The 72,089-nt window shown below is 37.9% G+C and overlaps 2 protein-coding genes across 2 annotated transcripts in view; both read right to left on the bottom strand.

The window, feature by feature from the left end:
• LOC139718793 (nitric oxide synthase 1-like) overlaps positions 1-14,152 on the bottom strand; it is a 25,492-nt gene extending 11,340 nt beyond the window's left edge. Inside the window, exons 1-10 of the mRNA XM_071630258.1 lie at positions 13,990-14,152; positions 13,784-13,911; positions 9,841-9,971; positions 8,757-8,919; positions 8,051-8,142; positions 7,040-7,181; positions 6,434-6,573; positions 2,699-2,873; positions 1,148-1,249; positions 244-438 (exon numbers count right to left, since the gene is read on the bottom strand). Coding sequence (XP_071486359.1) covers positions 244-438; positions 1,148-1,249; positions 2,699-2,873; positions 6,434-6,573; positions 7,040-7,181; positions 8,051-8,142; positions 8,757-8,919; positions 9,841-9,971; positions 13,784-13,911; positions 13,990-14,152 — 1,431 coding nt within the window. The remainder of the gene's footprint in view (positions 1-243; positions 439-1,147; positions 1,250-2,698; positions 2,874-6,433; positions 6,574-7,039; positions 7,182-8,050; positions 8,143-8,756; positions 8,920-9,840; positions 9,972-13,783; positions 13,912-13,989) is intronic.
• A 17,179-nt stretch (positions 14,153-31,331) lies between these two features.
• Positions 31,332-65,370, bottom strand: LOC139718792 (nitric oxide synthase 1-like). Its single transcript, XM_071630257.1, is given in 25 exon segments — positions 31,332-31,469; positions 32,847-33,035; positions 35,249-35,540; positions 36,097-36,184; positions 36,873-37,083; positions 38,008-38,171; positions 38,801-39,000; positions 39,478-39,707; positions 41,222-41,396; positions 44,593-44,691; positions 48,979-49,037; positions 55,650-55,754; positions 57,583-57,786; positions 59,014-59,036; positions 59,139-59,172; positions 59,842-60,036; positions 60,230-60,331; positions 60,439-60,613; positions 61,004-61,143; positions 61,648-61,789; positions 62,544-62,635; positions 63,769-63,798; positions 63,801-63,933; positions 64,482-64,612; positions 65,356-65,370. Coding segments are annotated over 25 exon segments (3,366 nt in total).
• Between the last annotated feature and the right edge of the window lie 6,719 nt (positions 65,371-72,089).

Raw genomic sequence — 72,089 nt, 5'->3', positions numbered from 1 at the left:
CTGTCACATTATTCTAGCAACTGACTGCGGCCAATGCCTACAGTTACAAGAACAGTAACTTCTCCTATCTGTCTCACGCGAAGACATTTTTCTCAATGTATTATAATACCGAAGAATGTAGTGCACACATACATCATGTTTGTTTGTTTTACTTTTTTTTTTTTTTTTTTGTGTCGTCAGCCTATATTCATGAGAGTGAGCTGTTCATATAAGAGTGAATGAAGCACAGTGTTATAAACTCACCTGGTACTCGAATGAAGGTTTCATGCAATAGTTGAGCATCTCACGATGGAAGACCGGGGTAATGCTGCCGGACATCGGGGGGACGATCCACACCCAGTCCGCTGGACAGCCGCCACGAAGCCTCTGCTCGTTCTTCATGTGCTTCATGAATGACTCAGACGCAGAGTGATGGTCAGTTATAGTCACGTTCATTTTCTACGGCGGGAAGGGGAGGCGGAAGTGCGTTATGCCTACCTAATGTATGTATGGTTTGCTATAGATCTAGGAAAATACATGTCATCGAAGACAGTTATTAACTCTACTCAAATGACTGGCGAGGGGTGTGATAAAAACTAATTTGATAAATAGTTTGCGAAGAGACAAAAAGGACTAAACCTGGAATATTGTCAACATAATTGCAATTGTTCGGTCTTTGTCAAATGTCTCTTCAGTTGTATTACTTGATTTTGTCAATTTACAGATCAGCAGTTGCGATCTTAACAAATTTTAATTTGTAGAGGGAGACAAACTGAAGAAACTCAAACCAAAAACTAATTTGTTTCAATAATGTGTCGGGGCAATTGCAACCTGTCACTGCGTCCAAATAGGAATGCCTCGGCCCCTGCATTATTGCCATTATTTGTTGATAAACTTGCTGGATTATATGCGGAACTATAAACAACAAGGACGTTGACAACTGGGAATATCGTTTATTAACAGTTTATTGTTTAATTTATTTTGTTTTCGTTAAGCTCATTTGTCTTTTCATAACGAAAGGAGCACATCTCTGTCATTTGTTATCTAACATACTGATGAGATTTGATAGCAAGTTCTTTCAAATCAAATTGTAAAGGGATGTCTACCAGATAGGATATTCTATACCAGTAATCATCATACATAATACTATCTACACAGATATACCAACCTGGAAGCTATGGAGCACGGCCACATTGGTCTCAACGAGAGCCTGGTCCCTCCAGAGAGTCGAGTTTGTACTGGTATCCAAACCCATGCTTCTCCCCACTCTCTGTTATATAAGACATACACACATTGCAGTAATCATACAATGTCTGAAATCCTGAAGGATCACTATAAGTCTATAGTTTGCGAAGAGACAAAAAGGACTAGACCTGGTATATTGTCAACATAATTGCAATTGTTCGGTCTTTGTCAAAATGTCTCTTCAGTTGTATTCTTTGATTTTTTTTTTCTTCTAATCTCAAAAGGTTATGGCAATGTCTTTATCGGCAGCTGGTGCAGAGTATACCAGATGACTTTTGAATAAAATTGTTTAATGCAGTAACCTTCTTGCTGCAAGGGTCATTCTACGTATTAGAATCTGTAGACGATTACTAAAATGTTGCAAGTTGATTCACTACAATTCGCGTATCGTTCATTGTCGTTAATTGTCGATTCACTCGCCATCTGTCCTGTTTATTACCACGTATACAGTGAGCCGCCATGGATGGAGTAAGCCATAAAAGATAGGGATTCAACGACATCTCCACTAAAAATGGCGTCATTTTTAACGATAAAGTTTTGAGCTAAACAACTTGGCAGAGGTATTTCTACACTTATTTATTAACTTCTGAGTGACAATGAAAAAGATCCATCGGTCAGAACATTCTGTGAGAACACATGAAAGAAATGACTAAACAAGCAACTCTCATATTAACCCAGAAATCAGTCAATAAGTGTAGAAGTATTCCTGCCAGATTATTTTGCTCAAAACATATTTGTTCAAAAGTTACGCAATTTTGATTGAGGGCGGATTTACTCTTTTATTGTGTGCAGATCCGGGTATGTTGTGAAACTTTGCCGGGGGGGGGGGGGGGGTTCGCATGCTGTAGTAGGTAATACATGTATTGATTTTGATCTGTCTGTCATACACATAGGAATGCGTTTCATAGAAACAGCTTTCGTTTTCAACACATTACAGCAGAAGCTTAATGATCGGTATCTTGTCCGAACGTATAATTATCTGGAAATTAATTGTCATCACTCGTGGGTATTGTCCATAGTCCATTATGGAATTCCGAGAATCCACATTCCTGTGGTTTGGCTCTACATCTTCTTTTGCATGTTTTGTAATTGCCACTGTTAGCCTTTTATTAGTTAGGGGAAAGAGTCATTGATATAAGCAAGCATTTCTAAGCTATACACAGTTCTTTGTTTCGGGTGCGGAATTTCAGAGGCCTTAAATTTGACAAATTTATAGTCCTTAGATTTTATAACATACTCGAGGTGATTGACGTGTCCTTTACTCTCTCATATTGGGACGTAACATGATACTGAAGTTTCTCCTTGATTTGCGAAGATTAAGAAATTGAGTCTGTTTCATTCCATCTTTCTACAAATTAAGATATGCGCTGAAATGCAGAGATACAAATTTGATAAAGACAAGAAGATAATTTCTGCTGAATGAAATTGATGGGTTTAGCGAAGTCACAATGCAAGAGCTTAAAAACTGTTGTACCTTGAGCATATTCAGTCTGTTCTTGTCGCACAGGTTCCTGGCCCCGATCTCTGTACCCATGTACCAGCCGTTGAAGGGGCAGGCGGTGAACTCCAGACCACCGAGGTCGAGCATCATGTTGGAGACGGCTGGCACGGCGTACCACTTTAGCCCCAGCTCCTTGAACCATGGGTACCTTTATGTTCAAGACGTAGGATGACTAACAAAATGCTGTGCACTGCCCAAGAAAACGTGCCTATACCAATATCGTGCGTCTAAGGCTGCGTTCACATAGAAGTATACTACTAAGCATTCGGGTATTCGGTGCTCGTTTTCGAGGGCACGCGAATAGCTTGAATCGAACGATAGGATTTCCTAACACCTGTTCACATAGGAGGGCAGTATTCGAAAGTACCGAATAGCTGCGAATAGCAAAGTGGGAATCGAGCTTGTTCGATTTTCTTGCAGCGTATACCGTCTCTCGTTTATGAAATAATGACAATTTTGGTCTGGATTTGCCTTTTAGCACAAATAAGCATGTAGACTGACATTCTGATGCAATTTAGAAATTGTTAGTAAGATTTGCTGGGATGTAGGAGGAAATCCTCACTGCATGGGATGGTGAGTTGACGGTGCGGGTGATGGTGTACTGGGTGCCCGAATAGCGAATAGCGAATAGCGAATAGCGAATAGCGAATAGCGAATACCGTATACTTCTATGTGAACGCAGCCTTACAGTGCAGGCACTAAGGGGATTTCCTATGTTCCACACCTTTACTGACAATGACTGAGACGCCAATAGCTGTAATGGTAACAGTACAGCAGGCAGTTAATGGAAGGAGGTGATCACCAAGACAGATCTCAAATATGATGATAACGAAAGCACAACCTCTTCTTGCAAAGGTCGTCTCTTATACAGTCCTTCAAAATTATATCAAATCAAGTCAATTAAACAAAGTCAAAATCGGATCAATATAAGGTAGATCAAATCGAATCAAATCGAATCAAATAAAAAATCTTATTACAGGAGAAATTGACCAAGTGCTTTTAACGTCGAGAGACAATGAGAAATATTCTCCAGAATCTCCCAATTCACTTAAACCTACGATAACAGCTTCGTATTTCATCATTAGGGTGTGTGACCCTTGATACACCCCTCAGACCCTTAGCTACCCCCATATACACACACGTCATGTACACACACACACGCATACACACTAACAAACATTCCACTGTCGCTGGAATGTACTGCACTGGTTGTATGGATTTTTCAATTTTGTTTAATTCTTTCACTCGAAGGTTGTGGCTTGTCGATCATTTCTAATGATTTAAGTAGGTGTGGCATTACTCGTTTTATGCACCGTTCTTTTATGTTCTTTAAAAGTACTTAAACTGACAAATCGCGTTCCACTTGGCTCCCCATTACTGCCGACGCTCCCCCGAGAGGCAGGGCACAATGCGGCCGTCCCCTGGGACACGCTCACAAAGATCGCTGTTATCCAGAGCGGATCGATATTGAGGATGCCGCTGTCGGCACTGTCCGAACTATTTTCCGGGCCTCCTTTTCGCTGTTACATGTGTCACATGCACTTCTGTTCTATCGGTGTCATCATCATTATCATCATCATCATCATCATCTCCCTTTTATCGATATTATACACTTTTACCTCTCAGATGTTCTTCTATCTCTTCTTGTCGTTGGTGTGTAATTATTGATTTTTTAACTATTATGATAGCTGATGATGTTTTATCACCTAATATACGTTAGCCATTTGGTAACGCACTTTAGGACAGTTCCACAGAGGATTGAGAACAGTGTAATGTATCTTAAAATGAACATGACAGCCACATGTTACGACACGTGTAAATTCCTTTTGTTTTTATTTGTCGATGCGTTTCGATACTCGTAGACAATGATTGGTCACAAACCATGTCCGTCACGCATCGCTCCGAGAAGAAACATCTGGATTAAAGCATGGGAGAGGAGACATTCACTCCTCATTTGCTTGTTTTGTTTACGTGGATTTGTTCAATGGTCCCTTTGTAGATGTGGTAGACGAAAATTAATGTCTTTCGGAAAATGGTTAAGGTTCGATAGGGAATGAAAATCGACCAATAGTGACATGACGATGACAATTTTATCACATCACGATTTTGTTTATCACAGATGTCAAATGAGAGTTTTACTTAGATTCTTTTAAAGGGATGGTATAGTATCGATGGAGATGAGAATTGAGCTTTTAACTTTTTTGCAAGGATACCAAGAAACTATGTATGAAATAGTACAGAGCATACGATTTTAAGAGAAATTCCAAGTTTATCCGATGAAAATCGGTTTTGCAATAGCAAAGGCATCCACAAACAAAGCAAAACGAAGTAATCATAATAAAAGGTGGGTCCCACCTTTTATTAGCATTGCTTCGTTTTGGAAATCTCATCCATTTCAGAACTATTATTATTTCCATGAAATGATTCCTTGTGGAAATTCATGCTCTTTCATTTTTCATATGAGTTTTCTCGTTATCTCACCAAAAAGTGTTAGAAACATGAAGTTAGGACACAACCACCACTATAAACGATCCCTTTAAGCTACAAAATATTTCAAAATGAGAAAGTAAAGTTTTACCTAATAACTTTTTAAGATTAGTGCTGATTACCGATGCATAAGTGAGAGAGTCCGAAATGATACATTGAAAACCAATACATGAGTTCATACTGAGCTCTGGGAAAAGTGTTGTTTGGACTTTATATTTACGGACGCCGAGCGCCGAGTGGATCTGCACACCTCAAAACGGAAAGTGAATAACTTTCCTTTGCTTTAGCATGTCTGCATATATCTAATTTTTTAATGGGTGACACGACATTTGCTCCTGCGACAATTGGTTCTTATTTTCTCCAAGGAATTAGGATAAGGGTTCGGCTTGTGATAAGGTTTTAGGTTTAATATGATGGGATGGTTTAATAGGATAAGGATTAGAGTTATGTTTGTGGGTAGAGTTAATGTTTGTTTAGCTTGCAGATACTGTACTTCATGGGAGCAATTGTCGCAGGAGCAAATGTCATGGAACTGTTTTACAGATATTGCTGAAATTATTTGCATATCAACGAAACCTAACTTGCCGTCAATCTCTGCGAGGGATGAGGGAAATGTAATGAAACTTTCTGATGGGCACACATTGTATTTTGTAGATCCGACACGCAACACAGAATATGCAAACAGACAGACACACACACGGTGAGACATAGAGATACAAGAGCCGTTGCTGCTATTTTAAAGGTCCCTGGTTCGATTCTGCTGCCAGCATTAGAATTATGCCCCCGAGCTGGGTCCTTTAATCTCTATGCCTTGTCTTTCCGTCCTCTGGTAGGTCGCCCATTGAGCAGTAAAATGGATTTTTTTCGTGGATTTATTTATCCAATACTGTACTTCATAAAAGCCATACAAACAAACAGAAAAAATACACAATATATAAGAACAAATACATTACTTTCAAATTCATGTCGTCAAGTGTGTATAAAGTAACTGACATGTCTGCAAAGGATACAAAATATCAACATCAACATAAAAATCATGAAGCATTAGGAATTTGACAGGAAGGCGGAGCCTTATATGAAGCCAAGTCCTGTAAAGTGCTTCCGTAATTGCCACTTAAAATATATCAAAACACACATACAAACAGAGTGAAAGAGAAAGAGATTTAGGTATAATATTAATGTGAGAGAAACTTCATAAACTTCCAATCACGTGCGACTTACTTGGGGTGCTCGAGTGGCACTTCAAGTACGAGGTCGAGTGGAATCTCGAATACTTCCGGGTCACCGCCGTCTACTTGGAGGACCAATGGGAGGAGGTCAAAAGGACCCCCTTTCCCTTTCCATCCGAGCCTCTGGCACACCTGCAATAAAAATCGTTCAACATTCTTGACCTTGATTTTAAAAGGCTGACATATCTATCTTTCTGTCTCTGTCTCTGTCTCTCTATCTATCTAACTTTCAATTTATTTATTTATATATTTATTCATCTATCTATCTATCTATCTATCTATCTATCTTTGTGACTGCATATCCATCTATCTATATAAATATATCCGTCTCTTGCAGGTTTTTTTTTGTAATCCAACGCAATATTCTCGCAGAATGAAATTACACATTGTGTACCTGTCTTTAAATGTGAGTGCTGAGTGATGCTCTGAAGGTCATTAACCTCTTGAGTGCCATGTTTATTTCCTGTGCATGATCGTGTGTGAAATTTGTGCACATTTGACTCATTGGCAGAGAAATTGTTAAATACAACTACAGTGATTATGAACACAGTCAGGTGGAAATAGCAAGAGAACCAGTAAAAACATTAGTTGTACATACCTCGGTAAACTCTACCCCGATGGGGTCTCCGATAATAGATCCATCTTTCTGTTTGTACCCTGCGTAGCTAATCAGCTGCCTGTTCCACACCCGGAAGTCACCCCTGTGACCTTTGCGATGGGGGAAGATCGTGATGGCTGACCTGTCCGACGGCACGGTAAAAAAAGAACAGATCGTTTGACTACCTACATACCTCAAAGTTTCTCATGCGACACTCGGTATTCAGAGTCAACACCAGAAAAAAAAAATGGCGCCGATGCATCATGTGGTAAATCCGATAAATGCACGTAAAGACCATTTTGATATATGAGATACAGGAGTCAACAATGCTTCATATTTTTCTTTAATAAGTTTGCAGTCACAACAAGGAGATACCTTTCATAATTAACATTCATGCATTCCCTTTCAGTTTGATCATAATTGTCTAGGGTATCTCAATATTGGGATATGGACCCTACACTTACTGCTTACCTGGCAGCGACACTAAAACTGAGCTAAAGCCAGTTCATGGCAGTGAAATGTCGCACATTGAAATACTACCTAACTCTTTCTGTGCCAGGGACGTTGGTCAGTGTGTAGCCTACAATGCTACAATGGGGTTTTCTGTGCCATGCGGCTCTCAAAGCACGTAAAAGTCAAATGCTCATCTGTGTCTAGTTATCTCTTGTTTAGTAAATGACTGATGAATCCAAGGGAAGTCAAGTAATCTAGTAAAGAGAAATAGTATTTATTGATTATGATGTAATCTTGATTCAAATTCGTGTCAGTTGTGTCCGTCGCCTTGACAAATAACATAAAAAACGCTAATACTCCTCAACGTTTTACAACAGAAATATAGCTGAATGAAAATAATGGGAATGTCTCTGACAATAAATATAAGTCGAGCCATTAGGCCTAAGTCCAGGGATAACTGATGACAGCTTTCGGCAAGTGATAATGTAAACAAAAAGAGAACGCTCGACATCGTCACAGAGGTCGAAAGGTCATAGAATCTATGCATGTGGTCTATACCTGATGTTGCCTTTGTTCGTAGCATAACTCAGATGTCTGCACACAGCACAAAACATCTCTTGAGGAGTCTGAACACTGCGGGCATCAAATACCTGTTAAAAACAACAATCAATACACTAGTTGTCGGGTGATTGTCGCAGCATATCTCACGAGCCTGTCAATTCCCGACAGACGAAAACTTTTCAAACTCAATCCTCACATAGAATAACATTAGTATATTGTGGTGTGTGTGTTTTTTCTTTTCGTCTTGAATGGAAAATAGCTCACATTCAGAGAGAAATTACAGATGCTGCATCAACATTGTTTTATCTGTCACTCTTGCGAGATAACGTGCTATTGATTATACATTTCTAAAATTAACCCAACTGTGAAGAAATCACTAGTATCCTCAATAAACTTCCTACCGGAAATTATTGGTTCAATTCAAACCTTTGCTTTTATTGACGACACTGGCATCCTAAATTGCTGAACGTTATACACCAAAGAAAGGAGAGAGAGAGAGAGAGAGAGAGAGAGAGAGAGAGAGAGAGTAGCAGCACTTCAAAATACGCCACCGTGACAATATTTTGATTTCCCGTGACAAGCATAAAATAAGAATTAACGAGTCTCTGAATTTTACGTTGACAACGATACTATTTTACTATTTTAAATCCATTCGTTTTTTCTATGTTTTATCAAGCACTTCGATCATTCAATATCCATTCACCTGTAGATTATTCCATTGAATGCGGCCAATACAGCGAGGTGCGTTTCTCCATGCTGTCTTTGCTCCAAAAATCAGCTCGGCCTCAGTCAGTTCGTAGGATCCAGTCTTTTCAATCGAGTCCAGGACTGCTGCAAGTCTCTCTGTGTGATCTGCACTGTGTGCCCTGGTAGGTGGCAATCCAGATATTTATAGTGATAAACAGCACACTCTTGAACTTTCTAGAATCTTCAAGATATGTACTTTAAATGATCAGAGCACATCAAAAGTTAAGCCTGTTCAAAACATTTGAAATGATTAGTCTAGATGCTGACAACGTACTTCAAAGGTGGGAAGTTGGAGGGACTTCAGAATTGATTAATAAACAACCAGCCAGAGAATTGTTAACGTCAAATGATTAGACACAGAGAAAATAGCATGAGGAGAGACAAAATGCATTAAAGGGACGAATAAGAAGACGAGTGTTAAGAGTAGGAGAGAGAAAAACAGGAGAAAGAAAAAAAATAGCATGTGACCACAAGAGGAATGCTGTAGCGAAAATATCTATCTTAAAAGTTTGGTGTGTAAGTGGTTGTATTTCATTTCAAGACAAGTGATAAGGAAAGCTTTCATACATTTGTTTCCTCTTTTCCTCTTCATGTCTGTAACTGTAGTTGGGTCAAGATTTCGTATTTCATTCGTCATTTTTTTTTTCAAATAAAACTAAAAATCCCATTGACGTTTCGGTCATCTGTGTGCAACATCTTTTAAAAACTCAGAAAAACGGTGCGGGGTCATCCCACGAGACCGAACACCCACGTCGAGTCATGCAGCTCACGACTTCGACATTGAAAAAAGGTCCGTTAGTCACACAGCCCAAGAGTCATACACCGAGTTCTACATGAGGTAAATACGGCCCATGAGTTCGACACTACTGACAAAAACAGCCCACGAGTTCGACATTACAACTCGGGGCTTAATGTGTCGGCCTCCTAATGGGCCTTGTTTGCTTATAGTGCCAAACTCATGGGCTGTATAACTCGAGGGCTGTATGATTCGTGGGTGGGTGTCGGTCTCGTAACGTGTACGCAGCGGTGCTTTGGCTTACCCCTTGACGTGTGTGTAGTACTGGTTGATGAAGTCCTCCGCTTGGAACAACACCTCCTCATTGGACCGAGAAGTTTCTCTTGGCGGGAACATAACGGACCCCATGCATCTTTTCTCCGTACATTGCGTGTCCTGGGACAAATGATTCATTATTAAGAAAATGAGACAAATGTTACTAATAGTAACGATTCACACTTGGTGAGACTCAAATAAAGCAATTTAGGTCAGTAAAAGAGCGACATATTACTTTAAAGGACAAGTTCACCTTCATTAACATAAGGATTGAGAGAATGTAGCAATATTAGTACAACACATCATTGAAAGTTTGAGGAGAATCGGACAATCCGTTCAAAAGTTATGAATTTTTGAAGTTTCTGCGCAGTCACCGCTGGATGAGAAGACAACTGCCGTGTATGATGTAACATGCGTACAACAACATAAGAAAAATATAAGGAGAATTTCACAAAATTTCATCTTTTGAAAAAAGTACACATTCCCTTGACTCGTTACTATGGGTAATATTATTCCCATTGACTTTAGAAAGAGGCAAATCAAGTGTTCTTTTATTACGCGAAAAAAAAGTGAAAATATGTTGAATTTTCTTTACATTTTCTTTATACTGTTGTACTCATATGACATCACGAGCCTTAGTAGTCTCCTCATCCAGCGGTTCCAACACAAAAATTTAAAAAATTCATAACTTTTGCATCGATTGTCCAATTTTCCTCAAACTTTCACTGATGTGTTCTACTAATATTGCTGCATTCTCTCAATCCTTATGGTTCTGAAGGTGAACTTGTCCTTTAAGATTAAAATATGTATAGAAAAAGAACTTTAATGTAGTGTAAGGTGCACTTTGTAGCTGACAAAAAAAATCTCGAATCAAAAATGATATCAACCATCACTATTTTGATCAAATCATTATTTAGTGTAATAATTCTTAGAAAAGCAACATTATCTTACACTGCAATTTTCTAGAGAAGTTTTTTTTTAAAGTTATCTACTCTATTTTCTGTCATTTGTAATAGAGTTATGATTCTATATCTTGATGGACAATGCTAAGTTATATCAACGATTAACACTTAAGATTGTAGTCGCATTTGAGAATCACACTTTGGTGACGATCATACTGTCTTTAACCTACTAAAATTTCATGGTCAGGGTAGATATCATTTTACACTTGGGACATCTTGATATCGTACATACAACCATCATAATCATATTCATACAAAAACTGCGATGAGGGAAAGATAAAAAAAAAGAAATCCATGAATGTGTGTAATGAGTTCAAACAATGCCTTAAGTTATTCCATCCAAAGTTCTAGTGTTAGCTTGCGCCACGTACCGTGTTCATCTTGTATGAGTTGTATACTGTTTTTAATGTATCTTTATGATATTATATTAGATGATTTTAATGTTTGAAGATGCTGCGTTCTGAGAAGACAGAAACTTCAAAACTGTGGGTGAATGCATGTATTAAATGCTCTGAAATAACAACTTAAAAAGTTTCCGCAAACTATTGACGTGATCCATGTTCTCAGGGCCGAATCTTTCCGCTCCGCTCCCATTCTCGCGGCGGAGGTCTGTGGGAGCTTACAGCACAATTGACGCAATCCTCTAGGGACAAGTAGGAATCTTCCTAAGCAGATTAACTCTCGATTGTTCGCAATTACCCAAACAATTTCTCCTCTTCTGCACAAATGCGGATATCTCTGTTGTCCATTCATCGGCTCTTTGAGAGTCATTAGAAATCAAGCAAATCTTTAGTAATCATTCGGGACTCGCTATTGATTCTTTCGGCTGACAGTTCAGCTCCTCAGGCGATGTTCACCAAGTGACTACCAAGGAGACCAAGATGTATCTGTATGATATGAACGAAGGATACCCCTTCTGCGCCGCATAATCTGCGCTTTTCTCATAAAACTGCGAATGCAAAAATTGTGACAATGAAGAAACCTGACTCAAAGTCAAGAAGTCTGAATACGGTCATTTTTTTTTCGAGAATGATATAATTGTACCGATTAGAATCGAGACACTTCCCATCTATCTCTCATTTTTCTTTGATTATATCTAATTCCTTATGTTTTTCCCTTTCCTCGACTCTTCTTTCATTATTTTGAAAATCAACAAGTTTACCCAAGCCCTCTCTTACATGAAAACTTTACAACTGAAGACTGAACGATTTGTTAACAGCGATGTTTGAAGGACACCGCCAGATTTCTACAATCAAATATATCGTGTGAATACAAAAGATGACATTCAGATATTGTTGAATAAAGGCCTATATAAATGACGGAATTTTGGAAGTTTTATAATCTGGGGATAGCAACACAGGGCTCAAAAGGGCTAGGTATTGAATTAACAAGAGATTTAAAAAGTTTGGAATAAGACCGTAAATTTTGCTCTACAGCATCATTCTAAATAATGATTTAGACCAGAGTCTTTTAGTATGAAAATGAAGTCAAGAGTAGAAAAATCTGGCACATTGATACAAGACAATGCTTTCGGTTTGACCGAGACGGGATATAAATCCATATCATGTTGCTGGTAAAATGTACTGTGGTGCGAAAAAATGCAATAATATAACAGAAATCACATCTAATACTATCAGGTGCAACTTGCAATTCTTTCTCCCATTAAAGTTTTCCCTTTATAATGAAGAAATACTTTATTTCTCACTTGTGGATGGCCCTCACTTATTCAGGTTACTTTGCTGTTACTTTGAAATTAAATCTATTACATCGCAAACAGTACAACACTGTAAATGATCAAAGTAAAAAGTTTTTTTTATTGAAGTTTGATTTTGCATTTATAAGACATTATTGCAGTCGGTGTTTTGAGCCTTAGGCATTTGCATAACCATTGTATTTTATATTTTGTTTTTATAATGAGCACTATAGGTCTATTCTAGGAATTAAAAACAAAATATGCATTACACGTATGATGCAGATATTGCGTTAAGACCTCGGAAAAGTTAACGGCTCTGCCAAATTGTAGGTCACTATGGGCTAAAAGCATTTCCTTCGAAACTTTTCTGCACAATGTGCAAGGGAGGAGTAGTGTCTCGAAAGCACATGCGCATGTCGTGCGCGCAATCCACCGGTTCATCAATTCCCCCTTTCCTTACGATATTGCGCAACGATGAATATTCATGCTCAGATGGTTTTGTAACGATTATGAAAGTGATTCGCAGCTGATACTACACTGCGTAACACCAAACAATGTAACTTCCCTTAAATTTCTTACCAATCGGTTGCCAGAATGAAAGTTATGTAAAGCGATATTGGAGACACCTTTAAGCTTTCTCAATGCAGGCTGGTATTTTTCTTCCCAAGTACAACGCGAGATAACATCCGTGTCACTGGCTTTGTAAATTCGTTGCCATCTTTTCATTTCCGCATTGTGTCGTTGAGAATTATGCTTAAAACAAAGAGTGGAGACAGTTGTAGAAATATGATATCTAAATCTGAAAATCACGGCGACAATAAAAAGAAACCTTTACCTGGCATCATCAGAAAGATATTAGATGAATATCGCTGAACCGTTTTTTTTTTTATCAGAACACTTCTACGAATGGAAGAAAGACAAATCAATCACATCTATATGGAAAACTAAATATACTATTGGACACAGCTCATGCATATTGGTGCCTTCAACGCTGAATCTGTTAAGACTGTGTGCTCTTGATGTGGTATGAGTACAGGTATTAGCTTAAAGTTTATAGAGGATGGACAGCAAAAAGAACTTTCTTACACAGACTTTCTGTGGTATTTTGAAATGCTACGATATATGAGGGTTTGCAAGCTTTTTAGCATGCATTTACAGTGGATTAAAATTGCGCATGAAATAAAAAAACTTGGAAATAACGTGTAGTCTACGAAAAATTAAAGAAATGAACTAATACTTCCACACAAAAGAAAATTGGGTGATTTTGATCTACTTACCGTCAAAACTTTTCGATGCAAACTGTCTGCGTATTGCTTTCCACTGGATAAGTCATGCAACTTTACGTATTTTGCTCGCTCCCTGCTAAACGGGCACATGAAACCAGTACCACTTTGACCGCTAGATGACAGTGATAAGGGGGACAGTGGTGATGGTGGTGATGGTGGTATTGGTGGTAGGGGCAGTGCTGGTGGGAGTGGCAGCGGTGGTGGCGATTCCACATTTCGCTTGACCACCGTTTCGGCCGAACTCTCTCCGGCTTGTAAGGAAGTAATGGGGTCGGTCTGGACGGACATCTCGGTAGTGGGCACAACGGTGGCCACTCCTCCCGTCTGGACGCCGCTTATTTCTCCGTTGACCAGTTGCATTTCGGACTGGTCTCGTGCTACCCCTTGAAGAATAAACTTTCCTCTTCCACAAACGAACGCCTCTGTTAACATGACGAACCCTATTGATGGTACAACGCTTGTCCAGTTTCCAGCGAAGGGATTAGTTCTTCCCTAGTAGAGGTGAATGGCTCAGGTGGTTTAAACTTATCTTTGACAACCTGTCCTCTGTTATTTAGCTAAGTTTGATAAAGTTTGGGTGAAAAATTCCTCTTTCCCCCCTTGATATTACTAATGTGGCCGCTGGCTAAAAGAGAATGACAACTCTCCTGAACGGTTACTGACGCGAAAGGATGATGTGAGGTGGTAGCTGGAGGAGTCGTAACCTAGGGCTTTGTTCGAAGACGATCGACACAGTGAGTCGGAACTCCCTTGACTCTCCAAGGACCTGATGGCCAATGCAAGGCTGTTGCGATAACGCCACTGCGCAGAATTGTCTGACCGTTGTGTCGCAGAGACGGCTCTTAACTTTGGTTTTAGACAGACGACTTCTTTGCCTCGTTTCCAATCCTACCTGTCTCAATCAATTTCGTAGGACGTAAATCTTCACGCTAGCACGGTTGTTGATATGAAGTCGAACTATATACAATATAGCGAGTGTTATATAATTTTCTGCTCGAAAGTTGAAGCAGATTGTTCCACTTCGGAGCTCACTCTCGTCAGAGTCGCCTTGTACTGGAGAGATTTGGTAGAGTACTCAATAAAATGAAACAATGGAACTAAGCACTGTCGATCGAAAAAACGAAAGTGTCGTGAGCATCAGTTTACATGACATGCGCAACTAGATCAACGATGTGCAGTTCTTGAAATATGTTTCCGCATCGTCTTTGCAGCTACGATCGACACCAATGGGAGAAGAAAAAACAAATAAACAAACCCAAACCTAACGACACATATTTTCAATTCAATGGATTCTGAGCCTTTTGGGATGTTCGTTAAGTAACGTATGAAACATTCTCTTTCTGTATGGATATCTTATTTTTCAGACTGACTGAGTTCAGAAAAGCAAGACATTCAGGCTTTAGCTTACATGATTCATCGTTCCTTTGACTGCATTGTTAGCTTTTGTTGCTTGTAATAGAACTTACTGACAGGAATTAAAAAAGGGGGGTTGGATCTAATTCAAGGTCTACGCAGATTTCCAGTGCATAATTTAGGACACCTCGCCTGCGCCATCATTACAGCCAATGTTGACACGCTCAAACTTGTATGAAGATTATGCAAGAAATTTATTTCAAATTTGACTAAACTACCCCTTTGAATTCGTATTTTGATCATTATATCCCTTTATAATTAGGTTCACAAACATTTTGGATATTGATAAAAAGAACAATTTTATTCCGCAATGTTTTTTTTTTAATCACAATTCATGACAAAAATGTCTTCAAATATAACAATTTAAAAAGTAGCCTAATTTCTATGAATTCGCCGTGATGTACAATAGGACAGTTGAAAAATAACTGGATTTTTTCCTCTCTTTTTTTTTTTACACCAACATTCGTATACTTACAGTGCATTATATTTGGGACTCTCCTACTGTGAATGCATATTAAGCTCACCGAATATAGGTTTCCTCATTGCCATGATGTGTCCCTGTTTCTTTCCGAAAACCTAAGATAGAAGCGGTAGGGTAGACGGTCACCAGATGTACCCAGTCGAGAAATTAGCCTTTGAATTGTGTAAGGCTCTATGTCTTTTCATCATCATAGTCAATCAGAAGGAACATAGCGATATGTGTCTTCAAAACAACAAAAGTTGCGGGATTTTTATGAGAACATTCTTTCACTGCGTGACAGGCTATAATTACACACATACTCACAAATCCAGTCATGCATTTTTTAATCATCTTTATTCGCAATCAACTAAATGGTCAACCAAACCAACAACCTATAAATGAAGCAACAATGAAGTGCACTGAAAAACGACAACACAGTCAGCTGAAAGTGAAAAGTGACATTCTACAGTAATTAACAAAATCTTATAAAATCAAACAAGGAAAATCAACACAAACTTTAAAACATTTCCCTAATGTTTAATCTAGTCATTAGATGCATGCTATAGTGATAGATAGCCCTAAAAACCAGTACTAGCTGTCGGGCGAGTGCCCGGTTGTCTAGTGCATACGACGCCTGTCTGTAGTCTGGCTGGAGAGCCTGTTGGTTAGAGTCCATTTACCCGAGTATAATTATTATATATGCCTATTATCATTTCTTTTTTCTATCATGGCTACTACTAAGACACTGAGGCATCGTCGACGTTTACGTCGATGAAAGGCAATTTGTCCATCAGTTGGAACGAAACTCAATTGATTATCATCACTATAGTCAACTTGTAACAGGGTGTTATTTTTTTGTGTGTTTTATTTTACACTCGACGGTATTTATGACTATACTGTTCCTTCTTCCTCGAATTTCCTGTGTATAACACTATTAATCTTTGGAAGAGAGTATAAACTCTAACAGAATTTACCAAATGTTGTATTTTGTATAGAGATTATATGTCTCTCTTAGTCTGTGTACATGAAATAGAAAGAGAGAGAGAGAGAGAGAAAGAGACAGACAGATATATATATACAGAGAGAGAGAGAGATAGATAGCTTGATAGAGAAATAGAGAAAGAGAGAGAGAGAGAGGGAGAGAGGAGAAGAAACACTTGCACAGAGTTGTACAGTTTTTGCACAAGGGAAAACCTAAAAACGAAAAGTGCTCATGAATGACAGGTTATACAAGACGCAATTTAAAATCAGGTGACAGTCATTTGTGAAATACTACAATAAGGCTATAATGCTTAGCATATTCAACTTAAGTCCCTATTTTAAAGATATAGACTAAAAAGCAGTTCTAATACTCATCTATACCTCAATTTTTTATGTTGGTGACGATTCAAATACCACGATCTTGTAGGTAGCACCACTCTAATAGGCTACAAAAACAGACATCAAAAGTGATGTAGAATCAAAATAATAATTAATGTACTGACTACTACAATATACAAACATAATTATCTTCCAATGAGATTCGTATCATTGAGTCATATCTTCGATGAAAATTGCTAAGAGCTTATAGGCATTATTTAGCATTTGCAGGTAAAACAAAAACCCAGTTTTAGTGCTTCAAAATAGTTCTAAATTCAATTCAATTCAATCCACTTCAATTCAATTCATTTTCATATTTCTCAATGAGGGAATGTACATCAAGTACACTGTAAAAAATGCGACATGCGACATGTTTATGAACTAAACACAGTGTTAAAAATCTAAACACTTTGTTTAACATCTAAACGCCCGGTGTGTATAGCACGTGTAAAGTATTGAGAGTTAAAGTGTTTAGCTTGGAGTGTTTAGTTGGAGTGTTTATTCTGGCTATGTCCAAATATATGAAGGAGTGTTGGAAATGGTGTGTAAATTGCAATTTCTAGTTTCCTTTTATCACGAGAAAGTGGAAACTGTGACGGCATCAAGATACACTATGAAACAATTCATGTTTTAGGCCTTTCATGGAAATGCCTAATCAATAAGGAAATAGGATAACCTAAAAATATGTAATACAACTGTAATAAATTTATATTTTGGTTTCGCATGTACAGTTCTATATTTTAACTGCTAGAAAAAAAATGGGAGTTGCCTTTGTTAATAATTTCGTTCATGGTTTAGGGCATTACCCAAATGTTTGTTGATAGGCCTAAACACTTCTACTGTCAGGGTAAACAGACGCGTTTACATTTAGAACGCCTCGTAAACACGTTCTAAACACCGCACATGTTTAACATAAACACTGTGCTTACTCGTACTCTACAAGTCAGCAGCGCATGTGACATGACGGCCGCGGCCACAACGCACGCAGTGGTGCCCTGTGCGTGCACTTCTAGCGCACACTCGTGCTATGCATAATTATGACCATAATCAATGCACCATTGGCGGGAAGCGTTTTTTTTAAAGACGGCACAGATTGGGGCATGGCGCGTGTTAAACCTATGGGAAAAACGTTGGGTTAGGGTTTTTGGTTATGGTTAGGGTTAGGGTTAGGGTTGGAGTTAGGGTTAGGGTTAGGGTTAGGGTTAGGGTTAGGGTTTGATGGTTAGGGTTAGGATTAGGATTAGGGTTAGGTTTAGGGATAGGGTCCCCGATAAATTTTTAGTTTCCCCAATCTGTGCCGTCTAAAAAAAACACGCTGGCGGGAAAGGAGATGTGCGCGTACGTCCTGTGCGGATGGATCTGTCTGATTGGCTGGCTGGCTGCCCTAGCAGCGTGATGTGCGTAGGCCTACAGTACGTGCGCATTCATTCGAGGCTTGTTATCGTCCACTACACTGTCCTTACGACTCGATCGACTGCACTGACTGTATTGCCGTACTACTGTATAATACTGCATAAAGCTAAAGGAGCGGATCTAGCTAAGATGGCGTCGAAGCGATAAAGTTCTAGCCTGGCCGGCCTGCATGAAAGCGGTAAGTCTGCTAAGTCTGCTAAGTCGGTGAATAACAAGATTTATTGCAAAATTGCCCTCGTTTAATGTAAAACTGTAGTATGCGTAGAAATAGGCTACGCCCTGAAAGATTTTGCTCGTTTGTTTTAGTTTTCTATTTCTAAATCTAACGTTAGAACGGGGAACGCTCTCCTAAACTGTAACGTGTTAGTGTTGTTAACGTTACAATATTCCTACACTCTACAGATTACCGGTACCGTAGTTATGGGTAAACTCGGCCTAGCGGGTAAACTCACTGTATCTTTAATTTTTACGAAGTTATGAAATATCTTTCATGTGAATGACGATGGGTTAGTGACTATATTTTGAGTGAAATTCAGTTTTATTCCCTGTAAATTCTTCATAACTCAACAGGTGGTGAAAATTGAATGTAAAGCCCATTAGGATGTCTTGGAAAGGGATGCCGATGGCACCAAAGTGGGTGAAGATGATGTCCTGACGACTGTTTAAATTCTGCAAGACATTACCTCTGCTGGCAGAGAACGAGGAATGGTGCAGTCAGCAGAGTAAATAAACAGGGGATAGTTCATCACTGTATACTACCCATGTGGAAAGTGGAAATCAAGTAAGTACATGTACTCAAAATTGCAGAGCCAAATCAATGAATATTATGTAAAAGGGCATGTAAATTATTTTCTATAAAATGCAGATTTTAGATGCTTTAAGTTCTTCTGTTTATTTGTTTGTTTGTTTGTTTGTTTGTTTGTTGTTTTTTTTTGGGGGGGGGGGGGGTTAGCTACTCCCGACTCCCGAATTCAATCCATTAGCTAAAATGAATATGAAAAATTGATTTATTGCAAATATTGTTGAAAGTGTAAATTACAGATGTGAAAATCTTCACCCAAGAGACAAAGGATACAGTAATGGTCGTAACTCTGCTTGATAATGATGATGAACAAGTAAGAAGCAACAACAACAACAAAAAAGACTTGAATTATTTCCAGAAAATTCATCAAAGTAAGTAAAAACTGACGCAAGACACTAAGTGCTAACGTGATGAAGGGATTCTGTCATTCCTTTTAATTTGAACTTGCTTATGGATTCAGTCAACTTCTTTGCTATCCATTCATTTTCAGAATCTATGGGAGCAGTTAAGTCCATTGTATTGGAAAGCCAACTGATTTGTTTTCCTTGTGTAATCATTTCTTTTTACCAGCACCAGTACGTCATGGAAGAAATGACCAGGGATCACACCAAACCTGTCTGGATTAGAATGACAGATGCATGCGCTTACTTCTGTACAACCCGTCTAAACGTGCAAACATCTGAGGATTACAAGGACATCACAAGATATACTGATATACAGTATATCTATAGGCCTACATGCCATATGAAGGAAATGAACCATGGATAATAATTTTGAATGTTACTAAACTAATCTTTTTCCCGCTAGCCATGTGATGTCCCACATCGTCATGATGCACTACAGACCTATTAGGAGGCATCCCATCTGTTAGAGCAACCTTTCTATTGTTTTTTTGTCTTCACTGACAGTGTGCATCTAAACCTGTATACTAGAATAAAGTAAATCATATGGGGGTGATAGGGTTTTGTATGCGATGGGGCTTCAGTTCTCCGTGTGTGTGTATGCGTGTGTGTATTACATAATGACGAACCTCTAAAGAAATATGAAGGTAGGGGGCCTGGATATAATTCGAAGAGGAATTCATTGCTTATTTGATGAAAATTGGTTTTGAAATGGCAGGGATATCCAAAACAAAGCAATTCTATTGTCCTCTGTGCTTACGATAATGGTCACCTGCATTCTCATTGCTCATAGATATGTGTAATTGTCTTTTTTAACAGCTGGTAAGTAAATTGTAATTTTATCTAACATGTAAAGACACTTGCTCGAAATCGTTTTACACTATTAAGAAAAACAATTTTATTCACTTCATTTTATTCATCAACCAATGTCCTTGTAATACACTGTTAAGGTATTACTCAAGAACTTTGTTCGATTGGCTTTCTGTTATATTCTTGTGCAAAAAGGAATATAGAAATCAAAACAAATCAAATCAAAATATCAGCCATTTCATTTTTTCCCTCAGGTGCTTCCAATACAATCAGCAGATATTGGACGCAAATAAGAGGCCAGTAGTTGCATTTGTTTGGAATTCTTTGCAATTTTCTTGTAGACCTGATAGGAAATGCAGTATTCGGTAATTAATATTTTCTTTCTGAGATATTCTTGAAATCGGTCACATGGAGAGAGGTATTAGAAATGTAGTACAACATGTATGGAGAATAGGGAGGGGTCTTGCAACTGACTGACAAATTGACAAGGGAGGAGTCTTGCTGATCACATCGCGTGTTCATGACAGCCTTGCATACCCTCCCGCCTCCAGTTGCAATGCATTATTTTTTCTTTGTTCATATCCTCTTGTCTTTACCAAAAGCTCTGCTGTGTCGAGATTGAAAGTAGCCCTCCATACCATGATTATGTGGAGTATGATGAGACTGATTAGACTCTAATAGACTATTCATGTATACCCATTGAGTTTGACTTCTTTCTCCAAGGTTCTAGCAAGGTAGAAGTTTTTTCTCACTCACCCCTTGAAATCCACTAACATTCTAATATTTCTCTCAAAATAGCAAAAGTGAAAAATCCATACAGTACTGTTAGCCTACATGTACTTTCAGTGATCGTCGCAGTGAAAAGAACAATATCATGTATGTATTTAAGTTCCATTATTGGTACTGATCAGGGAGTGCAGATGTTCACCACAGGCTAAATACAGTGAAAACATTTTTTTTTCTTTTTTTGGTCTCCTTATGATGGAGTGCATCATCTACACTCCCTGATCAGTACCAATACGACCAAAGTGTTGTGCAGGGTATAATTTGCCGTGAGCTAATCTGGTTCGGGTACACCCCAAAGCACTAATTGCCAATAATTGATGCAATCTTCAAGGTCGGCATGGATTTGTTCACAGACTGCAGTTATGTTCCTGGAGGTGTTACATACATGTCAAGCTTCCGAAGCGTTGAGTAGCAATTCACAACCAACAAGTTTATTAGTTTGTTTTACAATACTAAGAATTAGTTCTGAATATAGTAGAAAGACGGCAATTCTTGAAAGCAGGCCAAGAATTACATGTGACTGAAAAGTAATTGTTAAATGCAATATTTTTTTTCTCCAAAATGAGTTGTGTGCCATTTCCTGCATATACAAACTTTACTGTGTGTATGGGAGAGAATTTCATTTACGTCTTCGTGTACAGGCCAGTGACTCCCAGGTATCTTGCATTTAACTCAGTATTGTGTCGTATAGCAAAACATGGCAATATTTAAAGGGGAAATCCAGTCCAAATACAAGTTAGTCTGATAAGAAAGAGTAAAATATTAAGAGTTCATTGGTGAAATTTTGATAGAAATCGGATGTAAAATAAGGAAGTTATGACATTTTGAAGTTTCGCTAATTTTTGAGGAAACAGTTCTTGAATGGTTGATATGAATATGCAAATGGCAACGTGGGCATGTCATTCTCTCACAACTTACTTAATTTCAAGTTTTTCATTCAAACGCAATTATTCCCGAGGCTCAAGTCCTGATATGTCAAACTGATCACTTTTCTGAAGTTATTCAACCAGCAATACCATAATGTTTCACATTTTATTAACATAAACATTGAATTTCATCATTTTTTGTACACGATCAACGGAAAATTGTGAGGTTATGGTATGGTCAACTCACTCATTTGCATATTCATATCCACTTTTAACTGCTTTGCAGAAATCAGCAAAACTTCGAAATTTTATAACTTCCTTATTTTTCATCCGATTTCATTAAAATTTTTACTGTTAAACTTGTAAGATTTTACTCTTTTTTATCAGACTATCTTATTTATTGGACTCGATTTCCCCCTTAAAGGATTTTATCTTATTATTCATCAGATATTGCCAAAGCTTTGACTGATGTTTTGATAACTTGCATTCAGAGAATTGCCTTTGACTCTTGTAGCCAAAATGTTTGTGAAAGCCAGCCCAGGTCTTCCCTGGTATTATGCGATGTAAGTGTGCTGATGATTTGGTACATACTGGGTAAATTTAATTCTATATAATGTTATGCGTTTATCTCATTCCATGCACACAAAAAAAGTGGAAACAATCCACTGTACATTAATAAATATACATGGGAATTAACATGCATGATGATATGTCTCATTTAAACACGTAGAAATTAGCATGTATGAATGTATGATGTGTAAACATGTCTCATATAAACACGTGGAAATTACCATGCATGATGTGTAAACATGTCTCATATAAACACTCAGCATGTATAAGGTGTAAACATGTATCATATAAACACTGAGAAATTGCGATGTTTAATATGTAAACATGTCACATGTTTAGTGTATGCAATTTTGTGATCGATCTAAAAATCAGACATGTGTTCTGAGAATAAACACTTAAATGGCAAATAAACATGTCGCAGTGTTTTTAATCTGTCACAGCGAATAAACATGTCGCAGTGTTTACATTGTAAACATTGCGTCATGTTTATTTTTTGGTTCAGTGTTTAGATCTTAAACATTGTGGGTGATTATGTGACTGTGCGGTGTTTAGTATTTAAACACTGTGAGTGATTATGGTGTAAACGTTTGGTGTTTAGGCTATAAACAGAGCAGGTGTTTAGTTTTTAAACATCATAACCGTTTAAAACATAAACATGTGTGTGTGATAAACACCTCGGGTGTGCTGAAAATAAACACAGCATGTGTTTAGTTCCTAAACATGTTTAATAAATAAACGCGTCGCAGTGTTTTTAAACTGTCACAGAAAAGTGTTTAGTTAGGTGTTTAGAAACTAAACAAATTTTTTACAGTGTATAATAAAATGAAATGAATCAAAATATCCGGCTTGGATGCACAGTAAATTAATGTAAAGATATAAAACATGGCGGTCAATCTTTGTAAGTTTGGCTCTATGTGTAAATGCTGAAGAAATATGACGGAACCTACTTATAAGCAAGCTTGTTAGGCGTAGGTAAGGAGCACGGGTGCAACATAGGACCAAAATAAAGAAAACAAAAATGGAAGGCAAAGATACCCGGGACAATAAAAGATTATTTTTATTGTCCCGGGTATGGGACAATAAATGTGAGTTAGGCATAAAGACAACCAATGTAGGAAAGTTAATCAGTATAATCAATGTTAAGTATTGTGAAATATACAAAATGTGAACAATAGTTATAATGAAATTATTTCTAGCGTAAACCGTGTGCAGTTATGGTTTATTGAGAACAATAGTGATATCTCCCTATATTTAAACTTCATTGTGAAATGTATATGGTATAGGATGTTTTGTAATATAACTGACCTACACATATACTTCAACAATCGTAAACAATACCTTTAATGATTTTATTCACTTGCCCTAGTTATGCCTTTATACCTTCATAAGAATCCAAAACAACTTTCGAATTATTCAGTATATTTGTTTGAACCTTGCTATTCACAGTCTTTTGGTAGTAATCAGAATTTCAACTCTGAAGTGGGAATAGTTATGAATAACAAGATTTTTTACCGAATTATTCATTCACTTCACTTAACACGTACACACAAACTCACACACACAAACATTCACACCCACTACATAGCAATGCTGGAAAGAATAAACACAGTGTCCCACAGTGTGTTCACATTGGCCCGAATTCACGAAGGTGGTACAAATGAAACCATGGTTTAAATCATGGACAAAAACCATGGAGCGCCAAGTGTCGCATAGAATATTTCGTTACGAAATCAGTCATTTGGTCGATGAAATGATTATTTTGTAACGAAATGACAACATTTTGTAATTAAATGAACATTTCGTCCACGAAATGATCATTTCGTTAACGAAACGGTCATTTTGTCTACGAAACGACCAATTTTGTAACGAAATATTCCGTGCGACACTTGGCGCTCCGTGGTTTTGTCCATGGTTTAAACCATGGTTTCATTTGTACCACCTTCGTGAATTCAGGCCAATGTGTTCACATGGTCGACTTTGTGAAAACGCTCGAATTTAACAGTGTGAAGAAGATTTCACAACGTGGTGTGGTTTTTCACAGAGAGTTCACATAATAATAATGTTTCACACTGTGAATTGATGCATACTGTGTTCACAGTGTGCTCACACTGTGTTTCACATTGTGTTTCACACTGTGGGACACTGTGTTCTTTCCAGCAGGGGGCTTCTTCTTCTTTCTTTCTTTTTCTTCTTCTTCTTCTTCTTCTTCTTCTTCTTCTTCTTCTTCTTCTTCTTCCTGTACTGTGTAGAACCTCCTGAGAGTATACTCGCACACGTACAAACATGATAGTATCGTTGTCATAGACTTTGCTGAATTAACTTTTTAGCTAACATAATGAGATTCCTCGTTCATCAGTCATCACTTTTCTTCACAGTAATTCAATCCAAAATGTTGTATTCCACTAGATGAATTCACTTATCTAACTAAAATGCACATACCTCAGGAGAACGATAGCTTACATTACAACAAATTACTACAGGTGAAATATTTCATTTGTAATACATTCTGTACGATTGAAATGACATGCATGCATCTACTTCAATAGTCCAAAATCCCTTCTATAGCTCACGGGTCAGTGAGGCATCACAGACCAGATACATGGAATGCTTTACCCGAATCCCTGAAAGCACGGACATCACTGTTTTCATTTAAAGCTAGCATAAGGAAGTATATTTCAACGAATTCACTTAGTAAAATATAGTTATTATAATCAATATAATTTTACATATTTTTGGTCTGATTTGTCAGTATTATTGTATTGATATATTGACGAATAATCAGATATCATTTTTTTTTTGTTTTTTAATTTTTTTTCCCTCACTGGGATATTTATTATTCTCTTTCATCTATACACATATTACAACATATTTCAAATAACATCATGCTTTTTTTTTTCGAATTCAATACAATATACATCAAGAAAAAAGGTGTCTAAAAAGACACCATTTTTTCTGAAACACTTGCAACTTATGATTATTTCTTGCGATAAATTTCTCTCTATCATAATATTCCCTTATACTATATTTACATAAATCAAAACGAGGTATTATTTTTCTTATTTTACAAACATAAATTTCATATCTCACAAGCATGGTAATACAATTCAATGCCGAATTGTTAATACCCCCAAAACCAAATAATTTATTTTCCGTCGTAAATGTTATTTCTAACCCCGTGTTAATATTAATCCATTCTCTTACTTCAACCCACAATCTATCAACATATTGACACTCACTAAAAAATGTATTAAAGTCTCAACATTCACATTACAGAATGAACATTCACTTCTTTCAACCAATCCAATTCTATTCAACATCTTATTTGTATATAAAATTCTATTAACTATTTTAAACTGAAACCATCGTAAACTAACATCTTCCGTGCTCTTAAACGGGGCCAACGAAAAAGATTGCCATTTCTTTTCTTCAAGTTGAATCAATTGTCGCCATCTTAAAAATCCTTTACATTGATATACATTATTTCTATTCTTTAACAAAACAGCATAAATATGTGAACATCCTTTAGAATGTTTTATAACCAATTGTAAAATATCAGGTATAATTGGTTGACCAAACTTTTCCATATTATTCATACTTCTATCACAACCTGCTTTTTTAACCGCATGACATATTCCAAAATAATCTAAAAAATTAACGTCAACATCATATTTCCTCTTAAAGGCAGTAAATGATAATACATTTCCTTCTTCATCTAACAAATCATTAACAAAACGAATTCCATTTTGATACCACTTCCGTTTAAAAACCGACGCATTTCCTATAGTAATCTTATTATTTTTCCACAAAGGTTGACACTGAAAATTATTACAATAAACCGAAAGTAATTCGCCGTAAGCTGTGAATACTTCTTTCCAAAAGGGATTACACGTATGTGAGGCTTGTTCAAAGAAAAAAATCATTTCCGAGACTCATGTCTAATTGATGGGTACGGGGCAAAAATATACTCAATAATTTTTCTGACCATTTATCCGTTGTAAATAACAATCGCCTAATCCATGATATTTTCAGTGCTGTAACCTGTGTGTAAATATTTATCATTTTCACTCCACCTTGTGCGTATGTCTGAGACATTTGAATTCTGTTCATTTTATCCGGTTTCCTTTCCCATATAAAACTATAAAACATATCATTTATCTCATTCAAAAAATTACCTTTAGGACTTGGCAAAGACAAAAACAAATAATTCAATTTTGATAACAACAGTGACTTAATAACTACAATTCTACCAAGCACTGTTAAAGAGCGTTTACGCCAAGAGTTCATTTGTTTCCTAATCACTTCCATTTTGTCATAATAATTATACTGAACAGTTCTCTCTAAATCAACAAAAAATGTATACCCAGATACTTAAAACCTCCTTCATACACCCAATGAAAATTCCTTTCAGGCAACATTCTATCTTCTTTATTCTTACATTTCCCTATCCATATTACTTTTGTTTTATTTTCATTGATTTTTAAACCAGATATATTTGCAAATCTATCTACAATATTCATTGCTATAAATAAATCCTTCTCTGTACCATTTAATGTCAACAGTGTATCATCCGCATATTGAACTATTCTATGAAACATATTATCTATTTTTATCCCTTCAAATGAATTAGGTCCAGAAATCATCAAATTTAATATTTCACTGCACAACAAAAATATATATGGAGAAAGAGGGTCGCCTTGCCTGCAACCTCTTTCTATCTTAAATCTCTCAGTAAAAAAACCATTAATCTGAGCAGACGAAAAAGCATCAGCATATAAAATATTTATCCAAGAAATTATTGAGGGACCGAAATTGAAAAATGACATCACTTTTGTTATAAACTCATGAGAGATTGAATCGAAAGCTTTTTCAAAATCAATCAATAATAATAATGCTGGAATATCTTTGACATCTGTATACAAAATCAAATCATATAAACGGCGAATATTCTCTCCAATAAATCTACCTGATAAAAACCCTTTCTGGTTTTCACTTATCACAAAAGACAAAACCTTCTTAATTCGATTCGCAATACATCCCGATGCTAATTTATAAACTACATTCAACAAAGAAATTGGTCGCCAATTTTTCAAATAATACTTATCTTTATCTTCTTTAGGAATCAAAGTTAAAACACCCAATTTTTGAGAAAAGGACATATTTTCCTCTGTATATGCATAATTCAATGATCTCAACACTAAAAACCTCAAATCTTCCCAAAATACTCTAAAAAATTCTACAGTAAATCCATCCATTCCAGGTGACTTATTATTTTTCATATTTTTCAACATTTGATCCAATTCTTCTATTTGCAAAGGGCCTTCTAAAGACAATCTAAGTGCTTCGTTTAACCTTGGAATATCTTGACCTTCTAAAATTTCTTGTAAATCCATATCTTCAACATTTTGCTTCTTGTATAATAAACTATAAAAATTTGCTACTTCCTCTAATATTTCCTGTTGCTGATTTAATATCTTTCCATTTTTATCCACCAATTGTAAAATTTGCTTATCTATAACATTACTCTTTTCCAAATTCAAAAAATATGTTGAAGGCTTTTCACCAAATTCCATCCATTTAATTTTCGATCTAAAACATATACTATTCACTTTTTCCTGTCTAATTTTATCCAAACATTCTCTCTTTTCTTTTAATTCCTCTAAAATAAATTCTTCATCTTGTTGTATTAACAACAATCCTTCCAACTCAATTATATCTTTTTCTAATTGCTTTTCCTTATTCTTTTCCATTTTTTTCTTATAACTCATATAACTTATTGTTTCACCTCTTATCAACATTAATAATGTATCAAAAAATAATTGATCATTAATAACAAATTGACAATCTCTACAATCATAAGAAATATCATTTATCGCATAAAATTTAACTGTTTGTGTAATCAATTCTTTTATCTTTTCAATATACACATCATCTTTCAATAATGTATTATTAAATTTCCAATAACTCGGCCCCCTACAATATCCTAAATTCAAACTTAATGTAATCAAAGAATGATCCGTCCTAAAACCTGACATTATATCTACCTTATCAACCAATGTTAATGCTTTCTTAGATATCAAATAAAAATCTAATCTAGCTAATTTCAAAGGATTATTTTGACGCCATGTAAACTGTTTCTCTGTAGAATGTTGTATTCTCCACGGATCTACCAACTCCAAATCACATTTCATTTCATCCACTTTCTTCTTTGCTCTAGGGTTATTTAACCGTACATAATTATATGTGTCCAAATCAAAATTTTGTACCAAATTCCAATCTCCACAAAGTATAACTAACGAATTTTCTCTTTTAAGTATAAGCTTCTGAATATTTTCATAAAACCCCGGGGAGTCTGTATTTGGCCCATAAATATTAACCAAAGAAAATTAATTTTCACATAACTTCATATCTAAAATCAACCAATTACCTTTATCATCTGTTTCATATCCTTTTATATCTATAGTGATATCTTCACGAAATAATATCGCTACGCCCCTTGAATTTGATGTGCCAAAACTAAAAAAACAATCACTGCCCCACTCTCTTCTTAAATTTTCTTCTTCTAAGGCATTGAAATGAGTATCCTGTAAACAACATATATGAAATTTACTCACTTTCAAAAAATAAAAAACCTCGTTCCTTTTTTTCCGATTGCCCAAACCACGACAATTCATCGAAATAATATCAATCTTATTCATATTTACAAAAGAATTCTAATATACCCATTTTGCCCTTGATAAAACATCTAATGCATTCCCTCCCATCTTTCTTCCACTACAGCATAATATTGCCCCAAAACAAACAAACAAACAAACAAACAAACAAACAAACAAACAAACAAAAACTACCTTTTGTGAGAGGCAAACCTGAGCTACATTTACCACATTTCCAATGAGACCATCAGCCAAGTCAAACCATACTTATGCTGACGGTCTCCTGCCTCCTTGTTGAATCAAAATGTACTACCCCTTTTGTATATAATATATGCAACCATAAATGATTTATAATGATTATGTTAGAGTATAGACTGCACTTTTGTACTGCTCCTTTGTCATTTGTTAATGTTTTATTTAAAGTTTTCAAAACCATGTGATTTTATTTCGATTTCATTTGAGAAGCATAATGAATGTGGAAGAACAGAGGAACTTCAGTTACAAATATGTTTACATCTTGAATTGAATGGCAATATCAAATTGAGCGTAACCAATAAACAATTACTTACAAAGACATACAAGGATCGATGAACATTCCATGTAGACGGATAGACCAAAGTTATGCAACAATAGCATTTCTTAGTATGTCCCTGCCGTTATTCAGCAGTTGTATAATTATACATCAAACATTGTAATCAGACATGTGATAGATGGAAAACATAAAAGTACAATTGAAAACATTATACATAAAAACTTTGCTCAGTGTATGGTTAAACAAAGCATTCAAGAAATTTTAACAAAAGTTAATTGCAAAATTTATTCCACATTATTTTGATTTTCTATTTTGTTTAGAAAATGCAATAAAAGACTTAAAAAAAAACCCCCCACACACACACAAACAAAAGACAAAACCCGAAATCTGCTTCCGTCTAAATGATTTCCCTCCAAACATGATTATGCAATAATTCTGTGCAATGTCATCGACAAGGTAAAGAGAAAAGTTCATGGTTTGCAGTTTGGCCACATATGCTTGTTGTTGTTATTGAAAGAAAAATTACAGTAAAATCAAATAATATGATCAAGAGGACAAACACACACACACACACACACACACACACACACACACGACCCATCAACAACACACAGTATAGCATTACTATAACAATAAACATATCGTTATCGTAAATATTACGTGTTATTTCTTGAATAGATTCATCTTAGTTCGCTTCTTTTAGGGCTTCTGCTACCAGTCGGAGTAGCATTTCGTGTAATTCGCCACCAGACCACAACATATTTAATCATTCAAAGCTAGGGCCTACCGCTGATAAACACTTACAAAACATACAAAAACACTAATGTTAGAATTTTATCGATGACTCCTATATCTTACCATGGACGTCGAATCTATTTTTAACTGAATCTGAGTAAAGGCATAGACACATGGACACAACATCACATCACTGTAATTTGATTAAACATGTTTGTAACTCTCCAAAACGAATGAAAGAATGATGGACAGACAAAAAAAAAAAGGAGATATCCCTGTGTTTCCCTATATATTACACATCTGATTTGTTTTGTACGTATTATTGCATATTTCGTAGCTGTTGAGTTTTTCTTATGTTTTGAGATTAATTTCATTATGTATAGTAAAGCATTTTGTCTGTGTTTGTATTTCATTTGTTCTGATAATTTATTGTATTTGATTATTGTATGGTTGTATTATGTACATGTATACTGTTCATGCTGGTTATGTAAGAGCGCCATGGGCATCATTCTTGATGAACTTGAACAGTGCGTTATAAGAGGCCACTATTATCTTTTTATTTCCCTCCACTTCTAAGCTATTTTCTCAGGGCCAGCAAGCTAATGGCGGGAAATCACATGGCTATACGTTGAGGAAGCTCCCGAAGCCTGAGGTATGCACGTCTATTTAACCCTCTTCCTCCCAGACAACGCCATCTATCGCAATGTTATACTGAACACTCAGCACACCCATATCCAGTGAGTTAAGGCAGACTTCCATTGACCTCCCCCTTGTGTATTGAGCCCTCATTCCTCCTTCTAGAGACCAGTCGCATCATCTTCTGAACTTCTCCCGCCCGGCTGGTGACGCCAAAGATGTCCTCATGGTAACGATTCGTGTCCTATCAGATCAGATGAAGGACATGAATCAATCAAAATGACTTCGTTGAACAATTTTGGCAAGAATAGTAGCGAAAAATTGATACTATTACTTTTATGAGTGGTGTTTCTTCTTCATCTTCTTGTGCAAGTGTGATGTTAATAAAGTACCATTTTGAAAAGTCAAAATTCTTTATTTTCATCATCATCTTCTTCTTCTCCTTCTTTTTCTCCTCCTCCTCCTCCTCCTCCTCCTTCTTCTTCTTCTTCTATCTTCTTCTCCTTCTTTTACTTTTTTTTTGGCCTGCTTTTCAACATAGGGGCTTAATGATTAGAATTACAAATATCGGCAAAGTCATTATTATCATTGTTGTTATTGTTTTCGTTATCAAGATAAAAATCACTGTTTTCGGGATAATCATTGTTGTAAAACATTATCATTATCATGGTTCTGTACCTGGAGGAGCATTTTTCAGTCTTAGCAGTCTTTCTCCAGATGGTACGTGTATCCATTATGCTACTGAAAAACTCTTAAACAGGGACAAAATGGGAACATCTTTTTTACACCCCGAAACTTTTGGATTGAGCAGTTATCCTTCTTCGAGTTATGACTGTCCAGATATCGCGTTGGAGGCAATACTACCTCCCGGCGTCTGTGAATCGTCTCCAGCAGAGAAAACTGCAAAATAGGGGAGCTGTTTACTTAAAGGGATTGTGTAGTATTGGTCGATATGAGGATATAAGCTTTTAACTTTTTGCGAGAAACTAAGAAACCACTGACATGTTACAGAGCATACAATTCTCAAAAGGAAACCAAAGTTGATTTGTTGCAAAAAGGCTTTCAAAGGCCGTAATATTGAAAAATAAATAAATCAATGAATAAAACAAAGCAATCCTAATAAGAATTGGGTCTCACCTTTTATTAGGACCCCTTTTGTTTTGGATATATCTAAGTATTAGGCATCTGACCGTTCTTTAAACAGATAGGTGGGATATCTTTTCTAACTCCTTTCCAAATTTCAGAACCTTCTACGACTTTCAAGTCAAAATTGGTTGGTTTCTACAAATCTTATTCTTGTGGTGAATAAGAATTGATGACAACGAAATAAGGATAGCGACCTTGATTTGCATTGCTTTTTGTCTAATCGTCAACAGTTTCTTCTGACTGACACCAGTTACACGTCGAAGTTAGATATCTCTATCTGATTACCAACTTTGCTGTCTCATAATTATGATTATGTATTATTTGTTGCCTTTTTCTTTAAAGATGATGATAGGAGGACAAATTTGTTATCGTAGGGAGGCTAAGAGCTTGGAAAGTATACGAAAATGAAGAGTCGTCTTTTTCTCGACTAACCAAGCTTGCCTGAAGTAGCAGACGACGAATGTATTCATATTACCTTCATTCCATCGATGAAGTCTCGCGCCTCTGTCGGTGTCATACCGCCCTCTTCGGCGAGGATGCTCTCAAGTGTGGCGCAGACGTCTGCAGCCATCGACACGTCACCGCAGACGTAATGTCCGTTATCACGGCAAACGATCTGGTAAACGAGCTCAGCGTGATTGGATATGACAGCCTGAATGTACACCTGCGTGGTGGAATGATATGAATGTTCCTGATAATCGATTGCAGAGATATTAGAGTTGACTCGATGTGTTTTGAAGGCTGTTTGTGAAGGACAAATAATTCACATTACTTGAAGTAATTATTTTTACAGTGCCATCAGCAGGTAAGTTTTTCCTTGGGAGTGGGTAGTTTCAAAGACATCGCAGGGGGCGGGGTGCTGGCCGATAAATGTAACGGATCTAATTCTGTTTGCTCGTTCGTTTGTGCAACATGCGGTTTCCTCATAAACTGACATGACATGACTAAACAAATTAGTTCGCTGCCAAAAATCCACCCTCAAAATTTTGATTCATCACTATGATTGTCACGTCAAAATGCAACAACCCTTTTCTTTAATGCTAATAAGCAGGCGAAAACATTTTGGAGATTGCGATTTACCAAACATTCTCACAAGGTGAATGAAAATTCTGTCAGGTATTACAATATGATACATTAATATTAAAGGGATGGTACAGTATTGGTGGAGATGAGAATTGGACTTTTAACTTTTTCGAGATACCAAGAAAACACTTGTGATATAGTACAGAGCATACCATTTTAAGAGGAATTCAAAGTTTATTTGATGAAAATCGGGTTTGGAATAAGTGAAACATCCAAAAACAAAGTAAAACAAAGCAATGGTAATAAAGTGTGGGTCCCACACTTTAATAGAATCGCTCTTGTTTGGATATCTCAGCCATTTCAAAACCAGTTTTCATCAAATAAACGTTGAATTCCTCATAGAATTACTTGGTCTTTCATATTTCATAAGAGGTTTCTCATTATCTCACCTAAAAATGTTAGAAACCTGAAATTAGGTCTCAACCAAAACTGTACGTTCCCTTTAACATTGAAAGTTTGAGGAAAATAGGACAATCCGTTAAAAAGTTATGAATTTTTGAAGTTTTTGTGCAATTTCCTTCATCGGACGGTCTTGCCTTATTTGACCAAGCTTGTCATGTCTGACACTGACCTTATAATCGACCAACACGAGTTGGATTCATAAAACTGCAATCCAATGAACTTCGGTGAATGGCCGGAAGCAAACAACAACAACAACAACAACAACCTCAATGACAACTTTGCGTTCCACAAGTGATAGATGACAAAAGAAAAAAAAAATCTCTTATTGAACGGGGGTATGAGACAAACAGGGTGCAAACAGCGCGCACCACATTGGCTATTGTCGACGGTTGAAATTTCAAAAGTTACCATACTTAAAGGACAAGTTCACCTTCATAAACATAAGGAGTTAGAGAATGCAGCAATATTAGTAGAACACATCATTGAAAGTTTGAGGAAAATAGGACAATCCGTTAAAAAGTTATGAATTTTTGAAGTTTTTGTGGTATGGTAACTTTTGAAATTTCAACCGTCGACAATAGCCAATGTGGTGCGCGCTGTTTGCACCCTGTTTGTCTCATACCCCCGTTCAATAAGAGATTTTTTTTTCTTTTGTCATCTATCACTTGTGGAACGCAAAGTTGTCATTGAGGTTGTTGTTGTTGTTGTTTGCTTCCGGCCATTCACCGAAGTTCATTGGATTGCAGTTTTATGAATCCAACTCGTGTTGGTCGATTATAAGGTCAGTGTCAGACATGACAAGCTTGGTCAAATAAGGCAAGACCGTCCGATGAAGGAAATAAGCTCAGAGCTTAATTTGCCATCGGACTCCATTTCCAGTCATAAGTCCAGTCAGTGCCGGATAAGTCCGAGTCCGATAAGTCCGATAAGTGTCGAATCAGTTCGATATTAAAAGTGTCGAGTCAGTCCGATAAGTGTCGATTCAGTCCGATAAGTATCGAGTCAGTCCGATAAGTGTCATGTCAATTCAGTGTGTAAGACTTGTGTTGTGCGACTGTCGCACGTGTCCTGTCTGGTGAGTTTCCGACGATTTAAAGTCATCTGACAAGTTAACTTTGTATTTCATTTATGTATGAACAAGAAATTCAGAAAAAAAATCAAAATCAATCAATCAATCAATCAATAAATCGATCAACCTTGAGTCCAGGTCCTACATGTTCTAGGACGCTTCTGAGGTTGGTATCATCTTCGGTGATCCTTGTTGCCAATTTTTCGAGCTTGTAGGATCAGATTTGATCCGGAACTTATCGGAGCATAAAAATTCAAGCATTTGGGGAATCAGATAACAAAGCCTCCGATGGTCAGCGTGATGGGCATTGATAGGGGCTTTACCTTTTCCTGGTTCGGCTCCCGCGAGTATGCTGTCAAGTTCTGCGAAATAGCGCCCTCTTTGACAGCTTCCTCTCTCTCACTCCTGTAGAGATCATCAACCTTTGACCTTCGGCAACCGAAGATGAGCGTGACGTCACCAAAGGACTTGCCTTCGTCATCTGCTTCCGGTCTTGCCTGGTACAGCTCGATCTGTCTCTGCTGCCAAAAGGATCTGAACGGAGCGATGCCGGTCCCTGCACCTGCCAGAAGTATTGGCAGGGCCCGGTTCTCTGGCATACGGAAGGTTGGAGCTCTGATAAAAGCAAAACAACACTACGATGAGAGCAGCTGCGACTTACAAGGTGGAAAGTTTGGGATGCACAACCGTCTTCACTGATCATTGTGAAACATCCTGCTACATTTTGTTGACAATCCCAAGACTGTACAAGTTATCAAGCATCGTTGCACACTCCATTTTCGACAATTTGTTTCGGCATTTGATATTTAGTATCTATTGAACTTAAGTTCACTCTATTCTCCTCGATTTCAATGCTATGCTGATTTTGTGTAATCATGTGTATTCAAATGTTTACTTGCTATAGCATTTTTTGTTGGAAACTAAATGAAAGGTAAAAATCATGCGTCGTGTGGTTTCATTCTGCCAGAGTGTGACGGCCTCCCAAGAAATGAATTCTAGTATTGACTCTCCCAATTCACTGGGGAAAGTGTTATAAAGTTCCAAGATTTGGGGGCATGCTTATCTGTTATCGAATGCGAAATATAAGGGGGTTATCTTAGACAAAAAAAAAAAGAAGAGATACTTTCAGATGAGGATGTAGCGCCTCCTACTAGATGAGAAAAGAGCTCACCGACGGATGAAACACGGAACAATTTCGTCGATCGAAAGCCTGTTGAGCCACGTGGAGCACACACCGTGATGGATTGGTCCAGAGTCACCTAAACAATTCAAATGGGCAAGTCTAGATAATGGCGTAGTCATGATTGCATTGAACAGTATAATATTTGACATACAGTCTAAGTACGTTAGAGAAGGCAGAAACCAAAACCTCGCTAAAGGTAGAGCCGTCTTAAAAAAACCAAAAACAAATAAGTGGCACACACCCTGTCATTCGAAACAAAGTGAGGAGAAGGTCAAGGGTGGCGACAAAGTTGGCAAAAGAAATGTTTCAAAATTTTGCCAGAATAGCAAATATCAGGTACAATCTACAACAGAGTGGTCTTAAGACACAAGAAATCATAATCACGTACAGTAAATGACCATTTGTTTTCTTACTTGAATAGATTCCAGCATCATCTGTCTAACTTTGATTTAGTTTGATTTTGATTAACTTTCCGATCATATCTCACCTTTAAGGTTTGTAATGTATTTAAACATATGCAGTTTTTCAAAAAAGCAATTTAGAGCATTCGATTACAGAAAAACTGTGGTAGAACATAAAAGACATGATACTACGGCATGCCGTCTCTATAGCCTCTTTTGCCTTTGTACTTGTTTTTGTCACTTAAAAAACAAACAAAAAACAAACAAAAAACAACAAAAACACACACACACAAAACAGTGCGCATTCCAAGGAACAGAATCAATAATCTTACTCTTATTGTTCTTCGTAATGTTGACACAAACCTCTGACTCTATACTCGATCACGGCCACGGTGGTGTGGATCTCTCCAGGGTACATCTTGGGACTGGATGAGATGGAGTAGTAGCGTGGCTTCAGGATCGGTAGCTCGGTCAGTAGGAAGCTGGGGTTTACCTTGACTGAAGGGAACTCTTCAAAAACCTCGGGGAGATTCGGGCTGCGTTCGTACTTCCACACCTCGTAGTCAACCCCACCCTGTATCGAAAAGGAAAACGAATGAAGTGCTGTCGGTTTCACACTGCATGTTTACCCTGATTTAATGACTTTTGTATTGACAAAGGACTGATGGCCTCGACTAGCTTGCTTGTTATTACTGGTTCTGTTTTCACCAACTTTTGATAATCTTTAACTTTTGATTATTTTATACCTGTTATCGATGTTACTGTCTGGTAAATAAATCTCTTCTTATTTTATTTCATTCTTCGTTTCATTTCACCTTTAGAATGCCTAAATATGTAACCAACTTTTGTGTAAACCTTTCTGCTTTGCATATTTCATCTTTCACTCCTCATTAATTTTCTCATTTATGTCCACATTATGTTTTTGTGAAATCATATAGGGGCCTATCAATCCGTGGGAATGATTCGACTTGCAACACAGTTTTGTTACTTGCTTTCAAGGCCATGCTCGTTCGAAACGAGTGTTTTCCACGGAGTTTACAGACTCTGACAAAATAAGAACAAATTCTTCATCCCAAACCAAAATTAAGTGATGCAAATGCTATGACGAATTTTATCAGTTAATATGGGTTTGAAATTATTGTGTGTTGTGTATATGCACTTAAGTTTGATAATCTAATCGATGTAACAATTACACTAAAAGAAATGGCGTTATATTCAATGACCAACACATTCTTGTTAACGGGTAGACCATTGAGATGTGTGTGTGCACGAAAGTTTAGACCTACCCGACCTTGCAGGGCACCCGCCATTACTGCAGTGTCCCAGCTGCGCACGCGTATTGCTGAATGTATGGTATATACACTGCGGCGGGCGCGAGCCGGTCGACATAAAACATATATCGTGCATTCGCCATACGCGTGCGCGCATTGGACACTGCAGTGATGGTGGGTTTTGCTGCCGGACCGGATTGGTCTTTTGAGCTGTCTTCATTCCCTACCTCACCAAGGAGCTTCAGGGTTCTCGCCTCTTGTTCGTCGGAGGCTTGGGATGCAAGGAGCAGCAGAAAGCCTGGTGTCGGAGGACTAGTGATGTCCAGGTAGTTAGTGAGTGTCCCTTTAAGTGAGCTTTGGGGAAGGCGCTCTGCCGGAACCCATCTCTGCACTAAATGTACAAATTAGATACACCACTCTTCGTGCGATATATCTAACATGGTGTGCTGCAACATATTGGGACTATTCTACACATTCGTATACCATAGATCTTAGCCGGGTTCTTGACCTAAATAATGCATACAGGAGAACAGCCGTATACATAATTCTTTTAGCTACAGATAGCCAATGCAGACGATTCAACACGGGCGTAATTAGATCCCTATACCCTTTGCTCGTTCCACTAGTCCACTTGGACAATCTGCAGTTTTCCTGTTCTCTTTCATGGAGCCCATAAAGAAAACAAAAACAAACCTTGCATGATCTAGACGATTTCTAGTCTGGACGAAACAAATTCAGTAGTCCAGCTATTTACTGGACTTAAAAAAATATTTGTGCAACTTTTTAAGAGCAGCACTTTTTTGACATGATCTTTAAGTTTTAGCTGTTGATCCATGTGAATTGCTTGCAAAGTCTTTAAAGAGATTGTCGCAGCTTATGATAATTTCAAACCTCTCTTTGAAACGGCCCTTGAGATGGTAGGCAAGGTATAAATATGAAGAGTTGATGAAATATGATGTTGATTTAGAACTATAGTTACTGGTACAAACTTCACTGTCCGCGCTCTTTTGCACCGACGACGCTTACCGTCAGCGGTTTGCACGTGCTGCTGGACTTCAACGGTCACCACAGTGTCATGAGGGAGCTCCCCCGTGACGAACTGCAGCGTCCGCCGGACCAGCTCCTCCTCGTTGGGCGGGAAGATGCCCATGTGATCTCCTGGCTTGTAGGATAGCTCCGGTGCGCCCTGCGTGTCGAGACGGACGCAGATTGTCGATCGGCTGCGGGTGAACAAAGGTCGTCACATACCCGAATGGCCTCATTTGCATACGGCACATGAACACAATGGAATTTGATAATTTCCACCGTTTTCGCTTTCATTACTATAAATTCCCTTTACTTGTAATTACATTATGCAATGTGCCACATTTATGGAATGTATAATAAGAGTAACTCTACGTTCCTTACACACATTATGCACAATTATGAATTGACATAAAATAAGAGGCACTATTATGTATGCATAAGCATTAATTCTTTGAAGAAAATGCAGTTATAAATCTATATGTTTAAAGGCACAAATAGAATGGGGCTATATAGTTTACATGGACATATAGAACACAAGAAAATACATGCAATTAGTGTATTTGTGTGTATTCGTGTGTATAGATATAGCATTATTAACTATCAAGAAACATTAAGACATAAATGTAGATAATTACAGTATATCTTAAGTTTGGAATGCGTTACAATCACACCTTGAGTGCTCGGCCTGTAGCTGTCTGCGCTCCGTGAGTAGAGACGACACCACCGGCCTGCCATGTAGGAGGGTGAGCCCCGCTGCCACACTCTCCGCTTCCAAGCTAGCCCCGCCTCCACGGGAGAGGCGAGTCTTCTCTGGGCTCCATGTGAAAGCTGTCGTGTTCAAGGCCGCGTTCGCTGCTTCCACGTTCAGACAATCTTCGACACAGAAAACCTCACAGGCGGCCTGATTGATACGGGGCATGCGTACAGCAAAATTTTCATCAACGATTTCAAGTATCATTTACTTAAATCATGAATCTCTCATAAGTGTAATTACAGACTTCAAAGCAGTTTAATTTTGGTTCGACAATTTAATCACTTCATAATATCACGATCTCTTAGCTTAGAAGCCCACATTTTTATTGTGTGTGATGAGCAAGTATTAACCCTAACTAGGCCGGGCTATTTAGGTAGATGATAGAGCCGGAGGGGGGGGGGGGGGGGGGGGGGGTGGGGGGGCTCCCAGGCCCCCCCCCCCCTCCCTCCGGATCTCGGCCGTCGACCGCGCGATCCCGACGAAAATTGGCACACGCATTGCCTATGATGTAATCTAAAGTACCATGAAGTTATTTTTTTCAAATATTATCATCTACACTAAATTATGCTAATTTATGCATAATGATGCATGAAACCAGACAATTTGGTATAAATCACTAGATAACGCTCAAAACAGGCACATTTTTTGTGTAAATATTCTTTTTAGTGGCCTTTGCAAAATGTAAGAGAAAAAAATTGCGCAATCAGAAAAAATTTCCTTAGTATTTTATTGTTTTTTAATTTCTTATGTATTTCTTTGTTTTTTTACTTTATGTTTTTCATTGTTTTTTCGATGAAATTTGTCCGTGACATTGTTCCGAACAGGAAAAATGCGTTATTAATTGATTTTAATCGACAAAACCCCCAAATAATCATGCATTTATGAAATTTGCCTGTAAACAAAGTTTGCATTGAAATTGTACACAAATTCACGTTTTTGAGCAATTTTTGATCTGACACGCACGTGCATATTTATGCGCAACTTCGGAACCGCGCACCCGGGCATCGCAAATTTGGTGTCAAAAGATGCGGGAGACTCGAAAGAAAAAAGTCATGAAACGTCGCGGCGATAGCTTCTCGCGATAGCGATACATCGCGCAAAACGTCGGGGGGGGGGGGGGGGGGGGGCCTCGGAGGCCCCCCCCCCCCGGCCTAGTTAGGGTTAAATTCAGTCTGGGAGCACTGTGGCACTGAATAAGGATATGTAAAGTATGAAACATAAAACTTCGCTCGAGTTACGTTTTCCTTCGAGTAATAAACATAACAAACCAAAAAACGCCAGGATACAAGAACAGAAAAAGGACGATTTTTAAAATGTTTTACTTACGAATGGCGGAATATTGTTCTGTTCAACAGTAATGTTGGATTTCGTGTCGGATTCAGATCATTTTTTCGCGCTTCTGAATATCATGGAAACTTGCGGAACACACACACACACACAAAATACCAAGCGACCGAGTAGACAGATGTGACCTTTCACCTTAAAGTCATCTTGTTACATTTCACCTTAAAGACAACTTGCGACCCTTCACCTTAAAGTCATCTTGTGATCTTTCACTGTAGAGACATCTTGTGACAATTAACCTTAATGTCATGTTATGACCTTTCATCTTAAGGTCATCTTTTGACCTTTCACCTTAAAGACATCTCGTAACCTTTCACCTTAAAGACGCCATGTGCCCACTGCCGGAAAGCTTCTTCCCTCCCGCTCAGCTCGTCGCCTTCTGCCATTAGAGCTATCCTCTCTCCGCCGAGGCTGGCGAGAACGCCATCTATCTTTCGGGCGTATGCGCAGAAATGCGGGTAGGCACGCGAGCCCAATCCGAAGACCGAATATCTGCGTGAATTTGATGAGTATTCCGAACTAAAGTAAAGACTTCCAAAAAAAAAAAATTCCTCCAAAGTAAACACCCCCACACACAATCCAACAAGCCAATCAGGCATGATATTCAACTTCATATCATTCATTGCAAGTTTAGAAATTTATATTCCTCCACTTAATTCAATAAGAAGATCTTACAAAGCCTTAGAAATTATGATAAGAAAGATTTAATAAGGACAGCAATTTAGTTCTAAAATATTTCTTGAATTAAAAAAATAATCGTGTTTATTCAAGCGCACTGAATTACAGCAGGTTGCAAAGTGATTGGGAATTGATAAATGCTCCCTGAATTTTGTCCATAAACAAATTCAGTTCTGCTCAGTTGTCATGCTAAAGATAAATATAAAAATTGAATACTGATAATTACGTAATATAAGTACTCCCGGTTGAAGTTACTACTTAATTGTATTTCATCATTGGGATCTTATTCTCGTCCCGTGATTACGGCTAATTTGCAAAATTTGACAGAAGCCCATATACTACTGTGTTGTGAACTCTGAAATAGCAAACTTGCTTGAACCTCCTTTCAATCAAATTGCTCAAATATGAAATTAAAGAACAATTTGATTTGATAGTTCCGCTGCATTATATTTGAATTAGATTGTAAAGTATTTCCAGAAAAAAATCAAAGCTGTAGGTGCCTTTTAGCATTCATTCCGAGATTAAAGAAAAAAAAGGAAAAAGTATATTAAGATTAACTCGCGAATGTGACGGGTGCACGTCACGAGACCGACACCCACGAGTCATACAGCCCACAAGTTATACAGCTCACAAGTCATACAGCCCACGAGTCATACAGCTCACAAGTCATACAGCCCACCAGTTATACAGCCACGAGTTCGACACTGAGTAAATAAAGCCCACGACTTCGACATCAAGTAAAATAAGCCCAGGAGTTATACGACTCACGAGACCGACACTACGCACAAAAGGCTCATGAGACCGACAGTAAGCAATCAAAGCCCACGAGACCGACACTACACTTAAAAGGTCCACGAGACCGACGCTACGCATACAAGGCTCACGAGACCGACATTACGCAAAAGAGGTTCACGAGACCGACATTAAGCAAAGAAGGCCCACGAGACCGACAGGATGAACAGCGCCACCTATAGACCAATAAATTGTATAGTGTCCTGATAATAGCATAGGAAGATATGAGAGATGGAAAAGAAGAGTTGCCATCTCCGGCAGGGTGTGACCCCATCAGTTGCCCCCCCCCCCCCCCCGAAATGATCAGGATCTTTAATTGTGTTTGCATGGGTGTTTGTTTGTGAAAAAAATGAACAAAGTACAGTAAAATTGTGTAACAAATCTTTCCACAGTAAACCTGCGAGGGTGTTGAATTGAATAGTATTAATTAAGAATAAAAAAATAACGTAATCGTCTATTAAGGTACCGTAAGGGATTCGGGAAAAATTAGATGCATCCAGGAAAACAGCTATTGTATTTCACGAAAAAATGTACTGTTTGGAGGAGAATAACACAAGCCACAAATTGAGGTGAATCCCTGCGATATAAAACGTTTTAATCAGTAGCATTACACTATAGTTACAGAGAAAATTACAAATAGATCTTACTGCAAAACTTCCAAGCAGGAGGGTAGAATATCTAAACTAGAGTAAGTACAAAAATGTAACTAGTGAATCGGGAAAGAGAAGAGGTAAAAATTATATCCTCTCCATCTTCTAGCTAAAACCTGGGAAAGCCTATTAAAATAGCACGATGGCATTATCAAAGCTCTAAAATTAATCCATACATCGTTCTTGCCCTCTTTTTAATTCATTTGTGGGGTTGGTTTTTTTGTGTCTTTTTTTTTTGGGGGGGGATGAAGAATACTAATTCTTCTATTTTTTTTTGGAGGGGGGCATGAAGAATACAATTCTATTTTTCTACTTGATAACAATGTCGCTCCCTGACACACTTGCCCCCCCCCCCCCAGAAGTATGTAGAAATACATGCTTGATGTCGTTCATAATTATGTAGATGGTCACCATCTTTCAATTGATAGCATGACGAAATTACAACCGCCAGTATGTTATTTTTCCGTTCATGGAACACCCTGTATAGGTGATTGACATGTAGATGGCGCTGTTTATCCTGTCGATCTCGTGGGCCTTCTTTGCCTACTGTCGGTCTCGTGGGCTTTCTTTGCTTGGTGTCGGTCTCGTGAGCCTTTTTAGCTTAGTGTCGGTCTCGTGGGCCTTTTTTGCCTTCTGTCGGTCTCGTGGGCTTTCTTTGCTTAGTGTCGGTCTCATGAGCCTTTATTGCTTAGTGTCGGTCTCGTGGGCTATGTTTGCTTAGTGTCGGTCTCATGAGCCTTTTGTGCGTAGTGTCGAACTCATGGGCTGTATGACTCCTGAGCCGTATAACTCGTGGGCTGTATGACTCATGGACCTATTGTTGATGTCGGTCTCGTGGACCGTATGACTCGTGGGTGTCGGTCTCGTGGGATGCCCCCAATGTGACTACCCTCAATCTCCCCGTTTCGTGAAATTGATAAAAATTCTATAAACTTTTTTTTAAATTATTTGTTCAGTGCTGATGAAATGTTTATCTTTGTTTTAATTGCTGTGTTTGTGATTCGCTTGCTTATTTGTGTATTTTGGGTTTGTTTGTTTGTTCATTTGTTTGTTCATTTCCATCTGAGAAGATGGCTGGATAACCCATATTCAGCTATATGTTAAGCTGGTCTTCCATGGGGTCCAGTTGGATGTGAGGTGGGACCACTTCACCGGGTTAAACACCCTGCTCTTTGTGATGAATGAATGAAGCGGAATCATTTACGTGCATGAGTTGTTACTCTTCATACACGGGGCCTCCATTCTATGTCCTATCCGAGGGACAGAGTGTTTTGCCTCTTGCTATATAGAGGGGACTGTATGCTTACACACAACATTGCTCAGTCCAGACTCGGGTTCGAACCCGGGCCCTTAGGATCGTGAGGCAGACGCGCTACCGACTGAGCCAACTCACCGCCCACCTTTTTTTTCACCTGTTTTTCATCATAGTGTACCATGCGAATTATGAAAAAGAGAAAGCTTTTCTTCTGTTTAATACAATTCAGAAGTATATAAAAAATTCACGGCTTTTAACTTTTGATGAAAATAAATATTCATAACTTCACAGACATATACGCATGTGAACGTACCTGACATTGAAGAGCTTCCTACAACTCTGAAGTAGGCTGGAAGGGGAGGTAACTTGGGGTATCGGTCCAGAATGCTCATCGAGGCGGATTGATCGGATACTATCAAGCATGAATACAATGAACCTTATTATGTGAGGAGAGTGCTTCCTGTACAGTGAACTTATTTCTGTGCCAGTGAGCAAATGTGCACTAATTTCACACACATAGCTATGGACAAGAGATTATTGTGGCACATAGAGAGCCAATAGGGTAGGGATTGGTGGATATTACTACTTTTTTCACTCCAGTTTAAGATGGCAACTTCCTTCTTAAATCTCTGCATGCCACACTAACTTCCTCTTCATTGGTTTGTGTGTGGAATTTGTTCACATTTGACTAATTGCCACAGAAAGGCTTGAAACAGCGGCCTGTATTGACTGGTGTAAATTACCCAACACAAAAGGCAGTATGTGGGTTTAACACAACATCGTGCACTTTTATCATATATACATGTTGACCTCCATGTAACTACGTATATATACTTACGAAGACACTCAGAAAGGAAATGCAAAATGAAGATATGAATCTCATGCTCAAAATACATGTACTGATATTAGCATATTCTCATATGTACAATGATTATGATAGACATCATAACTTTTGTTGTCGGAAATATGCATAATGTTTTCAGGAAAGGGTTAGTGTCTCTACTTCTATAGGACCGCCACATCTGTGTGTGTGCGTGTGTGTGTGTGTGTGTGTGTGTTTGTCTTTGCACAAATATATATGTAAATTTACAATGTGTAACAACTTATTAGGTATCCATTTATTCATCTCTTCAGTATTCTTTTCTCGGAGTAGCCCCATCATGCAGTGATTTAAACATACACAGTTATTCTTGGGGGTCCTGCAACAAAATAACAAAGTATAATCAATTTCAATGAAATAAACACAGTAACAAATCAAGACCATCCTGTTGGAGGCCCGCAGCCCACTCAGCATTTTATAAACCATGGAAATGATATGTGTAAATAGTGCAAAATAAGTCTTTGATAATAATAATAATACACGAATTCATTACATCATTTGATATAAGAGGATACCCTGTACTCATAATATGTAGGAGTACTTTTATTACCTGCTTTGCCGGCGTATTTTACTCTCAAGATTCTGTTCTGAATCCCTGCAAAAGTTTAGCGAAAATAGAATGTGAGGATGAGGTTATTAAGTGGGGATTTTAATATAATTATTTCTTAACTTATAGTAATCCTTCATCCTGTCTTGAGCAACGCAGTCATCTTACATTTTCTTATCGAAATGCGAGTGTGCATTTGTGTGTGTGTGTGTGTGTGTGTGTGTGTGTGTGTGTTTCTCTTACAAACTGGCAGTGACACTTAGATGACAATGGTTCGGTGACGGGGACATTGACGGTGCTTCGGCGCTATTTTTCGAACAGGTGAGATCAAGGCCTACCACTGATTTCACCAAATAGTTTTCGTTCTATGTGCGATATAATACAATGAAAATTTATTTTTCGAGGAATGTTTTTTTTTTCAGAATACGAAGTAATCCGACATTGTTAAAGGACAAGTTCACCTTCATAAACATAAGGATTGAGAAAATGCAACAATATTAGTAGAACACATCAGTGAAAGTTTGAGGAAAATTGGACAATCGATGCAAAAGTTATGAATTTTTAAAATTTTTGTGTTGGAACCGCTGGATGAGGAGACTACTACAGCTTGTGAGTCATATGCGTACAACAGTATAAAGAAAATGTAAAAGAAAATTCAACATATTTTCACTTTTTTCGCATAATAAAAAAGCACTTGACTTGCCTCTTTCTATAGGCAGGGGGAATAATATTATCCATAACATTTGTCGGTAACGAGTCAGGGGAATGTGTACTTTTTTCAAAAGATGGAATTTCGTGAAATTCTCTTTATATTTTCCTTATATTGTTGTACGCATGTGACATCTAAGTTATTCATACACTGCAGTAGTCTTCTCATCCAGCGGGTACTGCACAAAAACTTCAAAAATTCATAACTTTTGAACGGATTGTCTGATTTTCCTCAAACTTTCAATGATGTGTTCTACTAATATTGCTACATTCTCTCAATCCTTATGTTTATGAAGGTGAACTTGTCCTTTAAATACGAAATTGGATTGAATGGCTCATCTGCATTATTGAAGGAATGATGAATTCTCCTTAAAGTATCATCACATATTTGAATAATACATATATTTGTTTTTTTTTTTTTTGATATCAGGTACCAAGTGGATTATGTATAATATAGGTTTTCCCGGCCAATTTCGCACTTTTGTCAGTCCATTTGATAAAAGGTTCATTCAATTTAGCGGAAATCCTCGTCACTGCACATTCTGTCATTCAAAATTGAAACTTGTTCGTTCAATTTAGCATTTCGATCAATGAAATTCGCACATGTGCCTTTCGAATTCGTAAAACGGGCATTCAAATTGGCACGTGCTCTTCAGTCATTCAAATTCGCCAGCACTGGCGGAAAATGGTATTTCAGTCATTCAATTTCGCGTATGGGCAGTCAAATTCCAAACATGTTCATTCAAATTGGCGTAATGTTATTTCTATTTTGAAAAGGTGAGAACCGTGATTTATACGTATTTAAATGTGAATTTTTATTTCATTTACACACTATAGTGTAAAGCTATCTTTGACCCTAAATAACTCATGTTTGTTGTTCTGTTTGCCCCTCTTCTTTCACAGAACTATACATGCACCAGTACCATAGATTCGCTTCACTTTCTTATGTCCAGTCGTGGCAGCACGAGTTAGATACATGCGTATCTCTCAAGAAGACAGGGAAAGAATCATAGAAGCATTTGAGGGTAATAACCTTGACAAATTGATGGCTAGAGCTGATCCAAGAACTTTATTCCTAATGATGATTAATGCAATATAGCACCCACCAAATGAAAATAATGAAACATGCAGATGAAAGAAATAATCACGATGTAAATTGAGACCTCCTCCCAATTAATGTCAAAACAAACTTAAGATTAATGCATCTGTGAATGAAATAGTGCTATCGAACAATATAAACACATACACATATTTTGAAAGAACTGTTGCAAAGGTGATATCATAACAAAGAATGAATACGAAAATATGAAATGTTCAGATGCTTGCAAACCATACATACATGATGAATGAAAATGGAAAAAAGGAATAAAAGCATAAACGTGTCTGCTAAATTGACTGCAGAAAATGCGAAATCTTATGCCCAAGAATGAATTCGAATGAACTAGCGCAGCGTATACGTGATCACTTGACTATATCATGCTAAATTGAATGAACGATTTGCGAAATGGTGCTTGTCTTACGAATTTGAACTGAAAAGTGCTGATTCGAATGATATTAAAGGTAATTTGAATGCTCCAAAATGAATTTGAATGAAAAGATCATAAAATTGAAATAGCGAACATGCCATCTAGGCTAAATTGTGCTAAATTGAATGCAGCAATTAGGAATTGGACTGAAAAAGGTGCGAAATTGGCCGGGGAAAACCTATATATAATCATTAGGCTGAAGTTAATAATACCCTATACTCTCTAGTTTTCTTTTGTGGCTACGAATCTTAGTCCAGCTTTCTAATTCTTCGAATACAGAGCGCTGCCTTTGAATTCATACCTAAATTCATTCGTTTTATCTGCGTTTTCATCTTTTCTTTCCCCTTTCCTGCTTTACTTTGAAATGAAACAGCTTTCTATTAACAGTTGATATAGAAACATGGTCAGTGCGAAATCAGACACACAAAAAGACGGATAAAAGAACATTCCAAGAAATGATGACATCGGTCACTTTCAAACATTATGCCAAAATGTTGAAGAAACATTTTGATGCCTTCACAAATTTTCTTCAACCATAGTATACCAAGGTTTTATTCTTTGTTTTGATGAAGCAGATTAAAAAGAACGAATTAAGAAAGAACTCATACTCCTTTCATCATGACAATCTTGAAATCTAACAATCTAGCAATTATTATTTTGTACAGGGAAAATGAAAATGAGAAAATGTTAATAATTGTTGAATCATTGATAGAGAGAAAGATTTAACTTTTAAAATCGACAAACCAATGGATAAAGTTTTGAGATCATTACCTCATTTGGTTAACCGTATAGTTTTTTTTGTGACTAATTACTGTTCAGCGAAAATAAAAACATTACACTTGAAAATTACAATTCGAAACTTTCACTTTTTGTCTGATTAAGATAAAACCTTCACCAGTGTTTACCATTCCGTCTGTTTCATGGTACTCAAATTATCAAAATAAATTGAATGCAGCGTGGAGTTTCTGTTTTTAGGAGATTACACTCCGGATGCATTCATACTGCAAAAATACTCGACCCGGAAGGAGTGACACCCACCCACTTGGTTTGCTTCCGGGGTCATCCCTACAGAGCTCGAGTAGAAAGTTTCCAAATTTCTGCAGAAGACAACAACGAAAGACGGCTTGTCAGATTCTAAAACACGATTGCGCACAAGCAACGTCACTATCCATCATCATGAGGTGATATATCATGATAAAGATCACTTCCTTTAAATTTGTAATTCATCATCATTAAAGGTTGACTCTAGAAAATAGAATGAAATCTGACAAACGGTATGGTGCAGACTCTGTCAACATCGGACTTGAGCATAAAAAAATAATGTGATTTCAAACCCTCTAGACGATATTATGAAGACTCCATTAACGACACTCATAACAGCCACATGTGCAAAAATTGAATGTGCCAATAACTTAGCAAAGATGACCTATAAAGGGGAGCTATACTAGGCTTCCATTTGCTAAATTAATGCATCGGCTTTCTGCTTTTGTTGGTGGTGAACATGACCGAGGTTGATGGAAACGATAAAAACTAGACTTAGAATTTGTCAACACTGACAAATTAGGTGATCCGATCTGTTTGGAAATCAATGATGTGAGTCCTGATCCAAATAGGCATGACCATACATGTTTTATCGGTGTTGAGGGGACATTGGCTGTGTGATGTTTGGATTCTCATTTAGAAAAGGGAGTCAGACCTGCCATCTTTGGTACCGAATTTCGTATACAGTAACGAAGATACAGAATGAAGTACAGTATATAATATGACCTTTGACCCCACTTTGCACACCCAAGATGACATCTGAGCAAAAAGTGGTTATTTTGTGAAATGATTCTTGTAACATGGTCTTTGCGTGTGCAAAGTGTGGAAAAAGATAGGACATGTATTCACCAAGATACAGGATGAAACATTTTTTAGCTTTGACCCTAATTTACATAACCAAGATGGTGTCCGATAAAGTAGCTGTTATTTTTTTTGAAATAATGTATGTGACATGAACTAAACATGTGCAAAATATGGGGGTAATAGGGAATGTCTTTCTTGAGTTATTGCAAAGAAAGTTGCAAAAAGAAAGAAATATGAAAAAAATACATCGAAGCTAAGCTTTAATTTTAGCAAAGTGTTATGACGTGATTTCGATGTCGTATGAGTAAACGAAGGGCACATAACGATAGCGCAAAGTCTCAGCTACAACATATTAAAATCTAGGAGAAACTCACCGAAGGGTCAGTGAGCTAGTGCTCAATAAAGACAATCATGTCAATTTTCACATCTAGAAAAATTCCCTCCCATAGAGATAACACGTCATTACGAAGATACAGAAAGAAGTACATATGACCTTTGACCCCACTTTGCACAGACAAGATGGCATCTGAGCAAAAAATGGTTATGTTGTGAAATTCAATACATTAAAGATAAGCTTATTTCAACCACGTTTTTTTTTACATACCCAAGATGGTGTCCGATGAAGTAGTTGTTATTTTATGAAATAATGTATGTGACATGAACTAAACATGTGCAAAATATGGGGGTAATAGGGAATGTCTTTCTTGGGTTATTACAAAGAAAGTTGCAAAAAGAAAGAAATATGAAAAAAAATACATCGAAGCTAAGCTTTAATTCTAGCAAAGTTTTATGACGTGATTTCGATGTCGTATGAATAAACGAAGGGCACATAACGATAGCGCAAAGTCTCAGCTACAACATATTAGAATCTGGGAGAAACGCACCAAAGGGTCAGTGAGCTAGTGCTCAATAAAGACAATAGTGTCAATTTTCACATCTAGAAAAATTCCCTCCCGTAGAGATAACACGTCATAATGAAGATACAGAAAGAAGTACATATGACCTTTGACCCCACTTTGCACAGACAAGATGGCATCTGAGCAATAAGTGGTTATTTTGTAAAATTCAATACATCAAAGATAAGCTTATTTCAACCACGTTTTTTGACATGATTTCGTCTTCGTATGAAGAACAAAAGGCACACTAGCAATAGCGCAAAGTCTCAGCTACAACATATTAAAATCTGGGAGGAATTCACAGAAGGGTAAGTGAGCTAGTGCTCGATAAAGACAATCATGTCAATTTTCGCATCTAGAAAAATTCCCTTCCATAGAGATAACACGTCATATAGAGAAAAAGGTACATATGACCTTTGACCCCAATTTACACAGACAAGATGACATCTGAACAAAAAGTGGTTATTTTGTGAACTGATCCTTGTAACATGGTCTTTGCGCGTGCAAAATATTGGAAAGATAGGATATGTATTCGCCAAGATACAGGATGAAACATTTATGACCTTTGACCCTAATTTACATACCCAAGATGGTGTCCGATCAAGTAGTTGTTATTTTATGAAATAATGTACGTGACATGAACTAAACATGTGCTAAGTATGGGGCTGATAGTCATTGTTGTTGTTCATCTATTGCACAGAAAGTAGTAGAAAGAAAGAAAAATAAAGAAAAATTATATTATTTTATAGAAATTTAAAGGAGAAGCATAAAAAAATCAGAGAAAGATGAAGCTAGGAAAGGAGATTGAGACGAACTAAAGAAAAAGAAGAAAAAAGTGTTTAAAAAATATAAAAAAAAATATTGGCAGGAGTGAGCTTCGAACCAGGGACCTTAGGATTACGAGTCGGATGCGCTATGCAATGACCTATTTCATGCTCCATAGGCCCTGTGTATTAAGCAAAATGACGCTGCATCGAAACTACGTGCCATTTTCAACCAAGTTTTTTGACGTGATGCCGACGTCATATGAAAAAATGGAGGGCACACTTACGATAGCCCAAAGTCTCAGCTATAACATACTAAAATCTGGGGAAAATTCACCGAAGCATAAGTGAGCTAGTGCTCGAAAAAGATAGTAATGTCAATTTTCACTGCCAGAAAAACTGCTCTCCCATAGAGATAACACGTAAACTGGTCAAATTTTACAAGGATACTTTCAATCCATTTTTACGAGGTGATGACGTTATCCAATCAAAATGTTGTTTTTACATTAATGAAAGAACATTTCATAAGCTACAACATACTGAAATCTGGGTGAAAATTGGCGAAATTTAAGTGAGATACGCTCGAGTGAATTTGAAATTTGATGACGTCATTTTGAAAATTTACTTTTTTTACTTTATTAAGAAATTTGATATCTTTTCATCATTTTTTCAGTATCGCCAACCCATGAAATGACATGTACAACTCACCAGCTTTTAAAATATGTAAAGAAAATGGGGGGTCACCGTTCATCCTGACGAGTAAAATCAGATTTAAATTTGGCGGTTTTTTGGCATAGTTGCACTGTATATCGCCATTGACGCGCGCGCGGAATTTCAACTTTGACGGGCCCGTATGACGTCATATTGAGTCGGATTGACTTGAAATTTGATAGAAATATACCTTGGCATTTCAGACATGCGATGCGTGTGAAAAAACGGGAAATTTCTGTTGCATTTGAGCTGTGCGTGCGTATATATGCGCGCGCGTACGCGTCCGTCCGATTTTTTCAATTTTTCAAAAAATGCTCCAAATGGTCTGAAACGTGTGCAAAAAAAATTTGAGCTCGATTTGAGCATACAAATATTTCAACGCGCGCGTACGCGCACGTTTTAAGGCATAGATGAATTTTGAGAATATGAGTAGAATGCGCCTGACTTGAAATATATGTGACGTGAATTTCATTGAAAAACTCCATTCCATTAATGAGATATGATTGAAAATGTGTTTTCATATAATGACGTCATAGTGACGTCACGGTTGACTGATCACTATGATTTTACTTGCGCTGCCGTCTTTGCGATATGATACATATATGGTATAAGTTTGACATTGATAGGCAATGCACTTTCTGAGCTAACCTCTGCACAACTTTTGTCCAGAAATAAAGAAAGAAAGAAAGAAAGAAAGAAAGAAAGAAAGAATCCGTACAGATACAATAGGTGATCCGAGAGGATACTCGGATCACCTAATTACAGTGATGAATGAGCAAATAGCAAACAAAGTAATGACCATGCTGGAAAACAACGACAATTCTGATGTAAGTTGATGCTTATGATCACGTTTTAAAAAAGAGACTTTTATATTTCTTCTGCCGTTCGTGTCGTATCTCGCTCAGGGTCTGAATACCAATCACAACTAGAGATTGTAATTTGTCATCACTGACAAATTAAGGTGATCCGATTTTTTTTTTAATCAATGATTCGAGTCCTGATCGTAATAGGCATGACAATACAAGTTTCATCTGTGTTTAGTGACATTGGCCGTGTGAGGTTTGGATTCTCATTTAGAAAAGGGAGTCACATCTGCCATCTTTGGTACCAATTCTGTATACACTGAATAACGAAGATACAGCAACGAATACATATGACCTTTGACCCACCTTTACACTCCCAAGATGGCATCTGAGGAAAAAGTGGTTATTTTGTGAAATGATTCTTGCGACATCGTCTATATTCGTGTGCAAAATATGGCAAAGATAGGACAGGTATTCACCAAGATGCAAAATGCAAAGTCTTAGGTACAACATAAAATCTGGGAGAAATTCACCGAAGGGTAAGTGAGAGCTAGTGCTCGATAAAGAAAAGCATGTCGATTTTCACATTAAAAAAAAAATCCCTCCCATAGAGATAACACGTCATAACGAAAATACAGAAAGAAGTACATATGACCTTTGACCTCACTTTGCACACCCAAGATGGCGTCTGAGCAAAAAGTGGTTATTTTGTGAAATGATCCTTGTTACATGGTCTTTGTGTGTGCAAAATATGGGAAAGATAGGACATGTATTCACCAAGATACAGGATGAAACATTTATGACCTTTGACCCTAATTTACATACCCAAGATGGTGTCTGATCAAGTAGATGTTATTTTATGAAATAATGTACGTGACATGAACTAAACATGTGCAAAATATGGGATTGATAGCCATTGTTGTTGTTCATCTATTGCACAGAAAGTAGTAGAAAGAAAGAAAAATAAAGAAAAAAATATGTTATTTTATAGAAATTTGAAGGAGAAGCATAAAAAAATCAGAAAAAGATAAAGTTAGGAAGGGAGATTAAGACTAACTAAAGAAAAAGAAGAAAAAAAGTGTTTAAAAAAATGAAAAAAAAATATTGGCAGGGGTGAGCCTCGAACCAGGGACCTTAGGATTACGAGTCGGATGCGCTATGCAATGACCTATTTCATGCTCCGTAGGCCCTGTGTATTAAGCAAAATGACGCTGCATCGAAGCCACGTGCCATTTTCAACCAAGTTTTTCGACGTGATGCCGACGTCGTATGAAAAAATGAAGGGCACACTTACGATAGCCCAAAGTCTCAGCTACAACATACTAAAATCTGGGAAAAATTCACCGAAGCAAAAGTGAGCTAGTTCTCGAAAAAGAGAGTCATGTCAATTTTCACTGCCAGAAAAACTGCTCTCCCATAGAGATAACACGTAAACTGGTCAAATTCTACAAGGATACATTCAATCCATTTTTACGAGGCGATGACGTCATCCAATCAAAATGTTGTTTTTACATTAATGAAAGAACATTTCATAAGCTACAACATACTGAAATATGGGAGAAAATTGGCAGAGGATAAGTGAGATACGCTCGAGTAAACTTGTAATTTGATGACGTCATTTTGAAAATTTACTTTTTTTAATTTATTAAGAAATTTGATATCTTTTAATCATTTTGTCAGCATTGCCTACCCATGAAATGACATGTACAACTCATCAGCTTTCAATATATGTAAAGAAAATGGGGGGTCACCGTCCATCCTGACGAGTTAAATCGGATTTAAAATTGGCAGTTTTTTGGCATAGTTGCACTGTATATCGCCATTGACGCGCGCGCGGAATTTCAACTTTGACGGCCCCGTATGACGTCATATTGAGTCGGATTGACTTGAAACGTGGTATAAATATTCCTTGACATTTCAGACATGCGATCAAAGTGAAAAAACTGGAAATTTCAATTGCATATGAGCTGTGCGTGCGTATATGCGCGCGCGCGTACGCGTCCGTCCGATTTTTTCAATTTTTCAAAAAATGCTCCAAATGGTCTGAAACGTGTGCAAAAAAATTTTGAGCTCGATTGGAGCATACAAATATTTCAACGCGCGCGTACGCGCACGTTTTAAGAGAAAATATGAATTTTGAGAACATGAGTAGAATGCGCATAACTTTAAATATATGTGACGTAAATTTCATTGAAAAATTCTATTTCATTAATGAGATATGATTGAGAATGTGTTTTCATATAATGACGTCATAGTGACGTCACGGTCGACTGATCACAATGATACATTAGATTTGCCGTCTTTGGGACATGATGCATACATGATATAATTTTGAAATTGACAGGCAGCGGACCTTCTGAGCTAACCTCTGCACAACTTTTGAGGAGAAATAAAGAAGAAGAAGAACAAAGAATCCGTACAGATACAGAAGGTGATCCGAGAGGATACTCGGATCACCTAATGAAGAGTGGTGCGCCCACAATATTCAAGCCATAAGCGCAGACTGGCTTTTGGTATGTTTACAGTGGAGTGCAGTTAAATAAGAATTCATTGTAGGACTGCTTGCTCCAATTGGACTTCCCGCAGTGCCAGTTGGAGATGGAAGGCACCGAACCACGGTATGTCAGCTGGATCCTTACTGTCTTTGCTATATTTCTTGTTATCGAACGAGGTGAGATTGAAGTGCTTACCTCCCCGTTCTCCGGTGGATCCCCATTGCCAAAGGTACTTGTGACAACCAACAGGAGAGATTCGCTCTCAATGTTTTCTACGTCGTAGTTCTCCATGCACACCACCTTTTGACATTGTTTGAGGCAATTTGGAAAAAAAGTGACTTCATCGTAGACTAGTTAAAGTAACAAGAGAAACTACGACCGCAACTTGCTACGGTGCTATGTTGCTTTGTATGAAAACAGAAAAATCAGAGAAGTAGATAATGGAAACTTTGGGGATAACCTCACAGACTAAGAGAAATAATTATGGTTAACTGTTGAAGTTTAGAAAGCAAGGTGAATTGGCAATTCTGTGTGATGTACAGTAGTTGAACAACTTTCCATTCTCTTTGTCCACAGTAACTTACCAATCTCCTTCTTGTCCCTAAAACCTTTTTTTTATACCTGTTCTTGTTATATGAAAAAAAATGATGCTTCTACATGCCCTCATCGAAGGTTAAGAACTGTCTCTGCCCAAATATTAGAGAAAACAAGATTGGAAAATTTCTTCGTCCAACGAGAAGGGGGAACTGCTTAGCAACTACGTCTCACAGAGTTGCCAATTTTTTATATTTTCTAAACTTCAAAAGATTTCTAACTTTTCCCCAAAAAATAATAATTGATCTACTTCTTTGATATTTGATAATACCAGGAAAGATTTTTCCTTTAATATTGGAGGATTCATCTGGGATAGGAGTATACGATGCCAACTCATAAATCATCGAACATCAGTCTGGTTGTCAATACAGTCCCAATGAAATCAAATTATACAATAAATTATGCTCCTCAACACGAAAACAATAGCAAAATATGCGTCTCGGGAAAACCACAATAAAAAAGGTATTGTGGTATTGCTCTTTTATGAGAATACAGAACACAAAAACGCTATGGGCACAAACAAAAGCAAATATATGTGACCCTGCGTCACAAAACCAACAAAAAGTCGCTAGACACAGATTTTTAGTTAAGGGCAGATTCCGAAAGAACAGACTCTGAGTTTTAAAATGATGTATAACTCAATTGAAATGGACTCTCCTAACCCATCTAAATATTGGAAAGAAAGCACACAGTTTGGAAAAGTGTGAAACCGAGAAAAGAGGCTCTGAAATACAAGATCTATTCAAGAGCTTAATCTTCATCAAACCGTGGTAGCTGTGCTATGAATGGGACAAAACAGGGTGTAAACCACTGGAGCAACAACAATGAAGAGATTTTCAGATTAGGCTGAAATTAAACTGCTCCATTAACACATTCTGTTTATGACTAATACCAACTTTCAAAGCAGTAACGTAATCCCTTCAAAAGTTACTAGACCTGAAAATAAAGAGTGTGCAAGGGTTATCAAGAAATAAAAAGGGGCGTCTAAGACACACCTGATCTCTGCAAAAAAAAAAAAAAAAACTACCTACTCTACAAAAAAAAGGGTTGTAGAAAGACTGCTGGAAATGCATTTTTCCATTCATTTCATGATCCCTAACTTTAGAATAATGTAGAAGAAGGGTAGCTCTTTCAGAAAATATGAAAAACTCACCTATTTGGTTGACCCCTTTCACTTTTTTTTTTAGTCCTCACGTAAAATCAAGGGGTGCAACTTTGTTTGTTTTGTGATACACGGTCACATATTACATTATGCTTTGGAGATGTACTATCATAATGAGAGAAGCGTGGAGTAGTTAGGGAATATTGTCGTATGCTTCATTACTTTTTAGTTGGTCCTTCTACAACTATGTAAAGAAAACCCGATAATCTTATTAGGCAATTTGTGAAAAAATGTCTATAATTGATCTACACCCTCTGTATTGTGCTATCAGAATAACATAGATCCCAGTCTCTTCATTCCGATGTATTTTTAGATATATTACAAAATTGAATCGAGCTGAATCGAAATAATGTTATCAAAGTCATCATTCACCTTTGCATTAAATGCGTGGTTGAACATCTCGCATAACATCCTAGCAAACCTCTCCGAGTTGCCTGTCTCTGTGGCGTACAGAATGGTTGCCTTGACTCGCTTGGCCAGGGCTTTACCCATCAATCTTGTAACAAATATCACTGCCCTGTAACAAATATTCAATTCATTTCAGTTCAATATTTTCCACTCGTAGGGTGGAACATCCTCGTCAGGAAAATGCTGGCTTTCAAAAGGGTCCACAAGGGTTAAAAATACAAATATCATACATTCATTACATATACATATATATATACAGTCACAAATACAAATACAAATAACCCTGACATTAAAGTGAATCAGTCCATTAAGCGTGTATGGGTACAACGGTGAGTATCACCGCTGGGCATATCTTATTTTCCTTTTCTTTGAAAACAAAGAATAGACCAACAGAAGGACACCATGAATTAACGGCACGAACGAAGGCCATGTTATTCAGACTCAAAACATTCAAACCATGCTAGAGCATACAGTGCTAGAACATACCCCGCAGACCGAGCTAAAGATTATTTGCGGAGCGCAGGATTCTTGCCTCAATAGACTCGGTAATTACCCTTACACAATGAATATGGACTGAATAGGTAAACTTCATAACAACAACATTGTCTGAAAGCAATGGTGTGAGTCGAGCCGTTAAACCTTTTTAAGAATCTCTCTTGTTGATGTCTGCTCCACAGACTCTATTTTGACACGCACAAGACATAAAAATTCCAAACATTCTCATTATCATCTGTTCATTATTTCATAACATTATCTGAATGCAACAATAAGAATCAAATCACGAAACATTTGAGGAAACACTTCTTCTTGATGTACATTGACCTAAACAAGACAGACAGATTGACAAGACTTCTTCGTTATCATCAGTGTCATTGGTATCAGGTGTACCGTTTTATAGTATGAATGAAAGGAAATAGTAGCGATGCGCGTTCAGGGTGGTACACGAGGGGTTTCAGCACTTCGCTGCAACATGCTGAAATTCCTGTGCAACATCCTCAAATCTTGTGAAACATCCTCAAAAGCCAGCACCATGTTTTGCAACATCCTCAAGAATTTGCAACAAGCTTGAAATAAAATGTATTCAAAGATGTGAAGAACATGTGTGGAAAGCATAAGAAACATCAAACTACCTTGTATTTAGATACAGTATTTGTGTGCAAAACATAAGAGAGAACATTGAATGTAAGCAGCACAAAGAGAGATATGCTGTGAAATATTGCTTACTCCTACGTTCTCGTGATGTGCGCTCCGCGCACATACAATTTCTGCAATATTCTCAGATTCAGACCTTGCACCAGGCTCAAATTTCAAGTTTTGGGCCACCCTGCGCGTTATATTGTATGTAAAAGAAATTGAAAGACACATACCCACACACGCACACACACATTCACGCACTCTCTTTCTCTCTCTCTCTCTCTCTCTCACACACACACACACGCACCATGACTTGAAATGGTTGTGTCCTCACCTTCCAACGCTCTTGAAGGAGGAGAGGTGTTGTCTGTTTGTGGCAGCTCTACCTGCCCTCCACGCTCCGCTCTTCCACGGCTCATCCTGGGAACGAGTGGTACAGAAACAACAGATGCAGTGGAAATGTAGCACATTTTGATTGATGTATTGCCCTTCCTGGTAACATGCTTCTCACAACAGCCAGAGATTTACTTTATGTCGATTATGTAGTACAATGCCACAGCATAGTCAAGTTGACCTGAACCCTTCCTGTGCCATACGGGGACTTTGGACGGTGTCTGCAATTTTGCACTCAAAAACCCAAAGGATTAATAGATACCGCTAAATCCGGCAGACAGACAGAAAGACATACAGAGTGAATGGTACACGTTCTGCACAAACCTAGACAAAGAATGAACAAGTCACGGAATGTTAACGTTTCGCATAGTTTCACAAAAACTAATTATAGAATATATTGTGTCTCGTAGGCCCTTTATTTTCAGTTCGATTCAACATGATAATAGATGTTTAGTAGGAAACATTTTAAGTAGCGATGACGTCTTCTCTCGACACTCGCTTGAGTTGTTCTTTAAGATATTAAGTATTCCCGCCCCACCCCACCCCCAAAACAAAATATAGATTAAAACAAAACACACACACAAATCGTAAAACAGAAAATAAATATATTTTAGCTGCTGATCGTTCCCCTTTAAAAATCGCTGTTGATAGGTTATACCGTAGACAGTATGCGAGGAGGTTCCTTGCAGCACAAACCTGGTACTCGAAAGATGGTTTCAACTCGTAGTTTAGCATTTCTTGATGGAAGACCGGGGTAATGCCGCCGGACATCGGGGGGACGATCCACACCCAGTCCGCTGGACAACCGCCACGAAGCCTCTGTTCGTTCTCCATGTGCTTCATGAACGACTCCGACGCCGAGTGGTGGTCAATTATGGTCACGTTCATTTTCTTAGAAGCACAGAAAATCACAATTTTAAGGTAGAAAGATTAATTTCTCTCTCACAACCCCAGAATAGGCTTCAGATACCTACTAACAACTATGATTTTTATGTTTAAGACCCTTATTTTGGATTGTTTCCTGTTTAATAATTCGCTCAGGGAAGTGATACCATCCTTAAACTTCTTTGAGACAAACACTAACCTGGAAGCTATGGAGCACGGCCACATTGGTCTCAACAAGAGCCTGGTCCCTCCAGAGAGTCGAGTTCGTACTGGTATCCAGACCCATGCTTCGTCCCACCTTCTGTTTATAGACATAAGCAGAGGTCAAAGATCAAGATCAAAGGCATTATTTAGAGGCTTTCACAATTATTTGTAATGTAAAGTGCATGAAAAAAAAGTCTTCTATACCTCCAGCATATTCAGTCTGTTCTTGTCGCACAGGTCCCTGGCGCCGATCTCTGTGCCCATGTACCAGCCGTTGAAGGGACAGGCGGTGAACTCCAGACCACCGAGGTCGAGCATCATGTTGGAGACGGCTGGTACGGCGTACCACTTTAGCCCCAGCTCCTTGAACAATGGGTACCTGCACATGGGGAACAAAGAAATGTTATGCTTGTTAGCTCAAAGGGTTGTTTGACTTTAATGTCGTTTGTCGCGCCTCTGTATATAATCAAAGCTCGATTCCTTTGATGCACTTTATACAATCATAAATAATAGTCATACAAATGTTACTTAGACAGACATTACAATAGGTAATCTTACATTCTATTTCCAAGGAAGTACAATGAAATTAAACGAAATAATTTGTTGAACACCCTACGAGGATATTAGGTGATTCATATGTCAATGCATGTGCTTTTCCCGCCCCATCCTTTTACAACGGTATACACAAAACACCCACACGTACACGTACAAAAAAACAAAACAAAAACAATGGAATTAACCCCTTCATCCTTGTTGTAATACCACTCACTTTGGATGTTCAAGCGACACTTGGAGTAGGAGCTCAGACGGTATATCGAACATCTCTGGCTCCCCGCCATCGGCTTGTAGTACGAGTGGGAGGACTTCGAAAGGACCCCCTTTCCCTTTCCATCCTAGCCTTTCACACACCTGTATCAGTCGCCAGATATAAAATCATCGGTTTATTGAAGTCATTGAAGCCCTTTTTAAAATCCATCAATTCTACACTGGTAAAGTTGCTAAGCAAGTGGAATGGTAGTGAATAACAGTGCTACATTAATGGAATATGTGAGCCTCCTACGTCATCATCCATGTTCAGTGCAACTTTTTTTTTTCTCCAGAGTATTTAGTATCTTATCTGCTCAAGGACTACAATAAATTTCACAGATTTAAACATGTCACTATCGATTATGCACACTGCACGATGTGGAATCATGAAAATCATCTGGAGTCCTCTTTAAAGGGTTGGTATAGCATCTGTTAGAGTTGGTGATTCAGGTTTTAACTTTTTAGAGACAATTAGAAACGACTTATATGAAATGTTAAAGGGCAAACAAATTATTGCTAGAGGGAATTAAAATCGGTATTGAACGGGCTGAGATATCCCAAGTCGAATTCAAAGCTGTGTTCCTAATAAAATGGGATCCCACATACCTGTGTGAATTCTACTCCTGCAGGGTCTCCTACGATGGATCCATCTTTCTGTCTATACCCTGCGTAGCTAATCAGCTGGCTGTTCCACACCCGGAAGTCACCCCTGTGACCTTTACGATGGGGGAAGATCGTGATCGCTGACCTGAAGCACATAGAATTGAGTAAAATATCTGTTGTTGATAAAGTATCACACTTGAAGCTATTTGGTCACGTGAAAAATGTCCATGTTGTGTTTTGTCTCTTGTCAAATTATACAAGTAATACATTTTCCTGTATTGTTTCAATGTTCTATGTATAGTTAGTTCTTGTATTCTTTGTAAATGCTTTTTATCAGATATGAAAATAAGTAAAATGGAATAAAATAGGAGAAATGAAAAGAATCCGACTGGGCAACGATATCGAGGTCATTTATTAACTGATTAAACACATGATGATTACATATTATCAGTCCTAACATCTACTGATTTTATTCATCATTTAGATACCAGTGAGACTATGCCAAGATCATGATAAGAGTCTCCCTAGAACCCTCTGGAAGTTAAATAAAAGAGGATTTTGCAATGGTAATTGAGTCGATTGTATACTATGCCGTTAGTGGATGCCTAGCTCTCGGCATGTTTGTAATGCTACTGCATGTACTTGGGGGTAAGTACACCTCGTGATTGTTGTGTCAATGAATGTATTGTGGGAATGAAGGTGGGCAAGGGTGGGTACAATTTTTCATTTGTACCTTCCAGGGGGCATTTCATGAAGCATTTTAATGGGATGTTGTTGTTTTTCTGACAAACGGTTACAAGCTACTGAAATCCTTGCATCTGATTAGCTGAGGGCAAATTCGTCCGACAAACTTGTCGGACAAAACACTGCATGAAATGCCTCCCCAGGCCTATACTTACCTTATGTTCCCTTTATTCGTCGCATAATTCAAATGGCTGCAGAGAGCATCAAACATGTCACTCGACGAAATCGCTTTTCGTGCGTCAAACACCTTGGCAAGAAAGCAAAAGTAACAATGATTATGCTACAAAAGACTTTGATCATTCGTCTCCCTCTCTACAAATATATATTCTAAAATCGCAACCGTTGATCGATATTGTAACAAACTTGTCGAAAAAAGAAGCCAGCAGGAATCGAGACTATCATCTACAATTCCGGCCGGGACAGTGACACTTCCACCAGGCTGTCCCTGGTCGCAGGCAGTGACATGTTGAATTTGGAATAAATGCCTAGGCTCTGAAATTGCGATATTGTTGTGTTACGTAGTCCAAGACGGACAAAGCTTATGGAATAAAATGACCAATCTCTTGATTAGCAATAATTCTATTTCAGCATATACATTTATTATGACTTCTCAATGTTTGCCTCTAATCAATGTTCATTTCTATTTCAATCTCAGTACTCTCATTTTTTGTGCCTTAAGTTATACTATGAGCTTTAATTCATCTATAAGTGATATGTTGCGTTCGGTCTCTGTCGATATAAATATCAGATAATTCCTTTTGTGCTCAGCATGTTTTTGCTTTTAAACTAAGTGAATCTCAACCTATACGCACTTCTTCGAGGGAGGGTAGGTTTTATCATCTCCAAGAGTTGTTCGCACATTTTGTTGAACTGACTATATTTTGTAAATTTCTTTTCCTTTCATAGGCACACATTATTTCGTCTTAATTTTTACAAAAACTAAACTATTCATTATCAGGCATTAGTTGGTTTGCTGTTGTTTTTAATCACATAACCTTTACATAATAAACGGCCGAACGAAAATCGTAAAGGAATGTGGCTATTCTTTGATTGCATGGTCCGTTAAATGTTTTAACTCTACATAATGAGACACGTAGGGATATACTCTGTAAATGAGGAATTTTCCATAGCGACAAGAATAACTGAAAAAAAAAATTATGTGAAAAAAAGGAACGACTATCACTTTTCCACAGATTCTATGAATTCATAACTGTCTATTAAAGCCACATGCACTCAAGAACTGTTAGCGTATTTCCCATGACCGACCACGTAGACAGGCTTAACCAACAAAACATGCAATTTTACATTAACGTCTCATGTATGCAATTTATCTGTTCATTTATCTATTTTCTTATATAGACTTAAGTGAATTTGAAGAACCTGAAGGTGATTCCATTGAATGCGGCCAATATACAGCGAGATGCGTTTCTCCAAGCCGTCTTGGCTCCAAAAGTGAGCTCGGCCTCCGTCAACTCGTAGGTTCCCGTCTTCTCAATCGACTCGACAACGTCTGCAAGTCTCTCATTGTGTAGCTTGCTACCTGACCTGGATCAGCAAAATACACTAACACTACTTTTTTACGTCGATGTTGGGCAATTTGTCAATCAGTTGCAACACTAACACTACGTTGATTAATTGCTCTATGTGATATCTTGTCAACAGAGGTCAGTGGAGGTTGAGTGATGTTTAAGCTCTCCCATCGGTTTGTGTTCAAAATGATATCTCAAAAAAGAAAAAAAAATCGCGCTCCGTGCCATAAACTTACAACTACATCCTTTTCTTTTAATCTACAACGTAACTTGACAAGAACAGCAATGATCTCATTCTTCTTGTTTTTTTTTTTTTTGGCATGGAGAAGTATTACGAAGTGGAAGTGACTTATATTTATCCGCTCCTCAGCAACAGGGTCTAACCTGTATTCTTACGCATACAATCTGTGAATTTTTAGCAAACTTCGGTGGGTATCAACGTTATCAGTTTGGTCGTTCTGTGGTATTTTACAGAATATGCTTGAGTGTTTTTTTATGTATAATAGGCACACTTACTATTGAGTAATGAAACTATCAAGAAATACCGTAGAAACGTAGAGTTACCTTTTAATGTGAGCGTAGAACTGATTGACGAAGTCCTCGGCGTGAAGAAAGAGTTCCTCTTTAGTCCGGTCCCTTTTGCGTGGAGGGAACACAATAGATCCCATGCACCTCTGCTCCGTACACGGCCCATTCTGTGATAGGAATATATTTCAGCAGCCTTTAAAGGACAATTACAATAATGGACCATAATAACATTACTGATAAACTGTGTGGGAGGCGCGACGTACAAAAAAATTCCATCTTCAGAGTCTAAAATCGAAACAAATAAGAAATTCCCAAACGAAATGTGATTACTAATAATTTGTTTTAAAACTCCCCAAACCTACATTTGAAAACCTGATGGCAGAACACAAAGAATGTTCCACGTTACCTTCAGCTGAAAGTCATCATTTCGTCGCTCTCAACACGAACAGTTCTCTCGAGTGGCATTGAGGGAAAAATAAGTTTCGAGAAAACGCGTATTGAAATAACGTTAAAGTATAATACTTTTTGAAACCCAAACCGAGCAATTTCATCACGAAACGTCTTCGCGGACATGTCAGACCTGCAACATTGCAACAAGTCAGTAGAAATAGTACGGTAGATCTGTCAGACAGCTTTAATTAGAGACGCCGCCTCTAAAATACCAGTATTTTAGATTGTTTTGAGACTGAACATAAATAACAAGGTGACAAGGTTATTGCACACCACTCCTTCTTTCATCACACATATCCATGTTACAAATCAGGAAGTAATTTTAGTGTCTATTGGCGTGCAAAGAGAATGGGAACTTTGATAGTGAAACAGATGATAATATATACGTTCAGACGGTGGTCCTTCACTTCGAGGATAAGATACAGCATAAGCTCGTGTAGGTAAGTATGGGGCTTCATACGATCTCCTCCTTCATCGCGAATTCGGGTATTTCGCCGACTAAATGACAATTTCGTCAAGAAATAACCTTTGTCAGATTCAGTTGTATTATTACACAGTCTACTCAATTTTGAGAACCTATTTTGTGAAGTAGAATGCCTAAACAAAAGTAAATAACACCCCTCTATTAGCGACGACATCAACGATACTGAATCAGATGTCTAAAAAGCAGACATTTTCCATGTTTTTTTTTTTATGAGGGTGCGTAGCTGGTCATACTATAATATTGTATACTGTTTACTGTTTTAAGAATAAAGACGTCACGCCTGTGCGAACAATGTTCTTGTGTTGGCAGAAAACAGATTTTCTATTAAAGCACACTGTTAAGAAAATTATTTCTCCTTTATAGATATGACCTTATTACAAGACATCGTTCAAGATGATTTGAAAATCGCTAAAGTTATTATTACATTTCAAAAGGGAAATTAAAAGTAAGGTTAGGCAGACCTTAATCATCGTCTAATGTAACTCTCAATATTTACATCTACAATACTTTAAAGAAAAGTGTGTTTGTAAATGCACTTCGAATTTTTAATTAAAAAAAGCTTTTTCTAACTTCGAATTTTTAATAAAAAAAAAAAACGCTTTTTCTAAATTCACAATTTGGTTTCAGGAAGAAACATTTCACCACTCATGCTTCACTGACTTCTATGGATATCCAAGCGATCGATGATCAATTCTGCCCTTGTTGCTATAATTTTTATTTGACAACGATGTTTTGTTATGTAAACCGTCTCATAATAATTCCATGCAAAGGGCTTGGACTGGTTCAAGAGCTATTTTTCTATCAGAAAACAATTTTTTGTTACTTACATTGGATACATGCTAATAAGCTGTCTCTGAATATTTCCAATGGTGTTTCCTAACAGTAATCAGAAAAAATCTTCTTAGATTTTGAAGTTTTATGAATTGATGATAATCCCTCACGGAAATCCCAAAATCAATTTATTTTATGTAAATTACTTGCAACAAACACTGGAATTCTCTACACACTGGAAGATATTTTTCCTGCTAACATTCTACAACTGCTGTATACTTTCATATATTCATAAATAAGTATGTATTATGGTGTGTCTTGAATAAAGTACTTAAAGCGGAAATCCAGACAATTTTCATACCTTCACATCACGTAGTACATAAATCAACAGCTCCATGTTAAGGTTTTGTCGTCCCAGAGAAACCAAAACTCAAATGAAATTCTGTTTGACTTTATTCTGGCCCAAAATTCTTTTTCTTGATCCTACGAGTTATAGAGAGGCGTTTTCAAATCTTTCCGATTTTAATTATTTTTGCTTATCATAAATATTAGCAAACATTTGAGCATCTTTATTCTCATGGCTAAATTTGTCTTCCATATATGAACATATGTATATAACATTCAACCTTACGAACCAACAAGTATAGTAACGAGCATTGGTTTTAGGAGGTACAGTATTAGGTTACATATTGCACGCTTTTATTCGTAACAGACCTATAGACTTTGGTTTCATAATTTACTCACAGATTTTCTTTTCTTGTCGATTCACCCTGATATAATTTCGATTAGTTTCGTAGCAATACTTTTTCTTTTATGTTTTAAATTGTAATTCTGATGATTTTGATATTTTTTTTTGCCCAGTGATATGTGCTATATTTGGTTTGTTGTGAAATATGTGAATAAATTCAATTCAATTCCGTTCAATTCAATTCCATTCATATGCAACTCATATTCATCAGTCTTGCAATGTTGCTGTTTCCAATTGTCTCTCTCCATCGTGACTAAATACAGTACTCTCCGCATAATCGGGTAGGCTCAGGGAGAGCGTTTCTTACCCGATTAAGCGGAGGACCCGATTAACAGAAGAACACGTCTCATTCACAATTGACACACACAATGTGTATGAACATGCATTGTCCACTGCACTAAACACCTATAATGTATGCTAAACACGCGTGCTTGCACGGCACATTATACATACTTTACACTTGCTCAGTGACGAGCAATAATTTACACTCTTCTTAAGGACAAATATGTCTTAAGAAAACTCTGTCGTTTGACTATAGACTCCTCGCTAACACGCAGGCATTTTGCGAAATGAACACGTCTCTTTGCGTGCACTAGTCACGTAGAAGGTCCGGTAACTTTTCGAGAAGTAACTGGGGATTATGAGCTGGTGCATGGCCCGATTTTCGCTGTAAACTTCTCGTATTGTGAATGTTGTTGCGGAGCAAGGGAGGAGCGCAAGTGTGTTCAACTCCTGTCTGTCTATGCAATTGTGAGTGCCAGCTACATGTGTAATGTTCGTTTACGTGTGGCAAGTCGGTACTGGTACATGTGTTTTCACGTTTAATCACTACCCAAATGATCGGTCTTCTTTGCAAATTAAGCAGAGAACGCGTTTGCCGTGGAAATTTTGACATTCATGATTTCTTGAAGTGTTATAGCCTATCTGCGATAAAATGTGGGTGGAAATTAGATTAGAAGGAAATATTTACCCATAATATTTACCCTGAGAGGCAATCCGATTATCAGGTAATTTTAATGTGTATTGGAACTGATTTTGACATTACTACCCAATTAAACGGCGTACCCGTTTAAGCGATACCCGATTACGCGGAGAGTACTGTACAGGGGCCGCGGAACGTTTTTCAGTTTGGGGGGGGGGGGGGGGGGGCTGCGCAGCCGGGGGGGGGGGGGAATCAAGGTCAAACCCACCTCCCCCTCCCCCCCCCCCCCCCCCCGGCGTAGCCTGGATAATGATCTTCTGATCTTGGGAGGGGCGGCGGTTACTATGCGAGGGAGCCAAGCGACCGAGCCCGAGCGAGCGGAGGTAGAGGGATGTTCCCCCTCCCACGGGGCGAACTTTTTGCATGTTGATGTTGAAAATGGTGCAATTTTATGCATCTTTTTGCGTCTTTTATCGACTTGAACCCCCCCCCCCTCCGCTTACACGCACCGGCCTAGCCTGGACAATGATCTTGTGATATTGGGAGGGCGGTGGTTACTATGCGAGGGAGCGAAGCGACCGGGCCCGAGCGAGCGGAGGGAACGGGGGGGGGGGGGGGGGGAGGGTGTGGGAGGGGGGTGTTCCCCCTCCCACGGTGAGAACTTTTTGCATTTTTATGTTGTAAATGGTGCAATTTGTTGCATGTTTTTTCCGTCTTTTATTGTTACAGGTTAATGAACGTTGTCTGTTAAGCAATCAAACAGAAAAGGCATGCTCACGAGGGTGTATATGTGACCGTGCATCACAAAACGAGCAAAAAAGTTTGCACACACTGATTTTGTGTGACGACTGAAAACAGGTGAAATGGGTCAACAAGCCGATTCTTGAAGTGATCATCATTGTCTGAAGAGCAAGCCTTCTTCTACATTATGCTAAATTTGGGATCATAAAACGGGCAGGAAAGTGTATTTTCTAGCGGTTTATCTCGAACAGTTTTTTGGCAGAATAGTGTGACTAAAAACCTTATACACATTCTCCATTTTCAACTCCTATAACTTTTGAAAGGATAATACTGCTGCTTTGAAAGTTGACATTGATTAAGGACAGATGTGTGTTAATAAGGCATGCTCAATTTCAGTCTGATCTGATAATCTCTTCATTGTTGTTACTCCAGTGGTTTAGATCCTGTTTTTGTCCCATTCATCGCACAGCCAGCACGGCTTGGTAAAGATTAAGCGCTTGAATTGACGCTGTACTTCAAAGCCTCTTTTCTCAGTTCACACTTTTCCTGAGTGTGTGCTTTCTTTCCAATATTTAGACACGTTAGGAAAGTCCATTTGATTTCAGTTATACATCATTTTAAAGCTTAAAGTCTGCTCTTTCAGACTATGCTCTTAATTAAAATTTCATGTCAGACGACTTTTTGTTTGTTTTGTGGTGCAGTGTCAAATATAAAATAGCAGGGGCGGATCCAGGAATTCTGTAAAGGGGGGGGGGGGCGTGACTAATATTTCTGGTGCCACTTCCGTTTCATTTCACTTTTTCGTTTTATTTCTTTTGTTTTTCAAGAAAAATAAAGGGGGGGGGGGCGTGCGCCGGTTGCGCCCCCCCCCCCCTCTGGATCCGCCACTGAAAAGGGGATATTTCTCCTTCCACACGAAGGTGATTTTTACATTTTCAGACCTGAAATTCAGCGATCTGGTACAAACTTTTGGTGCAATACTTGGATTTTTTTCTAGCTCCCCCGGCCCCCCTCCAAAAAAAAAAAATATTTATGGAAATAATTTGTACTTTTTTTTCAGAAAATTGTTAATAGCAAAATCACGGCATTTAGCTCTTATTCCGCGTGTGCATCATCTGTGTGTATGTACAAAGTCTAATGAGGTAGAGGGAGAGGGTGTGGGAGGGGGATGCCCCCTCCCACTCGACGGAGCTTTTGCGTTTTTAAAATCAAGATAAAGCGATCTGAAGCACACTTTTTGTGAGAAATTCGGGTAGTGTGATTTTCTCCGATTTTTCCCCTTTCTTTTTCTTTTTTTTTCTTACGATACAAAAGTGTGTGTGTGTGTGGGGGGGGGGGCCCGGTTCCGCGGCCCCTGCTGTATAATGATATGTATTTTTAGAGTTCGTCACGAAAATCAAGTATACTGATAATCCCATTCGTCACAAGTTGCAGTAGTGATGTCGACTAATTTTATATCAATAAAAGTTAATTCTTCTTCTCTTCATTCGCTACTTCCCTATAATTATCACACCTACAAGTTTGACAAAATGGCGACCCGCAGTTACTGCGTTGCGCATACAGCACGGAGGCTATAAGATATAGATGTATTTTCTCAGCCATACAATGCTTATCATTGCTCAAACTTACTGGAGGGGCTTTGGGTGTGTACCAGAACAGGGTCGAATCCAGGAATTCCGTAAAGGGGAGGCCCCTTAACAAAATCAACCTTTTCTTTGTTTTTTCTTTGGCGTTAACTAAAAATAAAGAGGGGCGCGCGACAAGTGTCCCCCCCCCCCCCATCCTTCACTGCACTCCACTGGACATGCAATGAGTAAAGTTCTAAAAATACCGAGATTTGCTTGATTCAAAATTGATGGCACATCTATGATTGCTTTTCTGTCAAAGGACCAGTGGCGCAATTAGAAACTTAGGGTGCGTTCGAGCGCTCTGTTGAGAAAACGTACCTCAAGAGTTATTTTTAGAAAAGGTCAAGCATTTTTGTAGCAAGAATGTCATCCACCTGGCGCTTGAACTACTTACATGACCTGGGGACCATTTCATGAAACTTTTTGTCAGTGATTTACACTGACAACTGTTAAAAGCTATACTGAAATCCTTGCGTCTGATTGGCTGATAGTAAATTTGTCGGTGAAAACCTCCGACGAACTCGTTGATGATTCATCATGATGAAACGCCCCCCCCCCCCCCCCCGTGTCCCGAACAAAGAGTGATGTTGCTTTTGCATTGTGACGTATGCACATGAAACGCACATGCTTTACAGCGAACTTTTCGTACGCTTTTGGTATATACACTTTTGGAGCACATCGGGAAGTGGTCCACTTTTGGCTCGGTACAGTACGGTACGGTACACTCTAGGAGCGTTCGAACGCACCCTTAGAGTGTACTTGCAAATCCAAGTTTCAAGTTTCCTTATATCACCAAAGCAAGGAACATGATAAAAACAAGTACATACATTAATATAATCATATTCGGATACAAATCAGTTACAGACAGTGAAAAAGCAAAAAAACAAAAATAGATTGACAATATTGTCGTACAGTTACGTATGAATAGGTCAACAGTAGCTACATGCTATGGTAGGAAGCAGCCAGAAAGGAGATGTCCCGCATTTTTAGCTGACCTAAGATTATTCATTCATAAAGCCAGCATTACGAATTCGTAACGCAGGAGAGACTAGAATTCCACAGGGTAGGACCAATGTAAATGATAGATCGTCGATAAAAATAAGTACGAGATCAACTAGAGGTAGGTGAAAATCCACTAGCACAGTTTGATAGTCAATCACTAAATATACAAGTTGCATGCGACATGAATGGTATCGCGAGAATCAGTTTCTTTAATTGTATTGTGGCATTCGGCCATTTATCGACTTGCTGGGCCGATTGTGCGTTTGAGCGGAATGTGCGATCCGCACATGTATACAGCCGACTGAGCCGGGGCTGCGAATGTGGAACAAACAGTCTAAAGGCTTTGTATAGTGTTCACCTTTGATCTGTTTTATTTTGTTATTTTGTTATGGTTTTATTTCCTTATATTGACATAAATCATGCTTCCTTATATCAATAAGAAATTCCGCTGTAAAGTCATGGGTGATTACATTGTGTTTACAATAAGCATTTTGCCTTGGATGTTTGAGAAAGGGGGGGGGGTTAAGACCAGGGTTTCGAAAAGAAAAGCATTGTTGTAGGTACCACATTCAACCTCGTGTTGAGTCTTTCTTTCTCCCTCTTTTTTTTTTTCGAGGACATTTTTTTTTACCTTTCCAGCTTTACATACAAAGGCAATTTTCTATTGTGACGTCAGGTCGATTATTGCCTGTTTACAAAAATTGTCTGGCTTTGAGGCCATTAGGTCTTCAGGGATGATAAAGATTAACTAAAGAAAATCACCAAAACAACACAATAAAACCCATACAAGCTTTGAAGGAGCTTATTTACAGTCTCGCCCTCGCCACATATTTTTTAATCTGTATGCCTTCATTTTCCATACCGGTCAATTCATTACGGTTTTGTTTCTATATGTGAC

Source organism: Diadema antillarum, unplaced genomic scaffold, assembly GCF_040938485.1.
Source record: "Diadema antillarum isolate AM-2024a unplaced genomic scaffold, OU_Dant_1.0 scf00000099, whole genome shotgun sequence".
Lineage (NCBI taxonomy): Eukaryota > Metazoa > Echinodermata > Echinoidea > Diadematoida > Diadematidae > Diadema > Diadema antillarum.
This window is presented reverse-complemented; position numbering and strand designations above follow the sequence as displayed.